Source organism: Amblyraja radiata, chromosome 16 (assembly GCF_010909765.2).
Source record: "Amblyraja radiata isolate CabotCenter1 chromosome 16, sAmbRad1.1.pri, whole genome shotgun sequence".
NCBI classification, from domain to species: Eukaryota; Metazoa; Chordata; class Chondrichthyes; order Rajiformes; family Rajidae; genus Amblyraja; species Amblyraja radiata.
Genome location: NC_045971.1, coordinates 18,585,396 through 18,643,146, shown reverse-complemented (window position 1 = coordinate 18,643,146; position 57,751 = coordinate 18,585,396). Strand labels below are relative to the sequence as shown.

Here is a 57,751-nt window from a genome sequence, read left to right as displayed (position 1 = left end):
TTTCCTTCAGAAGGTTTTTTTTCTGCCACGAGACAGCTAGGAATTCATCACCATGACTGATGTTTTAATTCTAATGAATTACTCTTAGCAAATGTGTGAAGAATTTGAATGATTTAAGATATAGTCTAATGTGTAGCCGTTGGGATGGTGGAGAATTTCGAATTGAAATTCCATGCTTCAAGGTCTTGAAGGGTTAAATTATAAGGACTATGTTAAAAATTCAGCTCTCAAGACCGAAGGGTGAATTCTTTGAAACCAAAGGTTCGGATAGGGTTGTTGCAGATAAGCAATTTATTCTGGTTGGAGAATTTAGAACAAAGGGGCTGATTATTGGAGCATCTCGGCTGAGAGGTTATCGTGCCACACAGCACGAAAACACGCGTCAGGAGGTGAAATCAGGAAATACTTATTTACACAGCGGTCATAATCTGGAATTCTGTCCCAAATATGCTGTGGATACTGGGTCCATTGAAGTCTGTGAGGCTGAAAATGATAGGGTTTGTAATATCAACAGTGTCAGGGATTAAACAGCCAAGGTGGATCCATGCGTAGGAAGGAACTGCAGATGCTGGTTTAAACCACAAAATGTTGGAGTAACTCAGCGGGACAGGCATCCATGATCTGATTACAGAGCTTGATGGGTGATCTTGCCTTCTTATGTTCCGCCGTCTGTTTCTTTAGCATTTGTTTTTAGACTCTGATTTACTCTGGAAAAATAAATAATGATCGTCTGAACTGGGGACTATTCCCAAATGTTGTAAAGGGAGATGAATCTGTTTGTCTCTCAGTTCACTCTCAGAACACAGATTTATGCTTGAAAACTGCTGAATAGGGAGCAGGCAATTCAGCTGCAGCTGTTTGAAACAACATCGTAAAAAGACCAGCTTCTACATTTTGAAATTGCAATAATATATGTGGCAGCTGAACTAGTCCAAAATATTGAGAAAATACAAAATGCCGGAGGAATTCAGCGTGTCAGGCAGAATCTTTGGAAGGAATGGACAGACAACATTTTGGATCCGAAGAAAGATCGTGACCTGAAACGTAACCCATCCGTTCCCTCTACTGATGCTGCCTGACTCGCTGAGTTCCTCCAGCACTTTGTGTTTTGCTCAAGATTCCAGCATCTGCAGTTCTTTGTATCTTAAGTGCGAGGTACCAATTGCATTTGGTGATCTGTTGAATACTATCATTAATAATTTATTTAAACATTGGGAAGTTAATCTTAAAACTTCACAATGCCTTTGTTTAGTTTTGGGTGCAGAGGTAATACAAAAGACACTGAAAAGGGCAGTACATTGGAGGCTCAGTGTGTACAGATTGCAATTTATTTTAGCTGGAAGCATTCACAGTTGAAGTACTGCACTGGGTCATCTTTCACAGATTAAAAATAGGATCAAAAATACTGCCGTCTGCAAATTATGTCTAGATATCTTCACGCTAATTCTGGCATTGGAGAAAAGCTGATATAAGGAAGATAAAACATAGAACACTACAATACAGGAACGGGCCCTTCAGCCTGCAATGTTTGTCCAAAACATAATGCTAATTTAAAATAGTCTTCTCTGCCTGCACATCATCCATATCCTTCTATTCCCTTCATATCCGTGTGCCTATCCAAACGCCTCTTAAATGCCACTATCAGATCTGCTTCCACCACCATCCCTGGCTGCCTGTTTCAAGCATACACTGCTCTGTGTAAAAACTTCACATCATTTTTAAACTTCCCCCTCTCACCTTAAAGCTATGCCCTCTTGTATTTGATATTTCCACCCTGGGGAAAAGGTTTTGACTTTCCACCCGTTCTGTGCCTCTCATAATTTTGTGAACTTCTATCAACCTCCAACGCTCCGGAGAAAACAATCCAAGTTTGTCCAACCTCTCCTGATATTCCAGAGAGCATCTTGGCAAACCTCTTCTGCACCCTCTTCAAAATCTCCACATCCTTCCTGTAATGGGGTGACCAGAACTGTACACAATGTGGCACAAGGACCATGAGCCAGAATTCTTCATCAGAAACAAGAATCGTGGTTGCGATGTTATTCCTTTCACCTAACCATTCTCCAAATTAATCTGTAGGAAGGAACTGCAGATGTTGGTTTAATCCGAAGATAGACACAAAATGCTGCAGTAACTCTGCGGGACAGACAGCATCTCTGGAGTGAAGGAATGAGTGACGTTTTGGGTCGAGTCTGAAGAAGGGTCTCGACCGGAAACGCCACCTATTCCTTCTTTCCAGAGATGCTGCCTGTCCCGCTGAGTTACTCCAGCATTTTGTGTCTATCTTCGTTGCAAATTAGCCTTACTTATTTGTACTGTGCCAAAGATGATAGTATCAGATCTAAGCAACCAAGTTTGTTTAAAAATGCTTTTGCCTCTGATGAAGTACTGAATGAAGTATGTGCAGGCAGATATGTGATGGTCTTGGCATCATGTTCGGCACAGACATTGTGGGCCGAAAGGCCTGTTCTTGTGCGGTACTGTTCTATGTTGTAAGCCACGAGTAGTTATTTTACTTTGGAGTCACGTGAGTGACTACGCGAAGAACCCCGCCAGGACGCATGCGTGTCATATCGCTACACGCATTGCAACGAGTCACAGCAGGGGGAACGACGTTCCCCTTAGCGGCAGAATTTAAAAGCCGGGAACAGCAGGTAAGGAGACTGCGTTCTTCCCACTTACTTTACAGATGGAGGCATGGACAGATCCACGAGAAAGAAGGCTGCGAAAAAGCTGGCGGGGGAGAACCGCGGAGTTGCGGGCAGCCAGCAGCAGCAGCCGACAGCACGCCAATCTCCCGTAATGGGAACAGCTGTGCCCGTCTTCGCTCCCGCACCGGCCACACGGCTGGGCGGTAAAGCGAAGCAAAAAACAGACAGAGTCATTGACTCCGATGAGTCCGACTTTGAACAGCCGCGAGCGGCCAATGCCCGTGAACGGGGCATCGTTCAGAGTTAGGGACTTGAAATTACAAAAAGTTCTGAAAGTCCTAACAGCAGGAATTACGGCTTTCGCCCGCACATTGAACGAACAAGACATGACCCAAGATCACCAAGATGCACTGGCTTTATTTTGCAACTCCCAATACGAGTTAAACAGTATTAGGAAGAGTGCTATCCAACCGGCTTTAGACCCCAAATTTGCAGGCCTCTGCAAACCTGGAACCTCCAAACCACCAATACTACTATTTGGAGGGGACTTATCCAAACAGGTCAAAGAACTTGACGAAGAGGCTAAAACCCTGGGGCTCATAAAAGCAGCGTCCAAAAACTACTTCGGCCAGAAACAGCACCCCTAGGCACCCACCAGTCGGCCAAGACAAACTGGAGAAAGCGCAAAGGCCAGGAACACCCAACATCGGTCTTTTTTAGGCCATGGCCCAGACCGGCCTTCCTGGAAAATGCGCAAACGCTCAACATCAACCCAACTACAGACCAAGACACCGGCGCCTCAACGTCCACGGAGGATGCCGAAAAAGTAACAAACCTACTACTGGTAACCGTGGAGGTAGGTGGGTCTGGTTCCTTACGAATTGAAGGGAGCATGGAGGTTGGTGGGAGATTACAATACTATCTGGATGCATGGAATAAGTTAACTACTGACACTTATATTTTAAGCAGTATCCAGGGTTATACCATAGAATTTATACAAAAACATAACCCTCCAGTTCAGCATGTACCGAACCGAATGTTCGTGCTTACAGGCATAGAAAAATCAAAAGCACATGCTGAACTACAGCGGCTTTATAAAAAAGGAGTAATTGAGAAAACCCGACACGAATCACAGGAATTCGTGTCCAACATCTTTATCAAAAACAAGAAAGATGGTGGTTGCCGCATCATCATCGATTTGACTACTTTGAATACTTTCGTACAATATATTCATTTCAAGATGGAAACCTTTGTTACTGCTAAGCAATTGATTTCCAAATGTTACTACATGGCAAGCATCGATTTAAAAGATGCTTACTATACAGTACCCATAAGAGGTGACCACAGATGTTATTTAAAATTCAACTGGATGGGTCAGCGCTGGAAATACAGGGCACTCCCTAATGGGCTAACATCAGCCCCCAGGCTGTTCACAAAAATTTGAAACCAGTCCTAGCGTTTCTGCGGAAACAAAAACACATGGTAATGACATATCTAGATGACATACTTATTGTGGGCAAAACTTTGGAATTGGCTAAACAAGCGGTAACAGCCACAAAACAATTATTTGAAAAACTGGGGTTTATCATCCATCCAGTTAAGTCTAAATTAACGCCTTCAACCAAAATGGATTATCTGGGGTTCACCCAGTTCACATATCTGACTTTGTCGAAAAAAAAGGTTACAGCCTTAATAGAGGCTTGCAGCAAAATCATTGACATCACTAAACCATCCATCAGACTGGTAGCAAGAATAATTGGGAAGATAGTGGCTGCGTTTCCAGGCACGCAATTTGGACCTTTACATTATCAAAATTTACAGAGAGCGAAAATAAGAGCACTCAAAATTAATGGTGGTCATTTGACAGACCAATGAAGCTACCAACAGAAGCCATAATGGAACTAAAATGGTGGGAACATAACATTAGGCATTGTTCCAATCCAATCATTATCAGCAACCCGTCTATGGTACTACAAACTGATGCCAGTGCACTTGGTTGGGGTGCTACCAATTCCATCTCCAGCTGTGGAGGGAGATGGAATGCACAGAAGGCATCATTATTACAAACACTGGGCATAAACTACCTGGAGATGTTAAGTGCATTCCATGGCCTTAAGTCATATTGTTCTGGGTTATATCACCAGCATGTTAGACTACAAATTGACAACACCACCGTGGTAGCATATATCAACCATATGGGTGGAAACAAATCGACATCATGTGACAATCTGGCCAACACAATTTGGCAATGGTGTATCCAGAGAGATATTTGGATATCAGCTACCTACTTACCAGGTAAACTATTTAGTGGCAGACACCAGGTCACGCAAATTCAATGAAAACACTGAATGGATGTTGGATAAAAATGTATTTGCTGAAATTACAGCGCGGTATGGAACACCAGATATCGATCTTTTCGCATCCAGGCTCAATCACCAGTTATCGAATTATGTTTCATGGGAACCAGATCCTGGGGCAGCGGCAACAGATGCATTTTCGCTGCATTGGGGGAAATTGTTTATTTATGCATTCCCACCTTTCTGCCTCATCAGTCGGGTATTAAGGAAAATACAGCAAGACTCTGCGTCTGATATTTTGATAGTACCCGATTGGCCTACTCAACCATGGTTCCCGGTGATACTCGACATGGTATTAGAACCATGCATCACCATCCATCATAGACCTAATTTACTGGTTCATCCCGTAACAAGGGAAAGTCACCCATGTCATAATTATACAAACCTATTAATTTGTAGTTTGAAAGCACCTCTACTACACCTGGGACTGACGGACCGAACTGTGGATATGATTGCATCGGCCCACAGACAGTCCACCAAAAAACAGTACTTGGTGTACATCAAGAAATGGGAAAAGTACTGTCACAGCAATAACCTCATCCACAGATCAACCAACATCCCGTCTGTTCTGGAATTCCTGGCAAGCCTCCATTACGATGAGGGGCTCAGTTATAGTGCCATCAACTGCGCCAGAAGTGCTCTGTCCACATACCTGTGGCAAGGAACAGAGCGGCATTCTGTAGGGACACACCCCCTGGTAACCAAACTCATGAGGGGCATTTTTAATGTTAATCCCCCAAGAACCAGGTACACCCAAATATGGGATGTGAGCATTGTACTGACCATGTTAAGAAACTGGTCTCCACCTACAGCTCTGTCCCTACAGAAACTGACAATGAAAACAGTCATGCTGATGGCCTTGGTCACGGCACAAAGGGTCCAGTCGCTACAGAAACTAAGGCTGGACAACATGACTATTTCATCTGGGAATTTGACTTTTCACATCTATGAATTAGCCAAACAGAACAGACAGGGGTCAGCAGGGCTAAAAATTGAATTCAGGGCCTACCCGACAGATGATCGTCTCTGTATTGTAACTCACTTACTATTATATATGCAGTATACAAAGATCATCAGAGGCAAAGAAATGGCACTTTTAATCAGCTACAAACAACCACACAAAAAAGTGACAGTCCAGACCATCTCGAGATGGCTAAGACAGGTCCTAATAAAGGCTGGAGTAGACACTAACATTTTAAAATCTCACTCCACCAGGGCTGCAGCTACATCGGCAGCTATGAAGTTGGATGTTCCAATGGACCAAATCCTCAAGACAACAGGATGGTCAACGGAGATAACTTTCCAACGATTTTATAATAAACCAGTAATTGAACCTGGAACATTTGCAGAAATAATTTTAAGTTCTGTAATATGATTTTACCCCACAAATAGGGGCTATGATTTGATGTTAATAAATTTATCGTTTTCAATATCGTATTGATGTCTAATGATGTTAACACTATTCTCCCCATAATCAAGGCAGATGTGATGCATGGACTCGTTTTCCACGGCATGAAATCACAGAGCTTTAAAATCTTCACGTAGTCACTCACGTGACTCCGAAGTAAAATAGTAAGATTAAACGAGAACTTACCAGTTTGAAGTTTGATCGTTATTTTATGAGGAGTAACGTTGAGGGAATACGTGCCCTCCGCTCCCACCCTTGATCATATACTCAACTGGTATCTCTTCTCTAATCTTACTATGTTTAGTCATTACAGTTATCTGTGATTTCACACCGCTGCTTTGAAGAATGACACGCATGCGTCCTAGCGGGGTTCTTCACGCATTCCCTCAACGTTACTCCTCATAAAATAACGATCAAACTTCAAACTGGTAAGTTCTCGTTTAATCTTACTATTTTGCCTCATGAACCATTTATGAATAGAATTTTATTTGTAAACTTTCATCTTTGCATCTTCCTATGTTCGCTTATTGGTTTGAGCAACATCTAATGATGTGTCAAGGTTATTTATTGGGGACAAAAGGAACTGCAGATGCAAAAAACAAAGTGCTGGATGAACTCGGCAGGTCAGACAACATTTGTGGAGGGAATGGACAGTGGATATTTCAGGTCAGGCTCCTTCTTCAGACTGATTGAGTGAGGGGGAACAAGAGTGGCAAGTGATAGGCGGATACAGGTGAGAGGGGGTGGGGTAATTAACAGATGGGTGAGCTTCAAAATGCTGTCTGTCCATTACCCTCCACAGATGCTGCCCGACCAGCTGAGTTCCACCAGCACTTTGTCTTTTTGCGCAAAATGACTTGGTTAGGTGCAGCTGAAAACCAGAAGGCAATAGTTAGGGAGCTCCATTCCCATGGCGTGACGAAAAGAACTGCAGATGCAAGTTTAAATCGAAGATAGACACAAAATGCTGGAGTAACTCAGCAGGACAGCGACCTGAAACCCATTCCTTCTCTCCAGAGATGCTGCCTGTCATGCTGAGTTACTCCAGCTTTTTGTGTCTATCTTCCATTCTCATGACGATTGGAAAACCAAGTCATATGGCTTGGTGACCTTATCATCATTCGACATGTAGATATTGACTGCTTTGTCGGAGAAAGAGGAAGAATGTTCTCTGAGATGGATGTGCACGGACCATCGACAAGTGTGACCAGTCACTTGATGTTGGCTTGGTCTCAAATGCAAAGACTTTTTTGAAAAATGTATGAATCCTTTTAGTAATATTTTCCAGGTCTCTTTATATCACACAAAGTATCAGAGAGCAAGGGTTGGCAACGTGGTTCTTGATGTGAATCAATGGATTGCTGGAACTGTCTCGGCCCATCGGTGACCTGCATTCCCTTCGTTTCTCACGCCCCGTGGGAAAGTGGCGTTCTGTTTAACGAAGGGCATGGATCCAAGGATGCTGGATGCCAAAGTGCGGGCATGACTCTCTCACCTCACAGCTTCACAGAAGGAATCTTTATCTTAAAAACATAAAGTCATATAGAGCGGGAACAGGCCTCTCGGTCCAGCCGGTCTATGCCAACCAAGATGCCCCATCTTAGATCATCCTGTTTGCCCGCAGTTGATCCATGTCCCTCTAAATCTTTCTGATTCATGTATCTGTCCAAATGTCTTTTAAATGTTGTTATTGTACCTGCCTCAATTACTTTGGAGGTTGAGGGGAGACTGGATAGGAGTGTATAAAATTATGAGAAGCATAGGTGGGGTGGACGGTCAGAACCTTTTCAAACCGTAACGGATTAAATTCCAGTCACATAAAAAGTGGGATTAGTGTAAATGGGTGGTTGATGGTCAGCGTGGGCTCAGTGCGCCGAAGGACATTTCCACCTCTTTCCCAGGGTGGAAATGTCCAACACTAGAGGGCATAGATATAAGGTGAGAGAGAGAAAATTTAATGGAGATGTGCGGGGCAAGTTTTTAACACATAGAGTGGGGGGGCCTGGAGACAGACACGATAGTGGCATTCAAGAGGCTTTTTGATAGGCACATGGAAAGGAGGGGATAGAGAGGTATGGATCATGTACAGGCAGATGAGATCAGTTTAACTAGGCATGTTCGGCACAAACATTGTGGGCTGTAAGGGCCATTCCTGTGCTGTGCTGTACTGATCTATATCCTTTGTGCTTCCACTGGCTGCTCGTCCCACTACCCTCTATGTGAAATAGCTGCACTTCAGGTTGCTATTAAACCTTTCCCCTCTCACCTTAAACCTATGCCCTCTAGTTCTTAATTCCCCTGCCCTGGGTAAAATATTCTGTGCATTCACCATATCTATTCCCCTCGTGATTTTACACACCTCTAAAAGACCACCCACCCATCAGCCTCTTGTGCCCCAATGAACAAAGCCAAAGTCTGCCTAACCAATCCCTGTTAGCTCAGGCCCTTGGGTGCTGGCAATATCCTCGAAAATCTTGTCTGCATTCTTTCCAGCTTAATGGCATCTTTCCTTTGTCAGTGAGACCAAGACTGAACGCGGTTCTACTACAGGTCCACCACCGATTTTCCAGCATCCTTGGTTCCAGAACCTTTCTGGATCATCCGTTTTGCTAGAGGATCAGTGTTCACGGCCTCTGAGAGGGGTCCAATGGTACCGGTCCACCTAGGCAGCTGGGGAGCCCAGATATCAGGCCGCAGACTCAGCCTTGGAAGTCGGCTGTAGGAACGGATCCATGACTTCCAGAGCCCTGGCCGCAACGGGGCAAATTCAACCCGTCGATCGGCGCGGAAGACCTGATGAGGTTGAGATCGGCCGGCTCACCTGGCCTAGTAACCATATTTCCGGGGGGGGGGGTTCTAGTAAGCTCTCATATTTTGTCCGGATGAAAGGAGATGCTGAACCACCTGTAGTGCGGCCTCACCGACGTCTTATATAATTGTGACATAACATCCCAACTTCTGTACTCCACCCCTTGACTGATGAGTGCCAGCGTGCCAGAAGCCTTTTGCACCACCCCACCTGTGACTCCACCTTTCACTATTGCACCTTCCATCGTGTTGGTCAATCAAACTGCCTTTTACTCAACAGAGAATGAAATTTAGTGCACTGAGTGCACTTTGAGGCAAGTGTCATAGAAAGATACAGCGTAGAAACAGGCCCTTCAGCCCACGCTGACCATCAACCACCCATTTACACTAATCCCACGTTTTATGTGACTGGAATGTAATCCGTTACGGTTTGGTGGGAAGGAATTCTTCGACAAGGAGATTATTTCTGAGGCCATTTGACTCGTATTAGTTTTAGAATTGACCAGGGAGTGTTTGCATAAATTGAAACATTTATTTCAAGGTCATTTGGTTCATTTAATTGTATTAATTACAGCATAAATTCTCATTTTTGAATTTACCTTCTCTACCACTGTTGCATTTTATAACAGCTGAAAGTTACCTTGAATTTTAAAAAGTAAGTGCATTAGAAAGAAATGCAGTAGGACTTTGCAATACGGTTAGATTCATTTATTTATTAATAACGGTAATACGGCCCAGGCGAAATGTAACATCTTCCGGGAACATACGCAGCTAATTATAGGAATCACGTCAGCTCACAGCGTCAGGCAGCTGCACTGTTTGTGAGAGTGCTGTGGACACTTGCTGAGCAGTCAGGTCATCCCCAGAGAGGCTGTTCGCCATGCCTGACTTCTCAGGACTTTGGTAGTCCAGTAGGATTTCTGTGTAATTGGCCAACAAAAACCTCTCTTGAAAACACTGAATAAAATCCCATTGCTTACGACTGTGACATTGCCGAGTATTCCAGGGAAAAGCTAAGGCATGTTCCCGTCACATTGATTCCAAAAACCAGCTGCTATCTCGGAATCCATTGTGTTTCTGGGATTAAAAAACTTACAATCATTTTTCAGTTTCATTTTTTCCTTATTCTAATGCCAAGGAGTTTACGTGTACTTATTTTTAAAAACAAAACTAAGCTCCCCTGGTGACTTAGATATTAAAAGACATTTGGACAGATACACAAACCGGAAAGGTTTTGAGGGATATGGGTAAAACACGGGCAAATGGGGACTTGCTTCGTTTCGTGTTTAGTTTTAGAGATACAGCGCGGAAGCAGGCCCTTCGGCCCACTGAGCCCATGCCGACCAGCAATACCCACACACTAAAGAGCCTGTCCCACTTGGGCATAATTTACGCGACATCCTAAAAATTGGTTGGCGCGTCGTGACGTGTACATGGCGTGTGTTGAAGCGTGGTGGCGTATGCAGTGACACGCGGTAACGTACGGCACCCCAGGATATTGTGAGGCTCAAAATCCTTGCACGCCACCTGCGTGACGTATCCCTTGCGCAAGCTGACGTATTGATGGCGTACGCTGACGTACTGACGGTGTACGTGTAGTGCATGGTGACGCATGGTTACGCAAGAACATTGCCTATGCTAATTTATTATGTGCCACCGTGCGTCAACGTCTGTAATCATGCGCCGCCCGTACGCCGTCTGCGTGCCATTTGAGCGCCGCACCACATGACCACCCGGGTATAAAGCGCGCGTAGTTTTGAAAATTTTTGACCATAGTATCTTTGATTTTCACTGGGAAAATCCTTGCCACGGAGATCGGACTAGGTACGAACGACATCGCAAATGGCTCCCAAAGGGGGTAGGGCCCTCAGGGGCACTTGGCTCGCACTAGATGATTTTCGCGCGACTGTCGCGCGTCAGTCACTACCGGCCTGTTGCGTAAATGACGCGCAAATGGCGCCCAAGTGGGACAGGCCCTTAACACTATCCTTCACACAAGGGGCAATTTACAAGCCAAATAACCTACAAACCTGTATGTCTTTCGAGCGTGGGAGGAAACTCCAAGGACCTGCACCCAGGGAACACCCTCGCAGGTCATGGGGAGAACGTACAAACGCCTTACAGACAGCACCCGTAGTCAGGATCGAATCTGGGTCTCTGCCGCTGTAAGGCAGCAACTCTAGGCTGCACCACCGTGCCAGCTTAGATGCGGCATCTTGGTCAACATGGATGAGTTGGACCAATGGGCCTATTTATATACTGTATAAACCCAAGCCAGGGTTTGAAGGCTGAGCCATAGGGAGAGGTTGGGCAGGAGTTATCCCTTGGAGCACATGAGACTGAAGAGTGATCTTCTTTCCTTATCTGACACCATTTTGTCTCCTTTTCATCTCCAATCTTTGACACTATCTCCATGCATTGCCAATCAACCCCCTCACTTACCCGGCTTTGGCCCCCCCCCCCCCCCCCCATATCTCTTTTCCAGTCTGAAGAAGGGTTCCGATCTGAAACGTCTGAAAAGGGATATGGGGAGAAGGCAGGAACGGGGTACTGATTGGCGATGATCAGCTATGATCACATTGAATGTGCTGGCTCGAAGCGCCGAATGGTCTACTCCTGCACCTATTGTCTATTGTCTATTGACTGTCTATTTCCCTCCACCAATGCTGCTTGACGCGCTGAGTTCCTCCAGCACTTCGTGTTTTGCTCAAAATTCCAGTATCTGCAGTTCCTTGTATCTCCAATAGAAATCAAATTCAGGATGAAAATGTCCAAGTTTTAAAAGTAGTAATTGTCATTGCAATACTGAGCAAGTTCAGTGCAATATTTGTCGTGATCAGTTGCTTCTGGGTATACTTGTATTACAGGTTTGGTGGGTCAATTGTTTTAGAATTCGTCATTTGTTAACGGCCCCTCCTTTGAATTGATAGCTTAGAATAATCCGAATCTCGTGTTGCCATTAGGCAACAAAGGTTGCGGGAAATATAAGAGATGGGGCAGGTTTAGCGAATTCCCCATCTCTGCTTACTCCTGTGTGAAAGTTCAGCGTTATCAAGAGCATTTACGGTGCATTAAAACCACTTCTCTTTCCGCGTACCTAATGTGTGCTTCCAGCATTAATTTCTTTTTATCATCAACATTCCTGTGTAAGGTCACCAACCTGAAATGTTGGGTGTTTCCCTTTCTCACTACGGAAGCTGCCCAACAACCTGAGTATTTCCATAATTCTTATTCCATGAATTTTTATCTCAAATTTCCAAGATCTGCGTTTTTTTGCTTTTCAATTCTTTTTCAGTCCAGTGGAATTAGCGAACATTTGAAGATAGACCCAAAGTGCTGGAGTAACTCAGCGGGGCAGGAGGCATCTCTGGATTGAAGGAATGGGTGACCCATTCCTTCTCTTCAGAGATGCTGCCTGTCCCGCCGAGTTACTCCAGCATTTTGTGTCCACAGTGCAAACCAGCATCTGCAGTTCCTCCCAAGCAAACATGTGAGCCAGTATTTTGACTGTGGGACCCATTTTGTTTCTCAATACCGGCAGTCAATAATTGCTGCCACGTATGCTGGACATAGAAAATAAAACCAGAAAACTGATAGAAGCATATAAAATTATGAGAAGCATAGATGGGGTAGACAGTAAGAACTTTTTTCCCAGGATGGAAATATTCAGGACTACAGTGCATGGTTTGAAGATGAAACATAGAAACATGGAAAATAGGTGCATTCGGCCCTTCGAGCCAGCACCGCCATTCATTGTGATCATGGCTGATCGTCCCCTATCAATAACCCGTGCCTGCCTTCTCCCCATATCCCTTGACTCCACTAGCCCCTAGAGCTCTATCTAACTCTCTCTTAAACCCATCCAGTGACTTGGCCTCCACTGCCCTCTGTGGCAGGGAATTCCATAAAAGATGAGAAGAGCAACATTCAAAGGAGACATGCAGGGTAAGTTTTTTTAAACGGAGATTGGTAGGTGTCTGGAACGCGCTGCCAGTGGTTGCGTTGGTGGCAGATGCAAGAGTGGAATTTAATAGGCTTTTAGATAGGAACATAGATATGCAATGAAAGGAGGGGAATGGATCAGGTGCAGGCCGATGAGATTAGTTTAATTGGCATCTTGTTCAGCACAGGTAATGCATACAAAGATATGTCGAAGGGCTTGTTACTTGCCTGTAGTTTATGTTCTTTATTAACTTCAGGTATTCTTGTGGTTCTTGCTTTGTTGGGTATTTTTAAAGCAGAGATTGATAGGTTGATAATAGTAAGGGTATCAAAGGTTATGGGGAGATGGAAGGAGAATTGGGTTGAGAGGGAAAATAGATCAACCATGATAGAATGGCGAAGCAGACTCGATGGGCCGAATGGCCTAATTCTGCTCCTATGTCTTATGTACAGTAACTGTGCAGAAGGAAACATTGATGCAGGGTTAGATTGATGACCTCCGTTATTGGTTTCTGACAACCTTTGAGAGATTTAGGCTTTTAATCTTTCACTCTGCAGGTTTGTTGCACAAAATCTGATGAGGTTGGAGCGACTGGGGATAACGCACGTGTTAAACAGTGCAGAAGGAAAATCATTCATGCATGTTAACACCAATGCAGAGTTCTACGCAGGCTCAGGGATCATCTACCACGGGATCAAAGCCAACGACACAGAGACATTCAACCTGAGCTCCTATTTTGAAGACGCTGCTGATTTCATCGACAAGAGTTTGACGCAAAAGGATGGTGAGTCAGACGTGTGTCACAAAACTGTTACTTAGATCAGTGCTTCTTAAACTGATGAAGGGTCCACCCAAGGGCGAATGAAATTATTTTGCGGTGAATGAAACTACAGGGGTGAATGACTTAATTTATTTATATATATATATATTTTCTATACTTAAAAAAGGCATGGCCATTAAAGTGGTTAGTAAGCTCTTATTGGTTTTAATGGCAGTGGAGCTGGAAATTTGATGTTTTTTTCTCTCTACCTATGGTTTTCTCATTTCAAAGTAGTAGGATATTTCCCAAATTTACTGTGATATAACCTTTAACGGAAGACCAGACGAGCTTGTGGGATCATAAATGTATAAATGGCAACACTGGAGGCTGGCCGTGGGCAACTGTTGAACTGTAACATTACTTTGTGTTGCCAATTTAGCTACTTTTCTGCTAGAACTAGAATTCTATATATATTTACTGTACTTCAATCTACCAGCACTTATTTGCATCAAGCAACATGAATTCTAGCCATATTAAGGAGATTTGAGCCAGGTTTTTAGGCAATCTAAGGTCAGATTGTGCTATTTTCCTGTCTTGATATTCTGCATTTTATATTCTAGCGACCAGTATTTTGTGAGTTTGATTTGGTAACCCTGGTTACACCACCACTGCTGCAGACCAGGGCAGGGCAGTGCGGGAACAACACCTGGGCCATTGTGAAATTCACATACATTCTTTAAAAATATTATTAAAATATTTGCTCTGTGGTGCAGTCGTTAATTAATTGGTGGCATTTTCAGTTTTAAATTTTGTTTTCTAAGTACTTCGATATAACCTAATTTCGGGGTGGATGATGCATTAAAAAAAAAGTTGGATACTAATATATTAAATCACATACTCCATGGTTTTTTGAGTAAGTTTTCCAAGAAAAAAACTGCAGTAATCAAAGCCCGAAATGGTAGGATGGGGCAGAAGCCCAGTGTTTAGAGTTCAAGGAGGAACTGCAGATGCTGGAAAATCGAAGGTACCCAGTGTTTAGATGTTGGAATGGTTCTTTATCATTCTAATAGAATGATTTTCCAACAGCAGTGGTAATTAAACTTTTTTTTTTCACTCCTTTACATATTTTACAGTTTTCTTTACATATTTTTAGGATGTTCAAAATGTTGAATAAAATAAACTCTTAAGAAATTAGTTAATTTATGTTTTTTGCTCGTGATAAAATAAATGATATATAAAATTATACACAAGGAAGAATAAGACGAAAGTTACCAAAAAACATAGGAAAATTTAGTCGTGAATGAAATTTTGTGATAAAGACTCAAGGGTGAATGACACTGAAATAGTTTAAGCACTGCTATAGATAACTTGCTGTAGTGGTTGTGAATTTGTTATCTCAGCTACAACACTTGTTGCTACTTAATGCACTGAGTTGATGTTCGACACAATAGTAAGCTCTAGTTCCATTGTCCAGCAGCCTTGCACATAACTAGCTGATAATACCTATAAGCTGATAAAGTGAAGGCGAAAAGATTTAATAGGAATCTAAGGGGTAACTTTAACACACAAAGGGTGGTGGATGTATGGAACGAACAGCCAGAGAAGGTAGACAAAATTGCTGGACATACTCAGCGGGTGAGGCAGCATCTATGGAGCGAAGGAAATAGGCAACGTTTTGGGTCGAGACCCATGTTCAGACGGATGTGAGGGGTGGGGGGGGGGAAGAGAAAGGAAGAGGAGGAGCCAGTGGGCTGAGGGAGAGCTGAGAAGAGGAGGAGAAAGCAGGGACTACCTGAAATTAGAGGTTGATGTTCATACCGCTGGGATGCAAACTGCCCAAGCGAAATATGAGGTGCTGCTCCTCCAATTTACGGTGGTCCTCACTCTGGCCATGGAGGAGGCCCAGGACAGAGCGAGGCAGGAACAATTGCAATATTTAAGAAACAGTTAGACAGGTACTGTGATAGCACAGGTTTGGAGGGATATGGCCCCAAACGCAGGCAGGTGGGAATAGTGTAGCTGGGACATGTTGGCTGGTGTGGTCAATTGGCCAAAGGGCCTGTTTCTACACCGTATGACTCTGACTAGCTGCAATTAGTTGGGTATCTATTTAATCATGGGTATATAAAGGTACAACATAATGCAGTCCAACAAAGTTCATAATTGAGATTAGCATTGTGTAATGTTCAACAGTCTAATGGCTGTTGGGAAGAAGCTATTCTTGAACTTATTGGTTCAAAAAATAAATTAAGTGTATTTAATAAAAAAGAAGTGTATATAATTCAGTTATTTAAATAAAAATACTGGAGTTTAAAAAAAGTATTGGTTAAAAATCCACCTGTTTCTTTAAGGAAGACAATCATCCTTCACTCCCAGCATTGAATAACTGTGACCATCACTGTGGTAACAGATAGGTGTCATAGAGTCATTCAGTGTGGAAACAGGCCCAGCTTGCCCACGCAGATCATGTTTAGAGGTGACCTCTGGCACAGCTCAATAAATGATCAGCTTGAGGACAATTAGAGATGAGTATTTTATGTTACCAAGTTGTTTTTCATGTATATTAACTGAATCCAAATCAAAAGCAAACCAGTTCTCATTTTGCAGAAAACAAATTTATTTCATCTTTCTGTGCAAGTAATCCATTGGTTCTTGGGCAGTGCATCTTTTGAGGACAAACAGGTTCCTGCATGGATTTCATTCCTTGCTGTTGGTGTCTGTGGAGGATCGTTGTTTTATAAGCTGTTAAGCAATTTAAGTGTGCAGGAAGGAACTGCAGATGCTGGTTTGCACAGAAGATAAATACAATATGCTGGAGTAGCAGCATCTCTGGAGAGAAGGAATGCGTTCGGGTCGAGATCCTTCAGACTTTTTCAGACAATTTAAGGGAATGACTGTCTAATATAATGAATACATTTTATTTTTAAAACTATAGTAATTTTATTGCAATATTAAAACATTTAAAATGTAGTTTTTAACTTTTTAGAGCTGATGGCTTTTACCATCACAAAATAAAGTACTGGTTCTTGGCATTGTGGAGTAAAGTTAAATGAGACGTTGTACTGAATTAAACAGAATGCAAAACAGCATGGTGGCACTAAAATATCTGTTCAGTCTGAAGAAGGGCTTCGGCCCGAAACGTTGCCTATTTCCTTCGCTCCATTGATGTTGCCGCACCCGCTGAGTTTCTCCAGCATTTTTGTCTACCTAAAATATCAGTCCTTGCTATGAATTGGAACCAAATTTGATGAAACTGCATAACTCCACACAGTTAAAAAAAAGGTATGTAATTTATGCTGTGTAATAGAAATAATTGGGTAATAAAGAAAGGGAAATTAGGAAACTGAAACTTATAGGTCATCTGCAATTTATAATAAATACTATTAGAATATAATGGAGATTGATGTTGGCTATTTAATTCTGACCTGTGACTTTGTAATGATCTCCACTTTTGATGACCCATTAAGCATTTCCTCTGGTCAAGGTTAGGAAGTTGATGATTTTTTTTTTAATGATCACACAAATCAGGCAACCATCTCTCTTCTCTTTCGGTGCTGATATAATAATGATATAATCCATCACTGAAATACAGATAATATTTGGCAAAGACACAGTTAATAAATCAGAGAATTTAAGGCCCATCTGAAAACTTTTCTAATATGTTAACATAAAACAGCAACATCATTCCCATAGGGCGTTGAGTTTTTTGTAGAGGGAAAACAAAAATCTTTTTTTTTGATGATACGTTTCAGTGTAATGGCCCTGAAGTTTTGTGACCATGCAGTACCTTTGTTGAGGAGTGGTGGTGTAATTTCCATTCCTAGGCTTGCAGATGAGTTATGACAAGACCACAAATAAAAATAGAATATGCAGGTGATGCAAAACTTGAATTAATTAATGATTTGAATGAATGAATGAATACTTCCTAACTTTATTGTCACATCTGATGAGTAACTGTGAAATACTTTGTTTCACAAACCCAAGGTATGGAAAGACCAATGGTGCCGACAAAGTTACAAAGCATGCCACGCCAGGTCCTCCTTTGTTCCATCCCCATCCCCATTTCCCCCCCCCCCCTTTTTCCCCCTCATGGCGGTTCCCCCACGTCAGGTCCTCCTTTGTTCTTCCTTGATGAAACTTTGATGAAAGTTCATGAACCTAAAACATTAGCTCCGTTTCCCTCTTTACAGATGCTGCACGGCATGTTGAGTGTTTCCAGAATTTCTATTTTAATTTCAGATTTACGTCATCTGTAGTAGTTTTTTTTGATAAGGTTTGCATCTTGTGAACATGAATGCTGGTTCAGTTGTCTGACACACTTTTCATTCTTCTGTATCAGATGTCAGGGGTGTTGTGAAATTGCCACCCATTAGTAAGGAGATAACATTGAAAATATGCTGGAGCATGTATGCATGGCTCTCCCAACCATGCACATTAGCAGCTGCACATTTCAATGCCTCGCTTCTCCTTGTGTTCAAACGATTCTGGTTTGCAAACTCTGAACCCCTTGTTCAAGGTGCAAGAATCATGGTGACTTTATGTGCTGCCTCAGTGAATACTATTCTTACACTACAACTACAATCGTTACAATTCTTACACTACAATCGTTGCATTTTTGTTCTTATCTCTGATTGTGCTTATTTATTGTATGAATTTATCGGTTGTATGCAAAACAAAGAATTTCACTGTACGTAGGTACATGTGAGAATAAAGCATCATTGAATTGAATCAATGAATTGATACTGGGAAATCGAATCTTATCAATTGAAGTAAATATGTGTAGGAAGGAAATGCAGATGCTGATTTAAGCCGTTGTGAGTAGTTGTGAGAGAGAGGAGGAGAGAGAGCAAGAGAGAGAGCAAGAGAGAGCATAAAGATCTGCATTTTAAATGTAGAGCGATCACAATAAATAGTTTAAGAAGGAACTGCAGATGCTGGAAAATTGAAGGTAGACAAAAATGCTGGAGAAACTCAGCGGGTGCAGCAGCATCTATGGAGCGAAGGAAATAGGCGACGTTTCGGGTCGAGACCCTTCTTCAGACTGATGTAGGGGTGGGGGGGGGGGGGGTCGGCAAGTAGAAAGGAAGAGGCAGTGGGCTGTGGGAGAGCTGGGAAGGGGAGGGGAAAGACGGAGAAAGCAGGGACTACCTAAAATTGGAAAAGTCAATGTTCATACCGGTGGGGTGTAAACTACCCAAGCGAAATATGAGATGCTGCTCCTCCAATTTACGGTGGGCCTCACTCTGGACATGGAGGAGGCCCAGGACAGAAAGGTCAGATTTGGAATGGGAGGGGGAGTTGAAGTGCTGAGCCACCGGGAGATCAGGTTGGTTATTGCGAACCGAGCGGAGGTGTTAGGCGAAGCGATCGCCAAGCCTACGCTTGGTCTCACCGATGTAGAGCAGCTGACACCTAGAACAGCGGATGCAATAGATGAGGTTGGAGGAGGTGCAGGTGAACCTCTGCCGCACCTGGAAAGACTGCTTGGGTCCTTGGATGGAGTCAAGGGGGGAGGTAAGGTGACAAGTGTAGCATTTCCTGCGGTTGCAAGGGAAGTGCCAGTAGAGGGGGTAGGAAGGGTGGGAAGGGACTAATTGACCAGGGAGTTACGGAGGGAGTGGTCTCTGCGGAAAGCCGAAAGGGAAGGAGATGGGAAGGTGTGGCAAGTGGTGGGATCCTGTTGGTAGTGGCGAAAATGTTGGAGGATTATTTGTTGTATGTGAGTTCTGGTAGGGTGGAAGGTGAGAGCAAGAGGGACTCTGTCCTTGTTACGAGTGGGGGGATGGAGAATGAAAGCAGAGTTATGGGGTATAGAAGCGACCCTGGTGAGAGCCTCATCTATAGTAGAAGAGGGGAACCTCCGTTCCGTAAAGAATGAAGACATCTCTGATGCCCTGGTTTGGAACACCTCATCCTGGGTGCAGATGCGGCGTAGACGGAGGAATTGGGAGTAGGGGATGGAGTCCTAACAAGAAACCGGGTGGGAAGCAGTGTAGTCCAGATAGCCATGGGAGTCAGTGGGTTTATAGTGGATGTCGGTCAGTAGTTTGTCACCTGCGATGGAGATAGTGAGATCTAGAAACGGTAGGGAAATATCGGAAATGGTCCAGGTGTATTTGAGTGCCGGATGGAAGTTAGTGGTGAAATGGATGAAGTCAGTGAGTTGTGTGTGGGTACAGGAGGTAGCACCAATGCAGTCGTCGATGTAGCACAGGTAGAGTTCGGGGATAGGGCCATGGTACACCTCGAAGAAGGATTGTTCGACGTATCCTACAAAGAGGCAGGCATGGCTTGAGCCCATGCGCGTGCCCATAGCTACGCTCTGGATTTGGAGGAAATGGGAGGAGTCAAACGAAAAGTTGTTACGGGTAAGGACCAGCTCCGCTAGGTGGAGGAGAGTATCAGTAGACTGGATTGATTGGTTCTGCAGTCGAGGAAGAGACTTTAAGGCCCTTTTGGTGGGGGATGGAGGTGTAGAGTGACTGGACATCCATGGTGAAGATGAGGTAATGGGGGCCTAGAAAACGGAAGTCATGGAGGAGACGAAGAGCATGTGAGGTGTCTTGAAGGGAGGTAGGAGGGATTTAACCGGGGGGATAGGATGGAGTCGAGGTATGTGGAATTAAGTTCGGTAGGACACGAACAGGCAGAAACAATGGGTCTGCCAGGTCAGGTTTGTGGATTTTGGGGAGAAGGTAAAAATCAGGCTGTGCAGGGCTGGGGAACGATGAGGTTGGAGGCTTGGGAGGGCAGGGAGCTGGAAGTGATGAAGTCAATGATAGTGTTAGAGATAGTGGCCGGGTGCTCGTCTGTGGTGTCATGGTCCAAGGATAAGTAGGAGGAGGTGTCTGAGAGTTGGCACGTGGACTCAGCCTTGTAGAGTCAGACTACCATGGCACGCCAGACTACCATGGCACCTCCCTTGTCGGCAGGTTTGCTCACCCAGACTGGGTTGTTGCAGAGTGAGTGGAGGGCTATGCGTTCGGGGGGGGAGAGGTTAGAGTGAGAAAGAGGAGTGGAGAAGTTGAGGCGGTTGATGTCCCGCCAGCAATTGAAAATATAAAGGTCTAAAGGCGGTAGATGGCCATGAGGGGGAGTCCAAGAGGAGGGGGTCGGTTGGAGACGGGAGAAGGGGTCATCACTGGGGGGTGAGGACTCCTTCCCATGGAAAAACGCTTTGATGCGGAGGCGAAGGAAGAAGAGCTCCACATCGTGGTGGACGCGGAACTCATTGAGGTGGGGACGGAGGGGAACAAAGGTGAGGCCTCTGCTGAGGACAGACCGTTAGCTATCCGAGAGAGGGAGGTCAGGGGTGATGGTGAACACACGGCAAGGATAGAGGTTGGTGCCAGAGGAAGGCAGGTGAGTGGACTGAGACGGAGGCGCTGTCTGGTAGGGGGGTGGTGGGTTTTCAGGGAGGAGCGGGGCATGAGGACTATAGTGTGGGTGGGGAAGAACTATACAATAAATAGTTTAGTAACTTTTTCATGACTGTTATATTTTATGGATAAATAAGTACATTAATGTACATAAGTAAATAAGTACATTATTCATTCAAGTAAGATCAACCACCTAATGCATCACAGATATTTTCGGCTATCTAATGTAGATTTGTTTGTAATATTTATTTGTCAATTTGAAGATGCAATTTTGCAATTAAATGTGCCTCAGATGTTTAGATTAATGACTCTGGTCCCAATTGGTATGTAATGGGTTTAAAAGAATCACTTATGTTCATGGTAACCAAGTCACGTTACAGATGTGAGCTTACTTCTGTGCTGTATTTTAACTATTCTCTGTAGCTCCAGCAAGTTTGCCACTTAGGCAAGGTTGCTGATGATGCTGAGTTTTAAAGGAAAATTTCTGCCGTTCTATTCTGCAGATTTGTTCTGAGCGAAGTGGAAGGCGACTTGAATTTGGATAGATAAAGGCAAAATGCCATGCTGGACTCATTTAGCGGGTAGCTTGGATTTACATCAAGAGTTACTTCTGTTATTGATCTCTGTCCAACTGCCAACCCTTGACCTTCAATTACTCAGTCTCCCGCTATCAATACCTGGGGTTGCCATTGACCATGAAATGATCGTGGCCAGCCACATAGACACTGTGGCTACATGTGCTGGTCAGAGGCTGAGTTACTTGTGATGAGTAACATGCCTCCTGATACCACAGGCTATTCTGCTATCCACAAGGCCTAGGTTAAGAGTTTCCACAAGATGTACTGCATTTAATCACTCAGGCCTCCATTACCAAGATAGACAAGGGCAGCAGGCTCCTGTCATCTCCTCACCTGCAGGTTCCTTTCAAGGATGTACAGTATCCTGACTTGCGAATGATTTACTGGGTTGAAATGCTGGAACTCCCTCCCCGGCAGCACTGTGGCAGAACCGTCTTGTGAAGTGCGGCAGTTCAAGATAGTTGCCCTATCCACTTGTTCAAAGGTAATTAGGGATGGACATTAAATGTTGATCTAACCAGTAATACTCAGATCCAGTAATATTCTTTCTTATTGAATTAATCACTTTTGTTTACCCTTAGTATTAATAGCAATAGTGTCCCAGTGGCACAGCTGGTAGTAGTGGTCACATCGCCAGAGACCCGGGTTCGACCCTGACCTTGGGTGCTGTCTGTGTGGCGGTTGCATGTTCTCCCTGTGACCGCATGGGTTTCCTCTGGGTGCTCTGGTTTCCTCCCTCATACCAAAGGCGTGCAGCTTTGTAAAGTAATTTGCCTCTGTATATTGCCCCTAATGTGTTGGTACTGGGTGCAAAATAGAACTAATGTGAACGATAATCGATGGACAGTGTGGCCATGGAGTGGGCCGAAGGGCCTATTTCCATGCTATATCTCTAAACTTTAGCAAAGTAAACTTAACCACATAACATCAGAATCAGAATCAGAATCACACTTTATTCGCCAAGTATGTTTTGCGACATACGAGGAGAGTGACCATTGGCCAGGTCACTCTCACAATTAAAAGCAACAGATCACTCAAAAACACATTTTAACATAAACATCCACCACAGTGACTTCTACCCATTCCACACTGTGATGGAAGGCGAAATAAAGTTCAAGTCCTTCCCTTAGTTCTTCCCCGGTCGTGGGCCTCAAGCCCCTGTTGACAGGACGACCTTGACTCCCGTAGCCGGCGGCGTTCGGGCCCTCCTCGTCAAGGTGATCAGCTCCCGCATCGGGGGGGATGTCAGCTCCCCCGCGCCGGGCGATCAAACCTCACGTCGGGGCTGGTCGAACCTTCCGCGACGTTGGAGCTTCCCGACTAGCCTCTCCCGAAGACTGCGAGCTTTTGATGGTAAGTCCGCGGTGGGAGCGATCCCAGGCTAGGGATCCGCTCCGGTGTTAAGTTCGCACCCCACGATAGGGCTCAAAGTCAGTCCGAGGAGGCTTCCAGCTACATCGATGGAAGGCCGCAGAGTGCCCGGAGAATGTGATCCGAAAATTAATCACATCTCCGGCAAGGTAAGAACTTGAAAAAAAGTTTCCCCCGATCCCCTCCCCCCGATCCCCTCCCCCCTCCCCCTACATAAAACAAACCGAAGAACATTAAAACAAACTTTTTACACACTAAAAAATAACAAAGAATGAAAAAACGAACAGACTGCCGCGGCTGCCATCACCCCGGCGCCCCTGGTGGCCATGGAGTGAACATGAAGTTGCTTGATAATGGGCAGTGCCTATTCTTTAGATTATATTATGGATGCGAGGTCTTTTATTCAGGGGTCCGCTAACTTTAAAAATGTTGCAAGACCTTATGCTAATAAACATGATTTCACCCTGAAGTGCAAAGGATTCAAACCATCCTCCAAACTCACCAGAAATGTGAATCTATTCACACTCTTCTTTTGTAAGTGTCCAATGAGTTTTTTATGTTATCCTTAAGATATTCTAGCAAGAATATGTTATCCTTAAGATTATTCTAGCAAGAATAAGAATGACATAATCTATATAACAAAGGGTGATGGTCATGATGCTGGGCGTTGAAACATGATGGAAAATGTTTGGGGGAAGGTTGTGTCCCATCACAACTTCAGCTCGGGTCTGGGAGAAAATATGTTACTGGGAGCAAAGCACAAAGTGCTGGAGGAACTCAGCGGGTCAGGCAGCGTCTGTTGAGAGAATGGACTGACAACATTTGGGTCGGAACCCCTCTTTAGACTGATTGGAGACCAGGGGAAATAAAGTTGGTAAAGAGCAGTGAGGGCAGGACACAGCCTGGCAAGTGGTCGTTGGAAAAGGGACATGTGCTAGAGTAACTCACTGGGTCAGGCAATATCTCTGGAGCACATGGATAGGTGCCATTTTGGACTAAATCAGGCTGAAGAACCAAAACGTTACCTACGCACATTCTCCGGAGATGCTGCCTGAAGCACTGAGTCACTCTAGCATTCTGTAGCATCCTTTTGTGTAAACCAGCATCTGCGGTTCTCACAAGGTCGGTGTGGGATTGTGAAGGGGAGTTTAAATGGTTGGCAACCATTTGCGTGCATTTGACAGTGAGTTGGCCATTTTGTTGATTTGGGGAGAATCAGAAACTAATTTGTACGCCGTTCCTTTTCTCTCCCCCCCCAGGGCGAGTGTTCGTGCATTGCCGTGAAGGGTACAGCCGTTCACCCACTCTCGTCATCGCCTACCTCATGCTCCGACACAAAATGGATGTCAAATTGGCCCTCCTCACCGTCCGTCAGAAACGGGAGATCGGCCCAAATGATGGATTCTTGCGACAGCTCTGTCAGTTAAATGAGAAACTGGTTAAGGAGGGTAAAATTAAATCTTAATCATCTTGGAAGTAGCCAGTGCCTGATCAGAATTAATAGATGCCTGAGGTTTCGATGTACCGAATGTTGTGTGTTGAATTTAGGGCTGGGACAAAGTTTCATTTTTTCAATAATTTCTTCAGTGGGACTAACTTTGTTAATAGGAATTGAGAAAGAGAGAGGGGGCAAGATATGAATAGTCCTGCGTTACATTTAACACATCATTTTATTACCAACAACTTTCGTAGCACCCTTAGAATCTGATTGGGGAATGTTGGCCTTTGGTCGTTTATCATGCAGGGAAATTTCTTGGTTTATCGTGCTTGGTTATTGTATCATGTTACAGCTAATGAAATAAACCGGTTAGAGATAGCCCACCATCATCATTGGCGATCTCTCGAAGTCGAGTATGATTGTCCTCCTGGTGGGTCCTCTTCGTGGGACGTTCAGGTGGTGTGTTCCTTCAGATGGATGCCTGTGTGTGGCATCGTTTACTGTGGGGGAGACTGGCGCACGGACAACTACCACACGGTCCTTGACAGAGACAGACCCGGGTGCAACAGCAAGGACTCCACTACAGTTAGGAGTCCCTCCCTTCTTCCACCTTCTCAGCCGTTGTGGTGCTCCACCTGTTGGCCATCCACCGTCCTCCTCCTGTTCCACCGTTGAGGTCTTCTTCCTGGGCCACGCTTGGGTCAGGGACCTCCCCCTCGACCCGCCCACCACGGGTGACCCTGCCAAGAGCGTAGCACTTGACGGTTTAGCTCTGAGGATCATAGGCACACGCATGCATCTCCACCACCACAAAGTGGTGACCCTCGGGGATAAGCCCACAATAGTAGTTTACTGTTTTGCAATTAGTTCATTTATTTGGGCTTGATCCGAGTGAGTATCATAAACCTGCAAATTTTCTTGCATTACGAAGTGGCTGCATTTTCAGTGAACTTAAATTTAACTTCCATTCTGTTTTCACTTCACCTGCGGGCTGTACTGCCCAGCATCATTGACAAGTTAGCATGCTGTGCAACAAGGTATGAAGCTCTCCAGTTAAACTCTAGGTGTTCCCCAGGCTTCTCAATTTTAGCGCTGGGTCCTTAAACAAATGAATGGTGTAACTGGTAGATAATGACATTTGGCCACGAATGAAAATCAAAAACTAAAGGGTTCCTGACTTTTATTTTTCTTTCCAAAGAATCTTCCTGCCCAGCCGAATGTTTTTTTTTTGGTATATTTTTTAATTACATTTATCTTTAGTTAATCTACATGAAAACTCTATGTTTTGACCAAATGTGTTTTCTCCTAACTGTTGCATTATAGAGCAGAGAACTGAAAAGCACAGGAGCAGGACCTTCAGCCCACAATGTCTATGCCAAACATGATGTCAAGTTAAACTACTCTACTCTGCCTGTACGCGATCCATTCCCTGTGTTACCATGCACCTATGGAGCCGCAGCTTCGCTCCATAGATGCTGCCGCACACGCTGAGTTTCTCCAGCACTTTTGTCAGCCTCAGAAACTCCTCCATTGTACCTACCTTCACCATCAGCCCCAGCAGCGCATTCCAGGCACCCACCATCCTCTGTGTAAAAGACTTGCATTCTTACATTTGCCTAAGTATATGTTCCTGTGCTTGGGGATAGAAAAAGCTTTGAAATCAATAATTTGCAGGTAGTTCGATCACTTGGTTATGAGTCGTTATAGCGTCAAAGAACTGTACGGCACAGAGACAGGTCTTTTGGCCGACCAATTTGGCGTGTTGGGCTAGTCGCATTTGCCTGTAAACTCTTCCTATCCATGTACCTTTTAAAAGTCGCAATTGGTAATGGATTTGGAGGCTGTGAGCTGAAATTGATACAAATACCACTGCAATGATTTTGTGAACAATTGGGTCCAATTCAGACCTTGTGACCTTTCTCGTCCCTGCTGCTCCCAACACAGTCCCCATTTTTGTAAAATATGTTACTTGACAAATTAGTTGGAGAATCTAATCCCTTTAATTATGGTAAAGCTTCAGCTGTGGAGAGTTGCCAATAATGGCTCAGCGTGCTACTTTGTCAGTTGTAGAAAACTATTTCAAGTAGAGAGTATTGGAAAATAGGGTTGGAGAAGCAGATTGGATATTTGGTGAACAAAAAAACAAGGTACCTCAGCGAGTCAGGCAACATCTGTGGATGGAATGGACAGACGACGTCTTGGGTCAGGACCCCTCTTCTGACATAATCCCCAGTTTTTAGTAGAGTCTGAAGAAGGCTCCTGAACTGAAACGTTGTATGTCCATTCCTTCCACAGATGCTGCCTGATCCACTGAGCTCTTCCAGTACTTTGTTTAAATAGGTTTTTTAATGGACCCGCTGAAGAAAATTGAAAAACACCTTTGGTCCCAGCCATGTCTAACTAATTTGCATTTGCAAGATGTTGTGACTATTTCTATATCTAAAAAGTGTGTGTTGTTAGGACTGTAGCAATAAGATGCCTTTAATATTGTCAGTTGTTTGTGTACTTGATTATATAAACTGGGTTTTTAACATTGTAGGCAACATCTGAATCTTGCATGACCTCAACCTCTTTACCATCACCCACATTGCAGATACTAACATAATCCCTGCTATTTATCTGCTTCATCCTCCTGCTAAACTGTTCAGTGTTTTTGGTCCAGATTCACAAAGAAAAGTCAATTCATGTGGCTTAGAAAACTTGAGGTTGCAAAGTGCATTCAGTATTGAAAAGAAGTAAGCTCCATCTTAAATGTTTGGTGTGCTAACAAATATGGGTTTTCCCAATGACCCAGTGGGTACATACTCAGTCCCAGGTATAGTGGTAACCTACATAAACTGGTAAGCTCACAACTACTCTAGGTTCTGCTGGCCAACAGTGGCTGTGCACTAGAAATCTGGGCAGAACAGTGGCACAACTGATAGAGCTGCTGTCTCACAGTGCCAGAGACCCCCGGGTTCTATCCTGAGCTCGGGTGCTGCCTGTATGGAGTTTGCACACTCTCCCTATAACCTCGTGTGTTTCCTCCGGGTGCTCCGGTTTCGTCCCGCATTCCAAAGATTTGCAGGTTCATTGGCCTTTGTAAATTGGATGAGAAAATAAGATAGCATAGAACCAGTGTGAATGAGCGATCGATCGATGGTCGGTGTAGACTTGGCGGGCTGAAGGGCCTGTTTCCATGCTACATCTCTAAACTAAACTAAACTAAACTAAATTGTTCATAGGAATCATGAGTGGGGCTAGGAAGCCCTTCCCACCCCAGTTCACTATCACGAGACTGATGTCGGAAGGTGTCTATTCAATAATATTGAGTGAATGAATGCAGGAACAGGTTCAGAGAGGAAACTGATGGTTACTTACCCACAAAGAATGGTCACATGGGAATTGTAGCCCCCAGAACCCATTTATCTACACTCCAGGATGCCCAATCAAAGAAGGAAAGTGAGAACAGATTGGAAGGTGTGCAAAATTAAAGTTAAGTACAAATTTAATGGCTTCTGATGTTTATCTCATTCGACGATCTAGCTTTGACTTAGAATGTGTTGTTACTGTATTTAATTCATATGAGGCTCTTTTTAGATGACATTGTAGCTGAACACCCATATGCAATGGACTCCAGAAAGTTGAGTAGAGTGAACAAATTGAAAGCCGTATAAGGCTGGTTTGGGATCTTTCTTTTGTCTTCCAAAGATCTGTGATTATCACAGTGACAACATATTTCCCCTTCTTATCCAACAAAAATTCTTGCCACTTGCAGAAATGAAGAACGATTGAAGTTACGACACAAAGAACTGCCGATGCTGGAATCTTGTGCAAGACACAAAGTCCTGGTGTAACTCAGCGGCTCAGGCAACATCTATGGAGGGTATGATTGGCGACGTTTCTGGTCGGGACCCTTCTTCAGACTGATTGTAGCAGGGGGAGAATGCTGCAAAAGAGAGGTGAACTGGGCTCAACAGCCTGACCTGGGAGCTGTCTGTGTGGAGTCTGCATGTTCTCCCTGTGATCGTGTGGGTTTCCTCTGGGTGCACCGGGATTCCTCCCACATCCCAAAGACGTGCAGGTTTGTTTGTAGGCTAAATGGCCTCTATAAATTGTCATTAGCCTGTAGGGAATGGATCGAGAAAGTAGAATAACATAGAACTAATGTGAACGGATGATCGATGGTTGACGTGGACTCGGTGAGCCGAAGGGTCAGTTTCCAAGCTGTATCTTTCAATCAATTCAATCAGTCAAAAGTCAGCGAAGGTTGCTTTTCCTGATCACTAGTCAGTGGAAGTAACTGCAGAGTGCACCGACTGGTATGGTTGTCAGCTGAAGACTGATTAGATTTGGCTGTGATTGCCGACAGAGACGATGGCAAATTGTACTAGATATCAGTGGTCATTCTGCTGTGTATCATCTGCTTAAGGGGTCTTTCCCAGCACAGAATAGTATTTGTTAGTTTAGTATGTTTTATCAGCCTAAATTAATTGAGCAGCACTGCTTAATATAGAATTTGATAATCTTACCGTGGTAACCTCAATAGTGTTAAGTCACGTGTTGTAGCGGTAGATCAGATCTCAAGGATATAAACAGCACCTGCCCCTTACACACACCCCGCACCTCACCCTCATGTGCGTACACATTTCTTCCACCATTTCCCGCCTCCCCCCTCCCCGTAGTCACCCTGCTCCTTTCTTCTCCGTCGTACTATCATCTCCCATCCCATTTATCCTCATTTATTAACACTCTTACCTCACCTGCATCTACCTATCACTTGCCATGTGTTGTCCTGCCCTGCCCCCACCTCTCTTTTCCAGATCTCTCTCCACCTACTCCAATCAGTCTGAAGACAGACCCGGACCTGAAACGTTGCTGTCTATTCCCGCCACAGATGCTGCCTGACCCGTGAAGTTCATCCAGCACTTTGTGTTTTGCTCAGAATCTCAGCGTCTGCAGTTTCATGGGCCAATGTTTTATTCTGCGCTGCTGTAGTTTCAGGAGGTAACACGTCTAATTTGTCTGAGAGTGAAGAGCAATTGGTGAACATCTGGCCTGGTTAAATGATCTGTGAATAACAAATAACTAAAATGGAGATGCTTCAAATAGCTGTAGTTATTATGGGCTTCTTTTTACCAAATGAGTTTTATCAAAACGGAGTATATTTTTATTTATCCAACTTCTTTCATATGATCTCTGATTTCCACAGTCCTAAAACTTGACGACCAGATTTTCCTGACAATTATTGGTGTGTTTCTACTCAAATATGATTATGAACATGTTTCTATTTTAGTTGCATTGCTAAAGATTGGTTGACTTCTAATACACTCACAGAAACAGTTTGTCTTTGCCATTGATGTTTGAAACCCTAACTTTGAACTAACAAATATATTTATTGAAGCCACATTCCTTCAAACAACATAGAACATGGAAAAAGTACAGCACAAGAACAGGCCCTTCGGCCCACAAGTCTGTGCAGAACGCTATGTGCTAAACTAATCTCATCTGCCTGTACGTGGTGCATCCCTTTCTATTCCCTGCACAAAGGAATTCTCAATGAAAGAAGATGTGAATTCACTCTGAAGATTCTAAAACTATAAGCAGCTACACTGCACGGTGGCGCAGCAGTAGAGTTGCTGTCTTACAGCGCCAGAGACCCGGGTTCAATCCTGACTACGAGTGCTGTCTGTACAAAGTTTTTACATTCACTCCAGGTGGGTTTCCTCCGGGTGCTCTGGTTTCCTCCCACAATCTAAAGATGTACAGGTTTGTAGGTTAATTGGCATTGGGAGGGATTGTAAATTGTCCCTCATGTGTAGATTAGTGCTAGTGTACGGGGATCGTTGGTCGGCACGGACTCGGTGGGCCGAAGGGCCTGTTTCCCCACTGTATCTTGAAACTAAACTAAACTACAAGGTTTGTAGGAAGAAACTGCAGCTGCTGCTTTAAGATAGACACAAAATGCTGGAATAACTCAGGCAGTATCAGGAGAGAGGAAATGGGTGATGTTTCGGGTCGAGAAGGGCCTCAACTCGAAACTTCACTCATTCCTTCTGTCCAGTGATACTTTCTCATTGAGTTACTCCAGCATTTTGCGTCTAAACTACAAGGTTAATCAACATGACGCCAAAGCAGTTGGACTGAAATCTATGTGTTTCATGTTTTACTATTACAGATCTTGTGGAGGTGCTTTTCAACTCTTAAAAAAAAATCAATTGCATCTGAACCTTGGCAGTTGTAATTATCCATCTTGCTCAGCAGAGTATAGGGCAGCAATGCATCACTACCACAACATGGGGGAGAGGGCAATTTGCCGGGGAGGTTCACATATCCCTGTGAAAGCAATTGCAACACCAACAAGAAAATGTAGTTTTAATGAAGATTGAAGGTCAGATGCTTGAATGCACATTAGAGAGGAGAATGTGCTTGCTTATCTTGTGATGCTCAGTGAAGCAGATAATAAATTGGCAGTGAAATAGATCATTAAATTGATGCAGTTTTTATGTCAGTTTACAATTTAAGCCATAGCTTTACCCTGCCTAGTTAGCATTATTATGGACATTAACTGAGTGTATGGACAAGATGTGGCCCTAGGGCCTGTTTCCCGGCTGTACAGCTCGATGATATGGTGCAGTTTTAACTCCAGTATTCTACATGAATGGAATTTTACAGATTCCTTGTCTCCCATTTTTACCTCGATCTACATTGATGTGGGTGGAAAACAATCTTGAATCTCACCACTGCAGTGCCACGTCCTCTAATCTTCAGTTTCCCCATGACTGGTGATTTGCAAAGAATAGAGGAACAGTGGCTCTGCTGGTAGAGCAGCTGCCTCGCTGTGCCACAGACACGGACGGGTTCGATACTGACTTCGGGTGCTGCCGGCATAGAGTTTGCACGTTCTTCCTGTGACCACGTGGGTTTCCTTCGGGAGCTCCGGTTTCCTCCCACCACGTCCAAAGGATGTGTAGGTTAATTGGTCCCTGTAAATTGGAGATAGTGGGATAACATGGACCTAGCTTTCCTCCAGGTGCTCTGATTTCCTCTCACATCCCAAAGATGTGTGGGTTAATTGCCCTCTGTAAATTGCCCCAAGTGTATAGGGAAGAGAGACACAAAATGCTGGAGTAACTCAGCGAGACAGGCAGCATCTCTGGAGAGAAGGAATGGGCGACGTTTCGGGTCGAGACCCTTCACCCATTCCTTCTCTCCAGATTTGCTGCCTGTCCCGCTGAGTTACTCCAGCATTTTGTGTCTATCTTTGGTGTAAACCAGCACCCGCAGCTTCTTCCTACACCTAGTGTACAGGGAGTGGATGAAAAAGTGGGATTAAATGCAACTAGTGTGACTGGATGTCCGATGGTTGGCATGGATTCAGTGGGCCGAAGAGCCTGTTCCCATGCTGCATCTTTCAAACCAATTCAGTAAAAAATATGCTGATCGTGGTCCAGGTTCTCCACTCATTCATACTCACAAAGTTGAAAATGTATCCCATATTTTCCAGTGGAGTTATATTTTCTCAGCACAACCTGAGATCTCGTGTATTGCCAGCTTCTAGAGCTGTTGGGTTGTCGGCAATGTCTTCTTAATCCACGCCACTTACATTGTTATTTTTCCACTTCGCTTCCGACTCTCTTCCTTTGTGACTTCTTTCAGTGGGAAAGCATCTTCTGCACTGTTGTGTAATGAATGAAAATAACCACCAAAATAGAGCTTGGTTTAGAAGGGAACAAATTCAGATGCCCGAGATATAAAACAAGATAAGCAATTCCCTTTCCTCCTGCCATTAATAACTACAGACCATTTGTTATAAGTATGTTACATAAGACTGAGGTATGCATATCACCGCAACCCATACTTTTCATACATCTGAAGGACATGCATTCTAGCAATAGAAGTATTACCTCACAGAGACACAAGAAACTGCAGATGATGGAGTCCTGAGCAAAACACAAAGTGCTGGGGAATCTCAGCGGGTCAGGCAGCATCGGTAGAGGGAATGGATAGACGATGTTTCGATTTGGACCCTTCTTCAGTCTAATGCAACAGTTTTTTTCCCTGCATAGTTATCCATTGCTGGGATGTGTGGATTGATAGCAAGGATGGTATTTATTTTTCCCCTACATCAATCACATTGGTCTGCCTGGAGTTATATTTACAGACCCTTCAGACTGGAGAAGGGTCCTGACTTGAAATGTCACCTGTCCGTTCCCTCCACAGATGTTGTCTGAACCAATGATTTTCTCCTGCCTTCGTTCTTATTTCTTGACAGGTATATTTTGGTCAGAGATGCCAAATTATTTTATTTTCAACTTGTCACGATGATTTGCATTTAGATAATTTGCCAATTCCCGTACATGATCGATCTGACACCGTGAGGGGAAAATATTCAAATTGCGGACTAATCGTGGCATCTTAATTTGCACGACCGTCTTGCACATGTACGTTTTCAATGCAAGTGGGTGACTTTGCGAGTCATTTAAGACGTAGGCAAAGAGGTCCAACTCTATAGGCTTTAATAACAGTGCATTACAACCAAATCCGATGCAACCATTGAATTTCAGCAGCAAAAGAATCGTTCTGGTGAAAGCTTATTAGTTTTCGATGAGTTTTTGATTATTGGTCAAAGTCAAGGAATTTCTATGAGATAGCCCAAGTATAAGTCTTTTCCATCTCCTTCCCTTTCATTCACTTGTTCTACATCTCTCTACATCACCATCTATACCTCCCGTTTCCCTTTCCCCTGACTCTAGTCTGAAGAAAGGTCTCGACCCAAAATGTCACCCATTCCTCCAGAGATGCTGCCTGCTTTTTGTGTCTATCCAGCTTTTTGTGTCTATCCTCTCTCTACCCTCCCTCCTGTCTCCTTCCACCCATATCCCTCCCCCTGGCTTTACATTTCACTCCTCCTTTCTTACCTCATACCATTTTGTTTCCTTTGTCACTATCCCCACCAAACTGTCTTATCAAACCTCCCCCCTCATCTGTATCCACTTATCGTTTGCCAGGCTTTGGCCTGCCCCTAGATCTCTTTTCCAGCTTTCTCCCCATTACAGTTTAAGAAGGGCCCTGTCCCAAGACGTCATCTGTCCATTCCCTCCAGAGATGCTGCCAGTCCTCCTGAGTTCCTCCAGCACTTTGTGCTTTGCTCGTGATTCCAGCATCTGCAGTTCCTTGTGTCTACTTTTCCGTCTGATCGGAAAGGCCACGGAGGGTGTTTGAAGGAGAACTATTAAGCTCACCATGCTGCATTTTGGGAATTGGTTAGTGCTTCCATTGTGGGACTCTACAAGCCGAGAAGGCGGTGAGGGGTGTATCTTCTGCAGGCTGTGGTAACCATTGAGAATATCTACTTTGAATATAAGTGTCTTCTGTAAGCGGAAAGCAGAGGCTACAAGCTGCCATATAAAAGTATATTTTAAAGAAACTAGGTTTATATGTTCCTGAAGCTTTAAACTTGAAAAAATCTTGTATATATTTCTGAGTTTCTGTATTTATTTCTGAATGTAAAAGAAGTGTATGATTTGACAAAAACAGGAAAAAAAATCTGAAATCTCTTGCAAATGTACTTGCCTTGAGATCTGTTCTACGCAAGGATTTTCTGTTTAAAAATAAAAAGGCAAACTTCTGGCTATTTGTTTCTAATGTTGTGAAGTTGACTATGTTGCTGTGGGGGAAATATTCTGCATATATATTGTACAATGTCTATTATCTGTACTTGTGTGATCGCTAAGATTTGTAAGGGGCTTTCATCTTCCTTCTATAGTTACATTTAGGTTTATTATTGTCACATGTATCGAGCTACAGTGAAAAGCTTTTGTACTGCGTGCTATCTAATTACATCAAATAATACTATACATTAATGCATTCAAGCCAAACTCTAGTTTAGTTTATTCAGTTAGTTTAGTTTATTGTCACGTGTACCAAGGTACAGTGAAATGCTTTTGCAGTGTGCTAACCAGTCAGCAGAAAGACAATACATGATTATAGTTGAGCCATTTACAGTTTTTAGATACCTGTACATGATAAGGGAATAATGTTTACTTTTTTGTTTTTTTTTAAATTTCAAATTAACTTTATTCAAGTAATAAATACATACAATACAGGAACCGTGCAACAAATTCATCCAACATTCTAGGAGGCTATACAAACATTCAATACTGTTTACACACATTACCCAAACTTCACAAATTTCTCCCCCACCCTTGCCACTCATGCGGCTCACTGGCGTGGAATCCCTTCCCTTATTTTTGAGGGGCGTCTCCACCACACCCTGCCCACCATGTCCAGCAGCGGAAGGACCCTAGACTGTGGTCCTCCCCTACAGAGCCTTGCACCATCTTCAGTCCGTCCCTCAGCACATACTCCTGCAGTCTGCAGCGGGCCAGTCGGTAACATTCCCCGACGGACTTCTTGCTCCACTGGGAGGTCAACAAAGCTCAGGCAGACCAAAGAGCGTCTTTCACCGAGTTGATGACCTTCCAGCAGCTCTCGATGTCAGTCTCTAAATGCGTCCATGGGAACAGTCAGTAAATCACAGAGTCCTCTGTGACAGCAGTTTGGAATAAATCATGACGGATCCTTGCAAACCTCTCCAGACTTTCTTTGCAAATCCACAAATCCACACTTGAGGTGGGCATCTGTCTCCTCTCCATAGCAGCCGTCCCGAGGGCAGCGTGCGTCAGTGGTGAGGTTCCGACTGCAGGAAGGATCTGACTGGGAGGGCTCCCTTGTTGGTGAGTTCTGGCGATGAGGCATTTCGCCAGACAAGCTGGGCAGTCTGCTCTGGTAACCACGGCACCGGACCCATGGAGTCATTTCCCTGCAGTGCCTGCAGGACGTTCCGTGTTTACCACTGCCCAATGGACCTGTGATCAAAGGTGTTGGTCCGGAAGAACCTTTCCACGAATGACTGATGGTGCGGCAATGTCCAACTGACTGGCACATTGTGTGGCATCTGCGCCAGGCCCATCCTTCGCAACACCAGGGACAGGTAGAACCTCAGCAAGTAGTGACACTTGGTGCCCACGTGCCTTGGCGCTACGTCTATGTTAATATTTTAACAATTCCAAAAAAACAAAAACTTAATTGATTTAATTAATCAAATTAATTGATCAACAAATTAATTGGTTCAAGCACTTATTACCCTTGAGATGGTGGTGACCAGCTGTCTTGCTGCCCTCCTTCTGGTGAAGATCGTCTCACTATCCAGTGACATTGAAAGATGGACGACATATTTCTGAGTCAGGATAGCCTGCAGTTTGCAGGGGAGCCTGCAGGGGGTGATGATCCCATGTACCTGAAGCCTTTGTCTGTTGGTAGACGTTACAACGGTTCTTTATTATCACATATACCAAGATACAGTGAAATTATTTTTTTGCATACAGGTCACTAAATTATTCATACAATGCACAATTCCTGATTTAATACAAAGTGTATGGAGATAGCCCACTGAGACCATATACAAGAGTCGCCAATCTTTGGCACCATTTTCAAAGTCCAAGCTGCAGCTGGCCAAAGAGGCCCATTGCAGCCATCCAGTAAATCTCCGTCCCTCTCCTCGCCCAGCCACCATTCAGCCTTTGTGCCTGGGGGCGCCTCACACTGTTGATTTTGAGGAAGGTAAGTGCCAGGTTCCTCTTACTGGTCATTTGTTCTTGCATCCATCGTCGACGACTCCTTAGACTTTAGAGATACAGCGCAGAAACTGGCCCTTCGGTCCACCGAGTCCACGCCGACCAGTGATCACACTGTACACTAGCACTATCCAACATGTTAGCGATCATTTAACGATTTTACTGAAGCCAAATAACCTACAAACGTGTCCGCCTTTGGAAGGTGGGAGGAAACCGGAGCACCCGCAGAAAACCCACGCAGTCACAGGGAGAATGAACAAACTCCGTACAGACAGCACCCATAGTCAGGATTGAACCCGGGTCCCTGGCGCTGTAAGGCAGCAACTCTACCGCTGCGCCACCGTGCCGCATGACTCCCTCCAGCTCCTCTCCGGTTCTTGGGGATGGGGAGGGGCTTTGAAGAAGAGTTCCAACCTGAAAGATTGCCTATCCATGTTCTCCTGAGATGCTGCCTGGCCTGCCGAGCAACTCCCACACTGTGTGTCTTCCTCTAAACCTTTCCTATCCATCTACTTGTCCAAACGGTAAATGGTATTGTACCTGCCACAACTATTTCCCCCGGCAGCTTGTTTCATATACCAGCCATGTACTCACCCAATCTTCTCCTCTCATGGTTTAATTCACCTCCATGCCTGGTTGGCCCAGCCCAATCTGAACCTGAGCAATTCATGGAGTCAATAAACATCATCGTGACACATTAAGAAGGCCATTCAGCCCATTGGGTCTATGCTAAATGGAGGGGGGGGGGGGGGGGAACCCAGTCTAACCCCTCTTTCTTACACTGGATTCAGGGTTGCAGGTCACTACTCTTCAAATACACATTGAAGTATGATTTCCATAGAGTCTTTGAAGTGAGCCCTTCAGCCCAACCTGTCCACGTTATTTGCCCATCTTCATTGATCATGAGAAGGTTTCTGCCACTAACACCTGGTTCACACAACTAATCCAACATCACTGCCATAATTTGATTGATATATTTTATTCTGATCTGTCCTCTCATCTTCCTGCCGATTACAATAAATCGATGCCTCCTGCTTCTTGGCTGCTCTACCAAGGTGAGTAAGTTCTTAGTGTAGGGAAGAACTGCAGATGCTGGTTTAAAGCAAAGACAGACACAAAAGGCTGGAGTAACTCAGCGGGTCAGGCAGCATATCTGGAGGAAAGGAATAGGTGACTTTTTTGGATCGACACCCTTCTTTTGACCTTCCTGGGTCTTCAGACCTTCAGATTCAATCAGACCTGAAGAAGGGCATTGACCCAAAAAGTCACCTATTCCTTTCCTCCAGAGATGCTCTAAGATTTAGCTGTTAGGGCTAACGGAATCAAGGGATATGGGGAAGAAGCAGGAACGGGGTACTGATTTTAATTGATCAGCCATGATCACATTGAATGGCGGTGCTGGCTCGAAGGGCTGAATGGTCTATTCCTGCACCTATTTTCTATGTTGCCTGATGTGATGAGGTAAGGGCCTGTCCCACTGTACAAGGTAATTCAAGAGTTCTCCCGAGTTTTCCCCTGATTCGAACTCGGAGAATGTCCGTAGCGGGTCAGTAGGAGCTCGTGGATCTCGTAGCGGCTCGTACGAGTAACAGTAGGTACTCAGGAAATCCGGTAAACTCGTGACGTTTTTCCAACACTGAAAAATGTCCACGAGTAAAAAAATACTTGTGATGAAAAAAATTGTTACTTTTTACTCGTACGAGCCGCTATGAGACATCCACGAATTCAAACGGACCCGCTACGGACATTCTCCGCGCAACTCGGGAAAACTCGGGGGAACTCTAGAATTACCTCGTACAGTGGGACAGGCCCTTTACTCCAGCTTTTTGTGTCTGTCTTCTGAGTAAGTTCTTCATTTGCTCTATTTCAGCCCGTTGTAGTTTCAGGCACCCCAGTTAAGCCTCCCCTCAGTTTCCTTTGTTCCAAAGAAAATGATCCTAATTTATCCAATCTTTTCTCATTGCTACGAGTTTCTAGACTAGGCAAGATTTTGTAAGTCGTTGCTCTCTCTCCAGGGAAAATTACATCACTCACAAGGATTTAGGATTTTGAAAAAAAGTTTGACCCAACCTAAATCCAACACATGTAGACAGATCAATTTGGACTGAGGCCCTACCATGTAATGCAATCTTCATGTCTATATCCTGCGTCTCAGGTCAAGTGGTATGTATTTTAAATATGTTGCGTCGAACACAAAGCCTGGAGTACCTGAGCAGGTCAGGCAACATCTCTGGAGAGAATGGAGACGCTGACAATCAAAGATCATAGAGGAGCTCCTCTATAATCTTTGCTGACAATGTTTCATAGTCTGAAGAAAGGTCCCAACCCAAAATAACGCCTGCCTATAACAACATTTAAAAGACATTTGGATGGGAAGGGTTTAGAGGGATATGGACCTGGTGTGGGTGCATGGGAATAGTGTAGATGAGGTATCTTGGTCAACTTGGGCATGGTGGGGCTGTTTCCATGCCGCATGATTCTATGACTATCCCTGTACTCCAGAGATGCTGCCTGACCCTCTGACTTACTTCAGTGCTTTTGTGTTCTAAGCAAGATTCCAGCATTTGCAGTTCCTCGTTTTTATATTTTAAACATATTACTGGACACCGGAGGGCAGTGTTGTCTGCCTTTTCACTGACAGGCTGCTGGAAGAGACAGATTGTGGCTTTCTGCAGATTCCTTGCATGAAATATCTCATGGCATTTTATTTTTCACATGGAGAACTTTTTCAACGTTCTTAAGTTCACAAGTTCTAGGAGCAGAATTAGCCCATTCGGCCCATCATGTCTACTACGCCATTCAATCATGGCTTTGTTGCTGGCATGTCATTCTGAAATGGAATGAGACTGAAAAGAATGACAGAAAATAAAACCCGAGGCGAAAGTAATAAATCAAATGGAAAATCAGTGCTGATGCCCTTAACTATCTTCTCTACTCCAAAACACACATCCACTGGTCTTTACAATTATAAGCCTGAATCTCTGTCGGATTTCCATATTTGACAGAGTCCAGGAATGATTTGAACCCGTCATAAATGGCATTCGGTGTGATTATTGAGCCTATACCTACACTATCCACTTTGGTTCCACATTTACTCTTTTAATTCCTATGGTATTGGTTTATTATTGTCCCGTGTACTGGGGTACAGTGAAAACATTTGTTTTTAGTTTATTGCAGAGAAAGGCACTTTGGCTCACCGAGTCCGCACCGACCAGCGATCCCCGCACATTCACACCATCCCACACACACTAGGGCACTAGGGACAATTCACACGTACACCAAGCCAATTAACCTACAATTGGTACTTTTTATGGAGTGTGGGAGGAAACCGAAGATCTCGGAGAAAACCCACGCAGTCACGGAGGGAATGTACAAACTCCGTACAGACAGCACACGTAGTTTGTGTGCTTTCCAGCAAATCAGATCATGAATATACACGAGTACAATTACATCATATAGTGTTACACAGTTGCAGCATTATAGTTACACAGAAAATGTCCAATATCTGCAATGAGATTGGTTGGGATTCCTGGTCAATACACTAACAAATGGAAGTGCTGTTTGATGTTCTGATAACAGGAGCAAAGAAGCTGTTCCTAAGTCTGGTGTTGCATGCTATGAGGCTTTTGTATCTTATGCCCGATTGGAGAATGAGAAAGAGGAAATGACTGAGGTGAAAAAAGTGTTTGATAATGTTGGTTGCAGCATGAAGTGTAGACGGAATCAATGGTGGGGAGTCTGGTCTGTGTGATGGACTGGGCTACATCTACAACTCTTTGCAATTTCTTGTGGTCTTGGGCAGAGCTGTTCCTAAACCAAGCTGTGGTGCATCCCGAGAGGATACTTGCTATGGTCAGAGATATGCCGAACAACCTTCGACTTAGGAGGATATAGAGCTTTCTTGGCCACAGTTTCAATGTGTTTAGTCCAGGGGAAATTGTAGGTGACATGTATGCTGAGGAACTTGAAGTTCTTGACCATCTCTACTTCAAAACCACAATGCAGATTGTGACGTGCATCTACGTAGTGACGTGCACCCACGTTGTGCCACAGCATGGCTAGAGAAGTACGATCCCGACCCAGAACGTTACCTATCCACTTTCTCCAGTGATGCTGCGGATCTACTGAGTTACTGCAGCATTTTGTCTCTATTGTTATGTCTAGGGACAGCTTATATTTCACACGTCTGATCTATTAGCCCTGGAGCCTCCTCAGGACCCACCCGAGATCACCTTGTCCTCCTCCACTGTTACCCTGAGTGGGTTCACTTCTATCTTTGCATTCATGTTGCACAACTCATCACGTGTTTCCTAACTCTTCCACTGCTGTTGTGTTGTCCTGATCTGCAAATGCCCGTTGTTAAATATAAGAAAGACAGAAGTTATAATTTACTCTTGACTCCACTGACACTGATTGTTTGAGTGAAACCAACCAGTCATTACTTCAGCTCTCTGCCGAATGCTGAGCTGATCATCTGAGTCCACATCTTCACTGGCATGAAATCTACCTGCTTCCACCATTTCAACATGACATTGTTCTGCTCTGCTTCTCTGCACCCGCATTCAATAGCCTCCACTTTTCTGTGGCCACACCCAGGTGCAGCCATTTCAATGTTTTCCTGTATAAACCTCTCTCCACTCCGAAACTCTGCCGCGCCTTTCCCAACATGCACCAAATCTTGAATTGGAGACTCTACCGTTCTGTTACTTCATCACTGGTCTCTACTCTTTATCTGCCTAGCTTCGCCTTGTTTTCTAATAAGTATTCATGGAGCACGGGACAGTACAGCGTAGGAACATGATGCCGAACATAATGTCAAACTAAATAAATCTCAGCTGCACATGATCCATAATCCCTCTATTCCCTCCATATCCATAAGTCACTTAAATACCGCTATCATATCTGCCTCCACCGCCATCCTAGGCAGTGCATTTTAGGCACCCACCACTTCCATTGCCCCACACATGCCCTTTAAACTTTGCCCCACTTGCCTTAAAGCTATGCTCACTAGTCTTTAACATTTCCACCCTGGGGAAAAGGTTTTGACTCTCTTTGGCCTCAGAATCAATTTTAAAGTACTATTGTTTAGCAGCTTGGATGTATTTTCACATTCAAATGCATGCTGATGCAGTGTTGATTGATATCATAGGCAGATCGGAGCCAAGACCCTGAAGGTACTTGCAGCTCATGGTATAGAGGCTGGAAGAGGTGATGATATTCTCCCATGGTTTGTATAGGGAAGATGGACAGTTCTTCTGAGCTCATCGTAAAGTTTACAACATTAGAGTTATTGGATTCCCAGAGCTGTATGCAATGGCCCAGTGCAAGTTGCTGAATGTATTGCTTCATCGTACTTCGGAGCTTTTTACAGGACAGAGCATGTTGTTATATCCCTTAGCTCAGTTGGCTTTGTTCTTAAGAGACACTTTATGTAAGTTCACAAAGTCTTAATGCATTGAGATTCTCCGCGGTATTTGGCAGTCACTGGCTCACAATACTCTACAGTTCCACAGGACCTGGCAGAGAGTCAGGACTTGATCTGAGTGTATATATTTCCAGTGAGAGCTGGGAAGATGAACATTGGAAATATGTTTAACTTGAAGAAGTTGGATGCCAAGAATGAAATGTTTCATCCACTGAGATACGGACTGGGATCCAGCAAGCATCACTGGATAGCAATCAGGAGCAGAAACACTGGCTGGTTGTGGTGTTCCTTGATGGGAGATGCTGAGGCCAACTCGGATATATGTTATCTCAGCTGAGATGAATTAGTACAGCGCTGATTGGAAAAAGAAATCCAGAACCTCCTGATTCCCTGGGTCAGTGGTACACTGATCTAAACACATTTGTTATTTTGCTATGCTTTAGTGGTGAAAATGTACTGCATCTCTACTTATAATGTGTCTTAAAACTTTGCTGATTTTCAATAATTTTTAATCTCACGCAGCCTATTTGGCAGCAGATTCCTGTTATGGTGTGCGTGCATTTTAAAAACAATCCTTTCCAACTTTAAATAAAAGGAAAATAAAACTACCAAAGCTGGACAAGGTTCTTACGAAAATGACCATATTTTGTGACCATGTGTGAACGTTGACTTCTGTAGAATTAATGCCTGACATGGCCAACAAAATGAAGTTGACAACCAAAATGGACATTCATATTCTATTCACATTTTCAGTCATTCTCAGATTTGAAGTTAGATGGGCTATAACCTCCTTGCATCTCAAGTGTGTAAATATTTAATATTATCAATGGACTCTTGCCTGAAATGTGAGTTAATTAGTGACATTTGACTTACCACTTTCAGTCCATTTATATTTATTCAAGATAGTCAGTGTATTTGAGCCTGGATTGACTCCATTTTCGTTTTATCCAGTCAAACAATGTTTTAAGATTAGCTTTAATCTTTTTGTTTATTTGCACGACCTCTTTAGTAACGATCACCAGATTTCAATGTTGTGATGAGCGAAGATAAATAGGTGAAGGAATGATTGGAGACCAAGGGTTTGCTGTGGAATAACGGAACATTAACACATATAGATTTCACACCTTGCTGACGGTAACTGAAGAATCTGGAGTCAAAAGTGTTTCATTGTCAATTATACTGACAACGGAACAATGATATTCTTAAGGGCCTGTCCCACTTGGGCGACCTAATCAGCGAGTTCTGGCGAGTTTGCCGTCGACTCATACTCGCAGCATGGTCGACACAAGGTCGGTGGAGGTCTTTGTAACTCTCCTTCATGCTCGAGAGTAGTCCCCATGTACTCGAGGCCTCAGCTAGGTCGCGGCACATTTTTCAACATGTTGAAAAATGCCCGCGAGTAAAAAAAGGTCGCCATGGAAAAAATCGATACTTTTTTACTCGTAGATTTAGTCGTAGTAGGTCGTAGTAGGTTGGCATGTTAGTCATAGGTAATCGAGGGTAGTCTAAGGTAGTCGAAGGTAGTCGGAGATAGTCTTCATCATAGTGGAAGGGAGGTCGAAGGAGTTGTAGCTAGTCGAAGCCAATCTTCAACATAGTCGAAGGAGGTCGAAGGAGGTCTTCTACATAGTCGAAGGAGGTCTTCAACCTGACATTTTTTCAAACTCTCCTAAACTCTTCTAAACTCGCCAATTAGGTCGCCCAAGTGGGACAGCCCCTTTACTTTTTTTTCAACCAAAAATAATTTAAAAGATTATTTACAATAATATTTACAGTACGAAATAAATTTAAAAAAATCCCAAGTCAAGTCAAACAAATATACTAATTATACAACTATATCACCATGTTTATTGAGGGCACTTGCAATGTTAATATTTCTTCTTTAATATTGTGATATTTGTACTGAACTGTATACAAAAAATAATTTCACCGCATCTCAATACATGTGAGAAATAAAGTACCATGGAACCATTGAACCATTGCTTGGAGATTGGGTTGAATGTATTTGAAAATAAAAAAAGAAAGGAGGTATAACGTGGCTCCAAGAATCAAGCACAAGATTGCAGTGATTCCAAATGAAGTCAAGTCCATCCAAGTTCTCTAGAGATAATTCTCCAGAGTCTGAGATAGAGTGAGAGAAGGAGGGAGAATGAGAGAAAGTGAGAGAGGTTGTGAGAGTGGGAGAGAGTGAGAGAATACAAGACCACCTGCCTACCTGACCCAACCTTGATGGAGCCCAACTAACTAACTAACTAACTAACTAACTAACATAGAAACATAGAAAATAGGTGCAGGAGGAGGCCATTCGGCCCTTCGAGCCAGCACCGCCATTCATTGTGATCATGGCTGATCGTCCCCTATCAATAACCCGTGCCTGCCTTCTCCCCATATCACTTGACTCCACTGGCCCCTAGAGCTCTATCTAACTCTCTCTTAAATCCATCCAGTGATTTGGCCTCCACTGCCCTCTGTGGCAGGGAATTCCATAAATTCACAACTTTCTGAAAAGGATTTCTGAAAGTCTAGATACACTACATCCACTGGCACCCCTTCATCCATTTTATTTGTCACATCCTCAAAAAATTCCAGAAGATTAGTCAAGCATGATTTCCCTTTCATAAATCCATATTGACTTGGACTAATCCTTTTACTGCTATCCAACTGCCCCATTATTACCTCTTTAATAATTGACTCCAGCATCTTTCCCACCACCGAAGTCAGGCTAACTAGTCTGTAATTCCCCATTTTCTCTCTCGCTCCTTTCTTGAAAAGTGGGATAACATTAGCTATCCTCCAATCCACAGGAACTGATCCTGAATCTATAGAACATTGGAAAATGATCACCAATGCGTCGACTCTTTCTAGAGCCACCTCCCCGAGGACCCTGGGATGCAGACCATCAGGCCCAGGGGATTTATCATCCTTCAGTCCCATTAGCCTACCCAATACTATTTCTCGCCTAATGAAAATTTATTTCAGTTCCTCTACCCCCTTAGATCCTCTGCCTTCCAGTACATCTGGGAGATTGTTTGTGTCTTCCTTAGTGAAGACAGATCCGAAGTACCTATTCAACTCTTCTGCCATTTCCTTGTTGCCCATAATTGTCACAGTCTGCCCTCTCCTCATTCTCATCCACTTCACCTCCCAGTACTTTTCCACCGGTCCCTCCTTCTCCTCACCTGCCTGCCTGCCACTCCCCTCTCATCAGCCCAACTCTCCTCACCTGTTGCACTCAGTTGTCTCTGATCACCTATTAACCCGGTATATAGACTCTCCTCACCGGGCACACAGTGCCAGATTGTTCTCAGCATTCATGCAAGACTCTCCAGCGATTTCCCGACTTCCTGCCTGGCTTCGACTCTCCTTTCGTCTGTCCCTCGCTGGTTTGTTTGCATCGTGTGTTGGATCTCCTGGTTACCGGACCTTCCGCTACCCCGACTACGTCTCCTGCCTGCCCCTCTTTGGAACCCTCGCTCAATCCTGAGCCTCTGTGTGAGTACGGTGTACCCATTCCTGTGTTACTACTCTGTGTTACAGTATCGTAATAAAGCTCGTTACCAACTACACCTGCCTGATTCTGTGCTGCTATTGGGTCCAAGCTATACCCGTTACAGTACAATCTGGCCAACAATGGACTCAGCGCACACAACGTCTCCGTCAAACCGCTTCGAGAGGATTGAGCACACGCTTCTGCAGCACAAAGCTATGCTCACTGCCTCCAACTCCGAGGTACGACAGGCTGTGTCAAACCAGGAGCAAGCATTGGTTGCACTAGCCACCCAGGTCCAACAGCTGACGACCACCCTCACCCAGGCTACACCCCATGCTTCGCCTCCGGCTCCGACAGCACCAGCTCCCGGTCCGCCAGGACCATCACCTGAGCCCCGGGTGGGAACCCTGGAGCGCTACGCTGGAGACCCGGAGGGCTGCAACCCATTCATCACGAACTGTTCCATTCTCTTCGCCCTACAGCCCTACACCTTCGCCCAGGAAGCGGCGAGAGTGGTGTTTACCATTAATCACCTGACTGGCAGAGCTCGGATGTGGGGAACGGCTGAATGGGAGCGACGCACGCCAGCTTGCTCCTCTTTCCAGGCCTTCGCCGCGGAGCTTCGCAAGGTGTTCGGTGAGGTTTCGATGGGTCCGGACACTGCGGGAGGTCTGCTGGGGTTGAGCCAGGGGAACCAGAGCGTCGCTGACTTCGCCATCGACTTTCGCACCATGGCCCGTCAGAGTGATTGGAACGCCCCAGCCCAGTGTGACGCTTTCTTGCTGGGCTTGAATGACTATATCAAGGATGAGTTGGTGTCCCACGACCTTCCTTCTTCTCTGGATGGGCTTATCGAGCTAACGACCCGTCTGGACCGACGCATCCTGGCGAGACGTCGGGAGAGGCGACAGGGACAGGCGGACCGCCAGCTATCCACCCAAGCTCGTTTTCCTCCGGAGACTGGACTACACTCGTCGGTGCAACCATCGAGGCAACCCGAACCCATGCAGGTGGGTCGCACCAGTCTCGCCCCCGAGGAACGGGAACGTCGGCGTCGGGGGAACCTCTGTCTCTACTGTGGCCTGGCGGGTCATTACACCTCCAAGTGTCCAGTAAAAGGCCAGACTCACCAGTAGCGGAGGAATTACTGGTGAGTCGAACCTCTTAACTTTCCTCTGCCCGACGCCCTCTTTGTCATGCCCGTCTGCTGTTGTCTGATGGTTCTCACACCCTCGCCACCTTCATAGACTCTGGTTGTGACATTAATCTTATGGACAAGGAACTAGCCCGCCAGCTTGGCATCAGTTGTGTTCCCCTGCCTGAACCTGTTCCCGCCAACGCCCTCGACGGCCATCTCCTGGGGACTGTTTCTCACCAGACTGTCCCAGTGCGCATGCTCCTGTCTGGTAATCACCATGAGACCATCCAGTTCCACATCCTGCAGTCTCCCCGTCTCCCCCTCATCCTGGGTTACCCCTGGCTTCGGCGACACAACCCCAACATCGACTGGAGGATGGGGGTCATCTTGGGTTGGAGCCCTTCCTGCCACCAAGTGTGCCTGAAGCAAGCCTCAGCTCCTCAACCGGCCACCTGCTCCAGTTCTGCTCCAGATCTGACGGGGGTCCCAGCCGAATACCATGACTTTGGGGAGGTTTTTAGCAAGTCTAGGGCCACCTCCCTTCCTCCTCATCGGCCCTATGACTGCGCCATAGACCTCCTGCCTGGTTCCGCTCCTCCTAGGGGTCGCCTTTACTCCCTGTCCGCCCCTGAGAGAGGCGCCATGGAGAAATACATAAACGACTCCTTGGCTGCTGGTCTCATCCGTCCCTCCTCGTCTCCTGCTGGGGCTGGGTTCTTCTTCGTGGAGAAGGACAAATCTCTGCGTCCCTGCATAGATTACCGGGGGCTCAACGGCATCACGGTGAAGAATCGCTACCCTCTCCCACTCATCTCCTCTGCTTTCGAGCTCCTGGAGGGGGCCACCATCTTTTCGAAGTTGGATCTACGCAACGCCTACCACTTGGTGCGCATCAAAGAGGGAGATGAGTAGAAGACCCCCTTCAACACTCCCACGGGACATTATGAATACCTGGTGATGCCCTTTGGCCTCACCAACGCCCCGGCCGTCTTCCAGGCTTTGGTCAATGACGTTCTCAGAGACATGTTGAACAAGTACGTGTTCGTCTATATTGATGACATCCTCATCTTTTCACAGACCAAGGAGGAACACGTACACCACGTCCAGGCAGTTCTACATCGGCTCCTGGAGAACTCGCTCTTCGTTAAAGCTGAGAAGTGCGAGTTTCACTCCCCGTCAGTCTCCTTCCTAGGATACATCGTTGGCCAAGGGAACATCAAGATGGACCCCGCCAAGGTCTCTGCTGTCACCACCTGGCCTGTTCCTGACTCCCGCAAGCAGCTCCAAAGGTTCCTGGGGTTCGCCAATTTTTACCGACGGTTCATCCGTGGCTACAGTAATGTGGCCACACACCTCACGGCACTCACCTCCTCCAAGGTTCTGTTCCGATGGTCTGCCGCGGCTGACGAAGCTTTTCAGACACTCAAGACACGGTTTACATCGGCCCCCATCCTCCAAGTTCTGGACTCAGAGAGACAGTTCGTGGTGGAGGTGGACGCCTCCGACGTGGGGGTGGGAGCTGTTCTGTCCCAGCGGGCTGCTGGGGACCAGAAGCTCCATCCATGCGCCTTCTTCTCCCGACGCCTGACCCCTGCTGAGAGAAATTATGACATTGGCAACCGAGAACTGTTGGCGGTTAAGTTGGCGTTGGAGGAATGGCGTCACTGGCTGGAGGGAACCGAGCAGCCTTTCTTGGTTTGGACTGACCACAAGAACCTTGAATACCTCCAGTCAGCCAAGAGGCTCAACTCTCGTCAGGCCCGCTGGTCTCTCTTCCTCACCCGCTTCAACTTCTCCCTCTCCTACCGACCTGGGTCCCGCAACGTGAAGCCCGATGCCCTCTCTCGACAGTTCTTGGTGAAGGAGGAGCCTGCCTCTGGCCCCAACACCATCCTCCCGTCCTCGCACAGGGTTGCCTCCCTCACCTGGGAAGTTGAGGAGAGGGTCAAGGCGGCCTTGGAGAACCAGCCGGGACCCAGCGCATGCCCTCCTGATCGCCTGTTTGTGGTTTCTGCCCTGCGGTCCGACGTCCTTCAGTGGGCCCACAGCTCTCGACTCACCTGGCATTCAGCGGACCAAGGAGATGGTGCTACGGAGGTTCTGGTGGGCATCGCTGGAGGAGGACACTCGGGAGTTTGTCAACGCCTGTCCCGTTTGCAACCAGCACAATGCCTCACACCAAGCTCCTGCGGGTCATCTGCTTCCACTGCCTGTACCCCATCGACCATGGTCCCACATCTCCCTGGACTTCGTTACCGGCCTGCCCCCATCCAGTGGTCACACCACCATCCTGACCGTGGTCGATAGATTTAGCAAGATGGCTCACTTCGTGCCCCTGCCCACGCTTCCGTCAGCCAAGGAAACTGCCGAGCTCATGTTACTCCACATCTTCAGGCTCCATGGTCTCCCCGTCGATGTGATCTCCGACCGGGGACCCCAGTTTGCCTCTGTGTTTTGGAGGGAGTTCTGCACGCTTGTGGGGGCCACCGTGAGTCTGACGTCCGGATTTCATCCCCAGTCCAACGGCCAAACTGAAAAGAAGAATCAGGAGATGGAGACGGCGCTGCGGTGTATGGTGTCCAAGCATCCCTCCTCCTGGTCCCAGCAGTTGTTGTGGGTGGAGTACGCCCACAACACCCTGACAAGCTCGGCCACTGGGCTCTCCCCTTTCCAGTGTGCCTACGGGTTCCAGCCTCCACTGTTCCCGGCGCTGGAGAAAGAGGTTTCCTGCCCGTCCGTCCAGGCCTTCATTCGTCGCTGCCGCAGGATGTGGACCCAAGCCAGGGCGGCTCTTCTCCGCTCCGTGGACCGTTACGCCACGGCTGCCAACCGTCACCGCACCCAGGCCCCCACCTACCTCGCGGGCCAGAAGGTGTGGCTGTCGACCCGGGACCTTCCCTTGAGGGTGGAGTCCAAGAAGTTGGCACCCAAGTTCATCGGTCCCTTTGAGATCCAGAAGGTCATCAACCCAGCGGCTGTGAGGCTCAAGTTGCCTCGTTCCATGCGGGTCCATCCTACGTTCCACGTGTCCAGAGTAAAGCCAGTCCGGGAGAGCTCCCTGGTCCCCGCAGTCCCTCCTCCTCCACCTCCTTGTCTCATCGACGGAGGCCCCGCCTTTACGGTGCACCGCCTCCTGCGCTCCCGCCGTCGCGGGAGGGGTCTCCAATACCTGGTCGATTGGGAGGGTTACGGTCCAGAGGAGAGGTCCTGGGTTCCTGCTCGACACATCCTGGATGCCTCCCTCATCAAGGAGTTTCACTGGCGTCCTCCCGACCAGCCGTCCAAGTCCGCCACTCCTAGAGGGGTCGCCGCCCCTGAGACTCTGTCCCCTCCTCCGTCTGAGGCGCCCAGTGACGACGAGACTGAGCTTTCCTCTGATGCTATGGAGGAGGATGCGGACATGGATGTCTCGGACGAATATTAGCCCTCCTCCGGTCCCCCTCCTCCCACCCGACTCTGCGTGGGATTGGGTTTATTTTATTTATTGTTTTTTCTTTTTTTGTTTTGGGACGTCAGGAGCCGTCCCTTGAGGGGGGGGGGGGGTTCTGTCACAGTCTGCCCTCTCCTCATTCTCATCCACTTCACCTCCCAGTACTTTCCCTCCTTCTCCTCACCTGCCAGCCTGCCACTCCCCTCTCATCAGCCCAACTCTCCTCACCTGTTGCACTCAGTTGTCTCTGATCACCTATTAACCCGGTATATAGACTCTCCTCACCGGGCACACAGTGCCAGATTGTTCTCAGCATTCATGCAAGACTCTCCAGCGATTTCCTGACTTCCTGCCTGGCTTCGACTCTCCTTTCGTCTGTCCCTCGCTGGTTTGTTTGCATCGTGTGTTGGATCTCCTGGTTACCGGACCTTCCGCTACCCCGACTACGTCTCCTGCCTGCCCCTCTTCGGAACCCTCGCTCAATCCTGAGCCTCTGTGTGAGTACGGTGTACCCATTCCTGTGTTACTATTCTGTGTTACAGTATCGTAATAAAGCTCGTTACCAACTATACCTGCCTGATTCTGTGCTGCTATTGTGTCCAAGCTATACCTGTTACAATAATAATTTCGCCCATGTCTGCCTTCACCTGTGTTGGTTCATACTGTGTTACCTCTGCTAAACAATTTGGCGTGGGTCAGAGAATATGATGTGACCCCTTCAGTACATGGCATGGGTCACAATGATTTGTCTGGTATTACCATATGTGTCCTATGATCTTCACCGGAGAAAGTTACCTGAATAGTTTAGTTTAGGTTAGAGATACAGCATGGAGACATGTCCTTCGGCCCACCGAGTCGCAGGGAGAATGTACAAACTCCTTACAGACAGCACCCTTGGTCGGGATCGAACCCTGGTAAGGCAGAATCTCTACCGCTGTGCCACCTTGCCTCCTTTAGTATCATTAGATTATTGCTGCAAATAGTTTATTTTAACATGGTATAACTGTTCCGAGGCCATTGCCAGGACAATAAGGAGATGTTGGGCAGGCAAGGTTCTTGGAGCGCAGGGAGCTTTTTCACCTGGAGAGTTGTGAATCTGTGGAATTCTCTGCCACAGAAGGTAGTGGAGGCCAATTCACGGGATGGTTTCAAGAGAGAGTTAGATATAGCTCTTAGGGCTAATAGAATCAATGGATATGCGGAAAAAGCAGGGACGGGGTACTGATTTTGGATGATCAGCCATGATCATATTTTAGTTTTGTTTCTAGATATAGCGCAGAAACACCCCCTTCGACCCACTGGGTCCGCGCTGACCAGCGATCCCCGCACATTAACACTATCCTACACCCACTCGGGACATTTTTTACATTTACCAAGCCAATTACCCTACAAACCTGTACGTCTTTGGAGTGTGGGAGGAAACCGAAGATCTCGGAGAAAACCAATGCAGGTCACGTACAAATGTACAAACTCCGTACAGACAGCACCCGTAGTCGGGATCGAGCCCGGGTCTCCGGTGCTGCATTCGCTGTAAGGCAGCAACTCTATCGCTTGATATTGCTTGACGATGCTGGCTCGAAGGGGTGAATGGCACCTATTTTCTGTTTCTATGTTTCTAAGCTGAAGGGTGGCATAATAGAGGTGTACAAAATCATGAGGGGAATTGTTAGGGTGAATGCACAGGGAGTTTCTCCCAGGATGGAGGAATCAAGAAAAACATAAATTTAAGATGAAAGGGGAAAGCTTTCAATAGGAACCTGAAGGGAAACGTATTCACACAGAGGTTTAGGGTTATGTGTATTATGTCTTGTGAATAGAGGTTTTGCATGCTAAACAATCAAATCAGATAAAACTATACATCAATGCAATCAAGCCAAACTCAAGTATAAACTAAAAGAAAGTGGCAAGAAAAGTAGCTAGTGGTAAAGAAGGCACATGGTATGCTCCCTCATTGGACAGGGCATTGAGGATAAGAGTCAGGAAGTCATGATATAGCTCTAGATGTCTTTAATCAGGCCACATTTGGAGCGTTACATGCAGTTATGTTCACCTCATTACAGGGAGTATGTGGAGGCTTTGGAGAGGGTGCGGAAGATGCTACGATGATATAATAAGAATGCTGCTTGGATTAGGGGCGATTAACTACAATGAGATGTTTGCCAAATTTGGATTGTTTTATTCTGGGCAGATCTCATAGAAGTATATAAAATAGTGATCAGCTAGGCAGTCAGAATATTTTTCCCCCAGGGCGGAAATGTTAAAGAGTAGAGAGCATAGCTTTAAGCTAAATGGGACAAAGTTTAAAAGAGATGAGCGGGACAAGTTTTTTTTACAGAGACAGTGTAAAGGGCCTGTCCCACTTACGCGACCTTTACAGGCGACTGCCGGCAACCGTCATAGGTCGCCGAAATTTTCAACATGTTGAAAATTCAGTGGCGACCAGAAAGACGCTACGGCTCTTTGGAGACCTCTCACGACCATAGGAGACCTCTCACGACCATACAGGCGACCCCTGGCGACATGTCGCGGGTGACCTCTCACGACCATACAGCCTGAATGGACGTCAGAGGTCTCCTATGGTCGTGAGAGGTCTCCAAAGAGCCGTAGCGTCTTTCTGGTCGCCACTGAATTTTCAACATGTTGAAAATTTCGACGACCCATGACGGTTGCCAGCAGTCGCTTGTAAAGGTCGCGTATGCCCTTTAGGCGCCTGGTATATGCTTTCAGGGAGGTGAAAGGAGCAGATATGGTCATGGCATTTAAGAGGCTTTTCGACAGGCACGTGGATGTGCTGGAAATGGAGGTAATATGTATCGGGTGCAGGCAGGTGAGATTAGTTTATCCTGTCATTATGCTCAGCACATTGTGGGCTGACATTGTCTATGTTCAGTGGATAGAGGAACTATAATTGGGAGCTTAAGGGAAACATTGGTCTGCAAAACCACTTTTTAATGTTGGTTTGTGACGGCTTGAGGTTCTTGTGCAGAGGAATGCCTGTGCCCTATTTTCACATTATGATCATGATTTAATTTTTTTTGCGGCATATTTAAATGCAGTCATCAAGTGGTAATTATTCCAAAGCAAAATTCCAGGAAGTTGTTAAAAGCAGTGAGGCTTTACCACTGTTTATTTAACGAAACGTGGCTCTGCAGAGGAAAAGGAAGCTGCAGGACTGTGTAACCCCCGCCCACCGCTACCCCAAAACCCAGGGGATGGATTGGCGACTCCGCTTATCAATGCGACCGAGTCACGCTTGAACTGGAGACTGAAATTAAAACCCAATATCTCGCATTCTTTGGGGCGAGTTGTTTACCTCAGATGAACGACGCCACCACGTTGGCTGCGACTAATTCAAACAATTACACGACTCTTGTTTCAGATTAAACGGCTTTGAATCCTGCAATTATTTAGCCTATAATGATGTACGTATAATGCAGGAAGGAACCGCAGGTGCTGGTTTCATACTGAAGATATAGACACAAAGTGCTGGAGTAAACTCAGCGGGTCAGGCAGCTGCTCTGCAAAAAAAGGAATAGGTGATGTTTCAAGTCTGAAGAAGGGTCTCGACCTGAAACTTCGCCTCTACCTGTTCCCCAGAGATGCTGCCTGACCCGCTGAGTGACTCCACGGCGATACACTTCTTAGCGTGCAGAAGTTATTTTAATACCTACGTGAAAAATCAATTGGAGAATTAGAATTAAGGGAATGTTAATCTAATATTTAGCATGAAACGGATACATTTATCTGCAAATTCTGCTGTGCGTGTCACCCTCTGAGAAAGGGAAAGAACTGGATTACATTTACGAATTACATTTACGAATAACACAGTAACAGGCAACAGCGGACCAGGCAGTATTTACCCCCTGACCCAGTTCTCAGCGAATGGAGACGTCTATGAGTGCATATTACATAGAAATGCGATTGTCTGCATGGAAGTGTGTGAGAACGCGTCTGCCAGGGGTAGAGGGAGAGGGGGAGGGAGGTGATGTCTGGTGTGGATAGTTATTGGTGATAGACATATGGAGAAGATGAAATCTACTTCCCTGCGCATGTGAAAGTTTGCGGATCTCTGCACTGGGTCACGCCTCTCGGCAAATTGGCAGGGCAGTCCCCTCCTTGTAGATTGGTGTGGGGGAAGGCTACGTAATTGTACTCCCCCGACGTGGAGCGGCGCTGGGGTCGGGGCTGCCTTTATAAAGCTGGATGCCGGCGATGGTTTGTCCAAAGTCAGGATTAAACATGGGGCACCTCCAGCCCTACCTGATCGTCGCCAGCCTCTGTACCTTGTTGGTCCGGGGCGGAATGAGCCTCCCTGAAGGATGGAGATCCCTGAAAAACGACGCCACCGAAATCGTTCACGAGTACTCTGACATTGGCAGCGATCTGAGGAATCACAGCTCCAACCAGGCGAAACTCGGGGGCAGAGGGCGTCTGCAGTCGTTGCCGGTGCGAGGTAAGGGCGCAACCTCGCAGTTATTTTGCAAATGATCAGTCTAACACAAAAAAACCCATTTCTATTCCCAGTGGGGTCGGTCCGAAACGTCACCCAGAGATGCTGCCTTTCCTGCTGCGTTACTCCAGCTTTTAGTGTCCATCTTCCATGTCCCTTCTTCAGACGGGTCCCAGTAAAGGATCGGACCTCAAGAAGGTCCGAACCCGGAATGTCACCTTTCCATTCCCTCCACCGATGCTGCCTGTTCCTCCAACACTTTGCGTTTTGATCAGGATTCCAGCATCTACAGTTCCTTGTGTCCCCAACAGTAGAATCACAATCGGTGCACAAGATGCTGGAATGGCGATCAAAACACGAAATGCTGGAGGAACTCAGCGGACCAGGCAGCATCTGTGGAGGGAATGGACAGATGATGGCATTTGTGGTTCGGACCCTTCTTCAGACCTTATCCATTGCTGGGACCCATCTGAAGAAGGGTCGAGACCCGAAACGTCACTCATTCCTATCCAGAGATGCTGCCTGTCCCGCTCAGTTACTCCAGCTTTTTGTGTCTATCTGCGGTTCCTTCCTAACACTATCCATTGTTGGTCCTGGTTGGTAAATGGAAACTTTTATCGAGATCGTGACCCAAAGTGCTGGAGGAACTCGGCGGGTCAATGAGCTTTGTCTGGGGTTTTTTGGAAACCAGTATCTGCAGGTCCTTGTGTCTCCTCTTTATCTGGAGCATCCCTGTGAAGAACGTTGCTGTGTGAATTATCACACGTGTTTTTGTTTCATGTCCAATGCAGTTACTTGCCATTCCGTCTGACATGCTCGCCCCGCGAACTCCTCCACCCGAATCACCGTCAAACCAACACCGTAAACTGTGTCTCATAACTAATAACGCGTTGCAAAGGCGTGTTGATTCTGCTCAATGCATTGTATTTTAAATAGCTGTCAAGGAAACACACACACATGCGCCCCGCCACCATTTATTCACATCTCGGTACTTTACTGTGCTCATGCAATCCATCGTGTATCTCCAATGCATACTCATTCTTTAGCTTTGACTCTCTAAGATGGTTCGGTGATGAGTTGATATACCTGGGCATAATTTCAAGATGTTTTATAGAATTAGATATCTGAAGTGCGATGAATTTCAGGATTCAAACACAAAATGCTGGAGGAACTCAGCGGGTCAGGCACCATCTGCGGAGGGATGTTCGGATTCGCGATGAAGGGTCCCGACCCGCAACGTCGCCACGGATGCTGCCCGACCCGTTGGAAGTTCCTCCAGCGTTTAGTGTTTTGTTCAAGATCCCAGCGTCTGCAGTTCCTTGTGTCTCCGTGATTCACGGCATGCCAGGACGCGAGCAGGTTTGGGGGTATAAATTAAGTGTTCACCTGGAAATATTGAACTAAAATCCACAACTGGAGTTTCGTACCTTTTTTTTTTGAAGGAGTACAACTGTGTAAATAGAGCGGCAGGCAAAGTTACAATCAAAAGCGTTTCATTGTCGCAGTGCCATCAATACGAGCATGACATTCTTACTTGCTGCAGCTTAACAGGTCTATTGCAATAACGCAATATAAATATATAATAATAATGCAATATATTAATAATCAATAGAGGAGCACAGCGCGGAAAAATGTAATAATTTCTCATATATTAGGAGTTTTAAACCCATATGTAGGTTGTACAGGTCTCCCGGCGTATAACATTTCGCTTGGTGTCTTGCTTCCCAGTAGCTATTATCATATTTTTAAAACCGAAACAATTTTCATTTATTTACTGATGACATCTGAAACGGCCATGTCGTTAAACGTGGTGACGCGAGGAACTGCAGATGCCGGATTCTCGAACAGAACACAAAGTGTTGGAGGAACTCGGCGGGTCAGGCAGCATCTGTGGGAGTGAATCTCGACACGTGTCTGTCGCAAATACACTTCTAACATCAGTATTTCTCTATCTTGTGAGTGAATTAGTGTGGATTTCCCTTGCGAAGATGACGAGACAGCTCACAAAAAAGCACGACTATAGCTATATTGAATATAGCTGGTAGCTCATCTGTTTTTAAGGTCGTGCAGGCTGAAATTGTAACATTATAATTTATAATGTAGCTGGATTTCAGCTTAGTAAGGATACCAGTAAAGTATATTAAAACAGTCCAATGATCTATTTAACATTAAATAATCCAATGGTATGAACATTGAATTCTCCAATTTAAAAATAAAAACATAACACACCCCCTTCCTGGTGCCATGCATCTTCCACCATCCAAATCATCCTGGTCTTCCCCAACTTTGTACACTCATCTCCCATCCCCATCCCTTTCCACCATATCCCTCCCTAAATGTCACCCTCCACCTCCTCATCTGGTGCCCTTTTTATTACCTCTAACCTTTGTCACTTATTCCACCCATCTGCCTGTCACGAAGGTGTCTACCTTCGATTTAAACCAGCATCTGCAGTTCTTTCCTACACATTGGAATCTTTGTGATTTCAATTGGAAACTTGGATTATTTCCTATTTGAAGCTGCCTTCCCTATTGCCTGCTTCTAACATTTTTAGTACTGAGCTGATTTTCTTTATATTTAGCAGATTTCCAATCAAAGAGCAACCGAATAACATCAATACTACAAAATGTTATCCTGTCTTCAGTTGTATAACTTCAATTCTGTGAAAAGCAATTAAGTGAAATACTAACTAATTTTCTCTCTCTGAAGATGCTGTGCAGTATTTCTAGTGCTTGCACAGACCAGTGCAGCCTGCACATGATCCATATCCTTGCATTTTGCCGTTCCCTGCATATCTTTGTGCCCATCTAAAAGCCACTTGAACAAATTTCAGTTTTTCAACGTCTGCATGAAATTGCCCTAATGAGTTATTAATGGTGTGATGCACTCCAATGTCTTCCATGTAGTTGGCTGTGTTCTTGTATTAACTGGTCTGCCATGTCCCTTCCTCTCTAGGTGCAGGCGAATTCAGTTGCAGAGAGCTGCGATCCACCAGGTACATATCGGACGGGATGTGTCGCAGCGTGAAGCCAGTCAAGGAGTTGGTTTGCTCTGGTCAGTGTATGCCAGCTCATCTCCTCCCTAATTCCATTGGGCGCGTTAGGTGGTGGAGCCGGCACCAGAGCACTGACTATCGGTGCGTCGCGGCCCACTCCCGCACCCAACGGGTTCGCCTCGAGTGTCAAAACCGGGAAACAAGGACCTACAAAATCCAAGTGGTGACTTCCTGCAAGTGCAAACGCTATTCCCGTCATCATAACCAGTCAGACAAGAAGCAGTTTGAGATGGAAGCAACCATCAGGAGGAGAAAAAGCAAGAAGGTAGCACGATCCAAAAATAGAGGGATAACCAACCAACATGATAATTCTGACTGATATTAAACTTTATAACTGTGTAATATTGTTTCACATTATGAATGTTTCTTACTATATGGAAAGTCCATGGTGTTCATTTTCTAAAGCACTTACCCTAAAGTGTGTATTGTTTAGTATATAATCATGATTCTCT

The 57,751-nt window shown here is 45.5% G+C and overlaps 2 protein-coding genes and 1 long non-coding RNA gene across 3 annotated transcripts in view; 2 read left to right on the top strand and 1 right to left on the bottom strand.

Moving 5' to 3' along the window:
* The first annotated feature begins 13,105 nt into the window (after nucleotides 1–13,105).
* dusp3 (dual specificity phosphatase 3) lies at nucleotides 13,106–28,184 on the top strand. Its single transcript, XM_033035276.1, has 3 exons — nucleotides 13,106–13,169; nucleotides 13,725–13,951; nucleotides 24,515–28,184. The coding sequence occupies exons 2-3, from the start codon at nucleotides 13,744–13,746 to the stop codon at nucleotides 24,718–24,720; spliced, it is 414 nt and encodes a 137-aa protein (XP_032891167.1). The 5' UTR covers nucleotides 13,106–13,169; nucleotides 13,725–13,743; the 3' UTR covers nucleotides 24,721–28,184.
* On the bottom strand, nucleotides 22,916–39,696 carry LOC116982011. The gene is made up of 3 exons (XR_004414329.1): nucleotides 39,685–39,696; nucleotides 24,489–24,495; nucleotides 22,916–23,042 (listed from the first exon to the last, which is right to left on the bottom strand). It is a non-coding gene; the product is annotated as an uncharacterized LOC116982011 (long non-coding RNA).
* Nucleotides 39,697–53,858: 14,162 nt separating this feature from the next.
* sost (sclerostin) overlaps nucleotides 53,859–57,751 on the top strand; it is a 5,501-nt gene continuing 1,608 nt past the window's right edge. The window contains exons 1-2 of the mRNA XM_033035274.1: nucleotides 53,859–54,247; nucleotides 57,200–57,751. The exon at nucleotides 57,200–57,751 is cut by the window's right edge and continues 1,608 nt beyond it. Coding sequence (XP_032891165.1) covers nucleotides 53,998–54,247; nucleotides 57,200–57,618 — 669 coding nt within the window. The 5' untranslated portion in view covers nucleotides 53,859–53,997 and the 3' untranslated portion in view covers nucleotides 57,619–57,751. The remainder of the gene's footprint in view (nucleotides 54,248–57,199) is intronic.

Coding starts and splice junctions, on each gene's coding strand:
- dusp3 (XM_033035276.1), top strand. CDS start 13,744: ATGAGGTTGGAGCGACTGGGGATAACGCACGTGTTAAACAGTGCAGAA. Junction 13,952..24,514: donor GAGTTTGACGCAAAAGGATG/GTGAGTCAGACG, acceptor CTCCCCCCCCAG/GGCGAGTGTTCGTGCATTGC.